This window comes from Procambarus clarkii, chromosome 43 (genome assembly GCF_040958095.1).
Source record: "Procambarus clarkii isolate CNS0578487 chromosome 43, FALCON_Pclarkii_2.0, whole genome shotgun sequence".
Lineage (NCBI taxonomy): Eukaryota > Metazoa > Arthropoda > Malacostraca > Decapoda > Cambaridae > Procambarus > Procambarus clarkii.
The window spans coordinates 17,469,903-17,531,261 of record NC_091192.1 but is presented as its reverse complement, the minus strand read 5'-3'; the positions used below and the strand labels follow the sequence as shown (position 1 = coordinate 17,531,261).

Below are 61,359 nucleotides of genomic sequence, written 5' to 3'. Positions count from 1 at the left end.
CAGCTCCTGCAGATGTCTGACATCAGGTACCTGTGTAAAAATGTCGTCAACATACCTGCAGTATATGGCCGGTTTCAAATTCATGTCGACTAAGACTTTTTGCTCGATGGTACCCATGTAGAAGTTTGCAAACAGGACACCTAGGGGAGAACCCATGGCGACCCCATCTACTTGCTTATACATGTGCCCATCCGGGTTCAAGAAGGGTGCCTCTTTAGTACAAGCTTGGAGTAGTTTTCCTAAGACAAAAATCAGGAAAGATATATATTTTCTATGTGGGAATCATGTCACTCGTCACTTGTCAGTCTCCTTTAACGTAAGGAATAATTCGTTCAGTTTTCCACGTAACTAATACCTTTAAGTTCGACTAACCTGGTGACAAACTCCTGGAGTTACTCTAAATTGTTTTATGTTTTTCCTTTAACGAGCTAAGGACTCCATACTGATATGCTGCATATTCCAAGGTTGGTCTCACATGTGTGGTATAGAAGGTCTTAAATGACAAAGAATTCGGGCCATGTTCGAAGCAATGAATATTACTTATAACACTTGGAGCTTTGAAGCCTGACTCTTGCCATCTACCAGCGTCGTTACTATGCACTTGCGCGAGTTTAACTCTAGTAGCCACTCTAGTAGCTAGACTATCCTACAGGAACAACACTCAGGTAGCTCTTTATTCATGCTTAATCTGTTAAGTGTTGTAGTGCCTGATTCTTCTAAGTAATTCATATTGTAAGTAACAAAGTTATTCTTCAAGGTTAACTTGTAAGTTTCGACTCTCTCTAGAAAGTTTATTAAATTCAACATTATTAAATTCTTTGAAAGGTTGTAGAAATAGTGTCATAATAGTGATGCTGTGAGAGTTAGCATTCTGAATAGTTTGCTACTATGAAAGTTTAATATGAGTACATGAGAAGAGAGCGCAAGAGGAGATATGATCACAACGTACAAGTTACTGATGAGACGATTACTGATTACAATTTAGACGATTACAACGTTCAAGTTACTGATCAACGATTCTTCGCGGCGGGGATCGTATTCCAGGGACCTGCCCGAAACGCTACGCGTACTAGTGGCTTTACAAGAATGTAACAACTCTTGTATATATCTCAAAAAAAAAAGAGTAGGAGAAGTTTGTTATTGTGAAAGCTTTAATATTGTAAACAACCTCGAAGGGCTTCGGAGCCCATAAACTGTGTAATAAATTTAATTAAAATCTCCGTGATAAAGAAGTAGAGGTTTCGTCTGTGTTGCCTAAATGTCAGTTGAATCCTGACCTAGACTGACCTGTATGGGAACCTTTGGAAGTAAGCAATATTATATATATATATTATATATATATATATATATATATATATATATATATATATATATATATATATATATATATATATATATATATATATATATATATATATATATATATATATTAGTATATTTTGATAGCAGTTTTTCATGTAGACATATATTATTAAATATGACCGAAAAAGTAAGATTAATAATTCTAACACGAATTTTCACGATCTTTCTTATGTTTCTTTTCACTGTTGATGGTAATTGAAAAATCAATTCTCCAAAATTCATTTTTATTTCTAGTCTGACGCGACACTTCAACGCGTTTCGTAATAACTTATTACATTTTCAAAGACTTTTAGTTTACACACACACAACTATTACCTGCAAACACTAAACAGAGTTCTTACTTATGCTATGATTTAAACAGCTTTCATTTTTCATTTTATACCCGCATTTTGGGTGAGGTGATATGTTACAACAGTTTTGGATGAGGTGAACAAAACTTTCAACACAGGATAGAACACGAAACAATGGGTATTGAAGGTAAGAATGGAAGTAATTGCAGAGGGCCTATTGGCCCATATTTCTTGATGCTTCTATATTGGTGCGGAGAAACCTCTATTGTGATATGTAAACCTCTATTTGTCATCAAATGTAATGAATCCACCTTTGTAATGTTGATATTGGTCTCAACACGGTTGTTACCAATAATAATGAAGTCGATCTTACCGTCACCAATTTATAACTTTTGTAAGTACCCTTAACATTTAATATGTACAACACGGAACAGACTACCGTCCACCCATGCGGCTAGACCAACCCGTCAGCCTGTCTCATGTGAGTGTGAGATCAACTCACCGTACATAGAGCTCTCTGAATATTAAGTACTAAAGGGATAATTATATATGAGCACTGATTGGTGTTAATCTGCTGCCACCATCTTCACTGTTATACTATAGAACTGACTGATATATTCGTCCCTGACTTGTCAGGAAGAAGTCAAGAACTTACAAGTTTACTCTTGATAACTACTTATGACTTATTAATTATTAGTACATGTTAACAATTTCAGATGTTAATAATTCACTTAAATAATCACTTGAAATACTGAAGACAAGTCAGCTCAAGATGTTATGCTCAAAGATTAATGAAGGGAAAATTAACTAAAATGCCAAATTTCCTTTAATAACAATTTATTATTAAGAATCCATGATATCCTATTTTAACATCCTATCCGAGAAGCAAATGATGAAGAATACTAAATACAAGTAACAATTACCTTTAACTCTGCATCTAATCCCGACCAATAAAGTCATCAGTTTTCTCTGGGCTGTCCAACACCCATTCGTACTCACGTCCAGCTGACACTAAAGCTTACACTAAAGCTGACACTAAAGCTGACACTAAAGCTGATACTAAAGCTCTCACTAAAGCTCACACTAAAGCTCTCACTAAAGCTCACACTAAAGCTCTCACTAAAGCTCACACTAAAGCTCACACTAAAGCTCTCACTAAAGCTCTCACTAAAGCTCACACTAAAGCTCTCACTAAAGCTCTCACTAAAGCTCACACTAAAGCTCTCACTAAAGCTCTCACTAAAGCTCTCACTAAAGCTCTCACTAAAGCTCACACTAAAGCTCACACTAAAGCTCTCACTAAAGCTCACACTAAAGCTCACACTAAAGCTCTCACTAAAGCTCTCACTAAAGCTCTCACTAAAGCTCACACTAAAGCTCACACTAAAGCTCTCACTAAAGCTCACACTAAAGCTCTCACTAAAGCTCACACTAAAGCTCACACTAAAGCTCACACTAAAGCTCTCACTAAAGCTCACACTAAAGCTCACACTAAAGCTCTCACTAAAGCTCACACTAAAGCTCTCACTAAAGCTTACACTAAAGCTCACACTAAAGCTCTCACTAAAGCTCTCACTAAAGCTCACACTAAAGCTGACACTAAAGCTGACACTAAAGCTCTCACTAAAGCTCTCACTAAAGCTCACACTAAAGCTTACACTAAAGCTCACACTAAAGCTCTCACTAAAGCTTACACTAAAGCTCTCACTAAAGCTTACACTAAAGCTCACACTAAAGCTCACACTAAAGCTCTCACTAAAGCTCTCACTAAAGCTTACACTAAAGCTCACACTAAAGCTCACACTAAAGCTCTCACTAAAGCTCTCACTAAAGCTCACACTAAAGCTCTCACTAAAGCTCACACTAAAGCTCACACTAAAGCTCTCACTAAAGCTCACACTAAAGCTCTCACTAAAGCTCTCACTAGAGCTCACACTAAAGCTGACACTAAAGCTGACACTAAAGCTCTCACTAAAGCTCTCACTAAAGCTCTCACTAAAGCTCTCACTAAAGCTCACACTAAAGCTTACACTAAAGCTCACACTAAAGCTCTCACTAAAGCTCACACTAAAGCTCTCACTAAAGCTCACACTAAAGCTGACACTAAAGCTGACACTAAAGCTCTCACTAAAGCTCTCACTAAAGCTCACACTAAAGCTCTCACTTAAGCTCTCACTAAAGCTCTCACTAAAGCTCACACTAAAGCTCTCACTAAAGCTCTCACTAAAGCTCTCACTAAAGCTGACACTAAAGCTCTCACTAAAGCTTACACTAAAGCTCACACTAAAGCTCTCACTAAAGCTCTCACTAAAGCTGACACTAAAGCTCACACTAAAGCTCTCACTAAAGCTCACACTAAAGCTCTCACTAAAGCTCTCACTAAAGCTCACACTAAAGCTCTCACTAAAGCTCTCACTAAAGCTCACACTAAAGCTCTCACTAAAGCTCACACTAAAGCTCACACTAAAGCTCACACTAAAGCTCTCACTAAAGCTCACACTAAAGCTCACACTAAAGCTCACACTAAAGCTCTCACTAAAGCTCACACTAAAGCTCTCACTAAAGCTCACACTAAAGCTGACACTAAAGCTCTCACTAAAGCTTACACTAAAGCTCACACTAAAGCTCTCACTAAAGCTCTCACTAAAGCTGACACTAAAGCTGACACTAAAGCTCTCACTAAAGCTCTCACTAAAGCTGACACTAAAGCTCTCACTAAAGCTCACACTAAAGCTCACACTAAAGCTCTCACTAAAGCTCTCACTAAAGTTCTCACTACAGCTCACACTAAAGCTCTCACTAAAGCTGACACTAAAGCTGACACTAAAGCTGACACTAAAGCTCTCACTAAAGCTCTCACTAAAGCTCTCACTAAAGCTCTCACTAAAGCTCACACTAAAGCTTACACTAAAGCTCACACTAAAGCTCTCACTAAAGCTCACACTAAAGCTTACACTAAAGCTCACACTAAAGCTCTCACTAAAGCTCACACTAAAGCTCTCACTAAAGCTGACACTAAAGCTGACACTAAAGCTGACACTAAAGCTCTCACCAAAGCTCTCACTAAAGCTCACACTAAAGCTCTCACTAAAGCTCACACTAAAGCTCTCACTAAAGCTCTCACTAAAGCTCTCACTAAAGCTTACACTAAAGCTCACACTAAAGCTCTCACTAAAGCTCTCACTAAAGCTCACACTAAAGCTCACACTAAAGCTCTCACTAAAGCTCTCACTAAAGCTCACACTAAAGCTCTCACTAAAGCTCTCACTAAAGCTCACACTAAAGCTCTCACTAAAGCTCTCACTAAAGCTCACACTAAAGCTCTCACTAAAGCTCACACTAAAGCTCACACTAAAGCTCACACTAAAGCTCTCACTAAAGCTCACACTAAAGCTCACACTAAAGCTCACACTAAAGCTCTCACTAAAGCTCACACTAAAGCTCTCACTAAAGCTCACACTAAAGCTGACACTAAAGCTCTCACTAAAGCTTACACTAAAGCTCACACTAAAGCTCTCACTAAAGCTCTCACTAAAGCTGACACTAAAGCTGACACTAAAGCTCTCACTAAAGCTCTCACTAAAGCTGACACTAAAGCTCTCACTAAAGCTCACACTAAAGCTCACACTAAAGCTCACACTAAAGCTCTCACTAAAGCTCTCACTAAAGTTCTCACTAAAGCTCACACTAAAGCTCTCACTAAAGCTCTCACTAAAGCTCTCACTAAAGCTCACACTAAAGCTCTCACTAAAGCTCACACTAAAGCTCACACTAAAGCTCTCACTAAAGCTCACACTAAAGCTCTCACTAAAGCTCTCACTAAAGCTCTCACTAAAGCTCACACTAAAGCTCACACTAAAGCTCTCACTAAAGCTCACACTAAAGCTCTCACTAAAGCTCACACTAAAGCTCACACTAAAGCTCTCACTAAAACTCACACTAAAGCTCTCACTAAAGCTCACACTAAAGCTCTCACTAAAGCTCTCACTAAAGCTCACACTAAAGCTGACACTAAAGCTGACACTAAAGCTCTCACTAAAGCTCTCACTAAAGCTCACACTAAAGCTCTCATTAAAGCTCTCACTAAAGCTCACACTAAAGCTCTCACTAAAGCTCTCACTAAAGCTCACACTAAAGCTTACACTAAAGCTCACACTAAAGCTCTCACTAAAGCTCACACTAAAGCTCTCACTAAAGCTCACACTAAAGCTGACACTAAAGCTGACACTAAAGCTCTCACTAAAGCTCTCACTAAAGCTCACACTAAAGCTCTCACTAAAGCTCTCACTAAAGCTCACACTAAAGCTCACACTAAAGCTCTCACTAAAGCTCACACTAAAGCTCTCACTAAAGCTCTCACTAAAGCTCACACTAAAGCTGACACTAAAGCTGACACTAAAGCTCTCACTAAAGCTCTCACTAAAGCTCACACTAAAGCTCTCACTAAAGCTCTCCCTAAAGCTCACACTAAAGCTTACACTAAAGCTCACACTAAAGCTCTCACTAAAGCTCACACTAAAGCTGACACTAAAGCTGACACTAAAGCTCTCACTAAAGCTCTCACTAAAGCTCACACTAAAGCTCTCACTAAAGCTCTCACTAAAGCTCACACTAAAGCTCTCACTAAAGCTTACACTAAAGCTCACACTAAAGCTCTCACTAAAGCTCTCACTAAAGCTCACACTAAAGCTGACACTAAAGCTCTCACTAAAGCTTACACTAAAGCTCACACTAAAGCTCTCACTAAAGCTGACACTAAAGCTGACACTAAAGCTGACACTAAAGCTCTCACTAAAGCTCTCACTAAAGCTCACACTAAAGCTCTCACTAAAGCTCTCACTAAAGCTCACACTAAAGCTTACACTAAAGCTCACACTAAAGCTCTCACTAAAGCTTACACTAAAGCTCTCACTAAAGCTTACACTAAAGCTGACACTAAAGCTCACACTAAAGCTCTCACTAAAGCTCTCACTAAAGCTTACACTAAAGCTCACACTAAAGCTCACACTAAAGCTCTCACTAAAGCTCTCACTAAAGCTCTCACTAAAGCTCACACTAAAGCTCACACTAAAGCTCTCACTAAAGCTCACACTAAAGCTCTCACTAAAGCTCACACTAAAGCTCTCACTAAAGCTCACACTAAAGCTCTCACTAAAGCTCACACTAAAGCTCACACTAAAGCTCTCACTAAAGCTCACACTAAAGCTCTCACTAAAGCTCTCACTAAAGCTCACACTAAAGCTCTCACTAAAGCTCACACTAAAGCTCTCACTAAAGCTCACACTAAAGCTCTCACTAAAGCTCACACTAAAGCTCTCACTAAAGCTCACACTATAGCTCTCACTAAAGAATTACCAAAGAATTATCCCATGGATGGTATGAACCTCCGCCCTCTAAGGCGCTTGAGACGACGCCTCCGGGGGCACTCAGGGCCTACAGCAACTAGGCCTACCAGGGGCATCATATACACAGGGCCTATAGTGCCCGGGTCACCGTCCTGTAGCTCACAGTTGATCAGCTGTCACACCTGTCATCAGTACTGTGGAGAGGGGAGGGGCACAGACCTGGTCAACGTCACATAAATATATGGCTCTTGACATGTCTGGGAAAGAAGGACGATTCAGGAAGGAGAAAGATAGAAGAGAGAGATGGGAGAAGGGGAGAGAGAGGAGAAAGAGGAGAATAACATAAAAGGATAATACAGAGATTTCTCAAGTCGTTACAATCCCATCATATCTTCAGCCGTATTATTGTGACTCTTCGGCTACAATCCCATTATCATTTACAACCACCGCCTCCAACATACGGATGTAGACAGAATACTGGCACTCAAAATTAATAGAACAGGAACCAAAGTTCGTGTAAAGGAGAGAATAGAGAAAACAAAAGAGCCTTAAGCAAAAATGAGAAGATTCCGGAGCCATAGTATGAACAAACAGTTACACATATGCAGAGTTCAGACGCATTTCGAATACCCCTTCAGTACCACTACATGCCTTCACGAACAATAACATGCAGAAACTGCAAGCAGTGCAAAATAAGGCACTAAGGGGAGCAGCGAAACACCGTCCACCATATGATCAGACAATCCAGGAGCTCCATGAACTCCTGAACACACAGCCACTAAACATCAAACTGCAGCACCAAGCCATCAGGGTGTGGAACACCATCCTCATATTAGGGGACCCAATGTTAGAAAGATTACTCCGAGATGAGACGCCCCGCTCCCACAGCTGGTGGCCCAAGATGAGACGCCCCGCTCCCACAGCTGGTGGCCCAAGATGAGACGCCCCGCTCCCACAGCTGGTGGCCCAAGATGAGACGCCCCGCTCCCACAGCTGGTGGCCCAAGATGAGACGCCCCGCTCCCACAGTTGGTGGCCCAAGATGAGACGCCCCGCTCCCACAGTTGGTGGCCCAAGATGAGACGCCCCGCTCCCACAGTTGGTGGCCCAAGATGAGACGCCCCGCTCCCACAGTTGGTGGCCCAAGATGAGACGCCCCGCTCCCACAGTTGGTGGCCCAAGATGAGACGCCCCGCTCCCACAGTTGGTGACCCAAGATGAGACGCCCCGCTCCCACAGCTGGTGGCCCAAGATGAGACGCCCCACTCCCACAGCTGGTGGCCCAAGATGAGACGCCCCGCTCCCACAGCTGGTGGCCCAAGATGAGACGACCCACTCCGACAGCTGGTGGCCCAAGATGAGACGCCTCACTCCCACAGCTGGTGGCCCAAGATGAGACGCCCCGCTCCCACAGCTGGTGGCCCAGCTGGTGGCCCAAGATGAGACGCCCCGCTCCCACAGTTGGTGACCCAAGATGAGACGTCCCGCTCCCACAGTTGGTGACCCAAGATGAGACGCCCCGCTCCCACAGCTGGTGGCCCAAGATGAGACGACCCACTCCCACAGCTGGTGGCCCAAGATGAGACGCCCCACTCCCACAGCTGGTGGCCCAAGATGAGACGACCCACTCCCACAGCTGGTGGCCCAAGATGAGACGACCCACTCCCACAGCTGGTGGCCCAAGATGAGACGACCCACTCCCACAGCTGGTGGCCCAAGATGAGACGCCCCGCTCCCACAGCTGGTGGCCCAAGATGAGACGCCCCGCTCCCACAACTGGTGGCCCAAGATGAGACGCCCCGCTCCCACAGCTGGTGGCCCAAGATGAGACGCCCCGCTCCCACAGCTGGTGGCCCAAGATGAGACGCCCCGCTCCCACAGCTGGTGGCCCAAGATGAGACGACCCACTCCCACAGCTGGTGGCCCAAAATGAGACGCCCACAACCCAACTGCTATCATAATATCGTGTCAGCAAGGCGGACAGCCCGCATGATATCATAACATCGCTTCAGGAAGGCGGACAGCCTGCCTATTATCATCATATCGTGACAGAAAGGCAGACAGCCCGCCTGCTATCATAACATCGTGTCAGCAAGGCGGCCTGTTATCACAACTCACACTATATTTCTCATTTCCAAACTCTTCTTTTCCCCTGTACCTCTCCATGTTCTTAATTAAGAACTGTTTTCCTTACATTTCCATCCATAGGTTTGGTGGGTTGTTCGGGATCGTACGTTTCAGGTTAAGCGAAACAGTCGCATTTTTTACAGACACGAGCAAGGAAATTCTGGTCGTAATACAATCCCCATCTGTCGGCTTGCCACTCCGTAAAGAATGCAACGGTTTTACCTGACCGGAAACATGACAACCCAACACCCACCCAAAGCTAACAAGACTAACGTATATGAAACGTCAATATTACGGTGCTTCAATTTTGACTATTGCGTTGCATTTTTAACGCATTGGTGAAATCCGTTAAAAAATGAGGGGAATCAGGTGAGAGGACAGGTATATGAGGACAACTGCCTTGTTTCACATCAACTGACGCGGCTTTTGTAATATCAGAATGTGTCGTAATTTAAATCAACTCAATAATTACATTTATTTATTTAGATCTATTTATATGTACAAGAGTTCCTACATTCTTGTAGAGCTACTAACTCAAATAACGTTTTGGGCAGGTCCTTACTCCTGATTTTCACACACACACACACACACACACACACACACACACACACACACACACACACACACACACACACACACACACACACACACACACACACACACACACACAGACACACACACACACACACACACACACACACACACACACACACACACACACACATGTAAATGTGTGTGTGTGTGTGTTCTTAAATATATGTAAATGATCTCCCGGAGGGTATCGATTCATTTCTCTCAATGTTTGCGGACGATGCTAAAATTATGAGAAGGATTAAAGCAGAAGAGGACTGTTTGAGGCTTCAAGAAGACCTAGACAAGCTGAAGGAATGGTCGAACAAATGGTTGTTAGAGTTTAACCCAACCAAATGTAATGTAATGAAGATAGGTGTAGGGAGCAGGAGGCCAGATACAAGGTATCATCTGGGAGAGGAAATTCTTCAGGAGTCAGAGAAGGAAAAAGACTTGGGGGTTGATATCACGCCAGACCTGTCTCCTGCAGCACATATCAAGCGGATAACATCAGCGGCATATGCCAGGCTGGCCAACATACAAACGGCATTCAGAAACTTGTGTAAAGAATCATTCAGAACTTTGTATACCACATATGTCAGGCCAATCCTGGAGTATGCAGCCCCAGCATGGAGTCAATATCTAGTCAAGGATAAGACTAAACTAGAAAAGGTTCAAAGGTTTGCCACCAGACTAGTACCCGAGCTGAGAGGTATGAGCTACGAGGAGAGACTACGGGAATTAAACCTCACTTCTCTGGAAGACAGAAGAGTTAGGGGGGACATGATCACCACATTCAAGATTCTGTAGGGAATTGATAGGGTAGATAAAGACAGTCTATTTAACACAAGGGGAACACGCACAAGGGGACACAGGTGGAAAGTGAGTGCCCAAATGAGCCACAGAGATATTAGAAAGAACTTTGTTAGTGTCAGAGTGGTTGACAAATGGAATGCATTAGGAAGTGATGTGGTGAAGGCTGACTCCATACACAGTTTCAAATGTAGATATGACAGAGCCCGATAGGCTCAGGAATCTGTACACCTGTTGATTGACGGTTGAGAGGCGGGACCAAAGAGCCAGAGCTCAACCCCCGCAAACACAACTAGGTGAGTACAACTAGGTGAGTACACACACACACACACACACACACACACACACACACATTGGTGTGTGTGTCACCCGATTTTCAAGAAAGGTGATAGGGAGGAGGCACTTAACTACAGACCCGTATAACTGACAAGCATCCCCTGCAAAATACTTGAAAGAATAATTAGGCTAAGACTTGTTGAGCACCTGGAGAGCATTGGGTTTGTAAACAAGCACCAACATGGGTTCTGGACAGGGAAATCATGCCTAACAAACCTTTTAGAATTAATTCTATGATAAAGTAACAAGGATAAGGCAGGACAGAGAAGGCTGGGCAGACTGCATATTTCTTGACTGCCAAAAGGCCTTTGATACAGTACCGCACATGAGACTGCGATACAAACTTGAGAGGCAGGCAGGAGTAAGCGGAAAGGCCCTAGTATGGGTGAAGAACTACCTAACAGGAAGGAGCCAGAGGGTAATGGTAAGGGGTCGAGAAGTCGGACTGGCGAACAGTAACAAGTGGAGTACCTCAAGGATCGGTGCTGGGACCAATCCTCTTTCTAATTTACGTAAATGATATGTTTACAGGAGTGGAATCATACATGTCAATGTTTGCGGATGACGCAAAATTAATGAGAAGAGTTGTGACAGACGAGGATTGTAGGATCCTCCAAGAGGACTTAAACAGGTTGCAGAGATGGTCAGGGAAATGGCTACTGGAGTTTAACACCAGTAAATGTAAAGTTATGGAAATGGGATCAGGTGACAGGAGACCAAAGGGACAGTACACAATGAAGGGGAACAGCCTACCTGTAACGATTCGACCTGGGAGTGGATGTGACACCTAATCTAACTCCTGAGGCATATATAAGTAGGATAACGACAGCAGCGTACTCTACACTGGCGAAAATTAGAACTTCATTCAGAAACCTAAATGAGGAGGCTTTTAGGGCGCTTTACACTGCCTACGTGAGACCCGTCTTAGAGTATGCCGCGCCATCATGGAGCCCTCACCTGAAGAAACACATAAAGAAACTGGAGAAGGTTCAGAGGTTTGCGACGAGGCTTGTCCCAGAGTTACGAGAGATGGGATATGAAGAGCGTCTGAAGGAACTGAACCTTACGACACTAGAGAAAAGAAGGGAGAGAGGAGATATGATAGGGACATATAAAATACTCAGGGGAATTGACAAAGTGGAAATAGATGAAATGTTCACACGTAATAATAACAGAACGAGGGGACATGGGGGGAAACTGGAAACCCAGATGAGTCACAGAGATGTTAGGAAGTTTTCTTTTAGCGTGAGAGTAGTGGAAAAATGGAATGCATTTGGGGAACAGGTTGTGGAAGCAAATACTATTCATACTTTTAAAACTAGGTATGATAGGGAAATGGGACAGGCGTCATTGCTGTAAACAACCGATAGCTGGAAAGGCGGGATCCAAGAGTCAATGCTCGATCCTGCAAGTACAAATAGGTGAGTACAAATAGGTGAGTACACACACACACACACACACACACACACACACACACACACACACAGCCCCAAAGATTAAGCAAGAAAGAGAGGGCTGGGTGGACTTCATTTTCTTGGATTGTCGGAAAGCCTTTGACACAGTACCGCATAAGAGGCTGGTACATAAGCTGGAGAGACAGGCAGGTGTAGCTGGTAAGGTGCTCCAGTGGATAAGGCAGTACCTAAGCAATAGAAAGCAGAGAGTTACGGTAAAGGGTGAGACCTCAGATTGGCGTGAAGTCACCAGTGGAGTCCCACAGGGCTCTGTACTCGGTCCTATCTTGTTTCTGATATATGTAAACGATCTCCCGGAGGGTATCGATTCATTTCTCTCAATGTTTGCGGACGATGCTAAAATTATGAGAAGAATTAAAACAGAAGAGGACTGTTTGAGGCTTCAAGAAGACCTAGACAAGCTGAAGGAATGGTCGAACAAATGGTTGTTAGAGTTTAACCCAACCAAATGTAATGTAATGAAGATAGGTGTAGGGAGCAGGAGGCCAGATACAAGGTATTATCTGGGAGAGGAAATTCTTCAGGAGTCAAAGAAAGAAAAAGCCTTGGGGGTTGATATCACGCCAGACCTGTCTCCTGCAGCACATATCAAGCGGATAACATCAGCGGCATATGCCAGGCTGGCCAACATACGAACGGCATTCAGAAACTTGTGTAAAGAATCATTCAGAACTTTGTATACCACATATGTCAGGCCAATCCTGGAGTATGCAGCCCCAGCATATAGTCCATATCTAGTCAAGGAAAAGACTAAACTGGAAAAGGTTCAAAGGTTTGTCACCAGACTAGTACCCGAGCTGAGAGGTATGAGCTACGAGGAGAGACAACGGGAATTAAACCTCACTTCGCTGGAAGACAGAAGAGTTAGGGGGGACATGATCACCACATTCAAGATTCTGAAGGGAATTGTTAGGGTAGATAAAGACAGGCTATTTAACACAAGGGGCACACGCACAAGGGGACACAGGTGGAAACTGAGTGCCCAAATGAGCCACAGAGATATTAGAAAGAACTTTTTTAGTGTCAGAGTGGTTGACAAATGGAATGCATTAAGAAGTGATGTGGTGGAGGCTGACTCCATACACAGTTTCAAGTGTAGATATGATAGAGCCCAATAGGCTCAGAAATCTGTACACTTGTTGATTGATGGTTGAGAGGCGGGACCAAAGAGCCAGAGCTCAACCCCTGGCAAACACAACTAGGTGAGTACACACACACACACACACACACACACACACACACACACACACACACACACACACACACACACACACACACACACACACACACACACACATTGTGTGGGACAGGAGTCATTGCTGTAAACAACCGATAGCTAGAAAGGCGGGATCCAAGAGTCAATGCTCGATCCTGCAAGCACATATAGGTGAGTACATATAGGTGAGTACACACACACACAGAGGGGTGACAAGTAAGCTTCTAACATGGATGAAAATTTTTCTGACTGATAGAAAAATGAGGGCAGTGATCAGAGGCAATGTATCGGACTGGAGAAATGTCACAAGTGGAGTACCACAGGGTTCAGTTCTTGCACCAGTGATGTTTAATGTCTACATAAATGATCTACCAGTTGGTATACAGAATTATATGAACATGTTTGCTGATGATGCTAAGATAATAGGAAGGATAAGAAACTTAGATGATTGTCATGCCCTTCAAGATGACCTGGACAAAATAAGTATATGGAGCACCACTTGGCAAATGGAATTTAATGTTAATAAATGCCATGTTATGGAATGTGGAATAGGAGAACATAGACCCCACTCAACCTATATATTATGTGAGAAATCTTTAAAGAATTCTGTAAAGAAAGAGATCTAGGGGTGGTTCTAGATAGAAAACTATCACCTGAGGACCACATAAAGAATATTGTGCGAGGAGCCTATGCCACGCTTTCTAACTTTAGAATTGCTTTTAAATATATGGATGGCGATATACTAAAAAAATTGTTCACGACTTTTGTTAGGCCAAAGCTAGAATATGCAGCGGTTGTGTGGTGCCCATATCTTAAGAAGCACATCAACAAACTGGAAAAGGTGCAAATACATGCTGCTAAGTGGCTTCCAGAACTGAAGGGCAAGAGCTACGATGAGAGATTAGAGGCATTAAATATGCCATAATTAGAAAACAGAAGAAAAAGAGGTGATATGATCGCTACATACAAAATAGTAACAGGAATTGATAAAATCGATAGGGAAGATTTCCTGAGACCTGGCACATTAAGAACAAGAAGACATAGATTTAAACTAGCTACCCGCCAAACACACACCGAAACTACGACGTTGGTACAACGTTCGAACAAGTTTTAACACCTCCTAACCAGTTATAACAACCAATATAGCAAGTTGTAACAACGTTCTAATACGTCATAAACACGTTAAGCCAAGATGTAACAACTTTATTACAAGTTGTAACAAGCGGAAAATGGAGACAGTTTCGGTTTGTGTTTCCAGGGTAAACACAGATGCCAAAGAAATATAAGAAAATTCACTTTCGCAAACAGAGTGGTAGACGGTTGGAACAAGTTAGGTGAGAAGGAGGTGGAGGCCAAGACCGTCAGTAGTTTCAAAGCGTTATATGACAAAGAGTGCTGGGAAGACGGGACACCACGAGCGTAGCTCTCATCCTGTAACTACACTTAGGAAATTACACTTAGGTAATTACACACACACACAAAGGTAGCCTGGTGGATAGGGCGCAGAACTCGTAATTCTTTGGCGCGAGTTCGATTCCCGCACCCGGCAGAAACAAATGGGGAAAGTTTCTTTCACCCTGAATGCCCCTGCTACCTAGCAGTAAATAGGTACCTGGGAGTTAGTCAGCTATCACGGGCTGCTTCCTGGGGTGTGTGTGAGGTGTGAGGAAAATAAGAAACAGTTGATTGACAGTTGAGAGGCGGGCCGAAAGAACTCAATCCCCACAAGCACAACTAGGTGAATACACACACACACACACACTTTACAATGCGCTTTACACTGCCTACGTGAGACCAGTCTTAGAGTATGCCGCCCCATCATTGAGTACCCATCCGAAGAAACACATAAGGAAACTGGAAAAGGTGCAGAAGTTTGCAACGAGACTCGTCCCAGCGTTACGAGGGATGGGGTATGAAGAGCGCCTGAAGGAACTGAGCCTTACGATACTAGAGAATAGAAGGGAGAGCGGGGATATGATACGAAAGTATAAAATACTCAGGGGGATTGAGTGGACAAAGACGAAATGTTCATACGTTCAAAATGTCCCCTCATTCATACAGAACAAGGGGACATGGGTGGAAGCTGGAATCTCTGATGAGTCACAGGGATGTTAGGAAGTTTTCTTTTAGCGTGAGAGTAGTGAAAAATGGAATGCACTTAGGGAACAGGTTGTGGAAGCAAATACTATTCATAAATTTAAAACTAGGGAACTAAACATTAGATAGGAAAATGGGACCGGAGTCAATGCTGTAAACAACAGATGGCCCGAAAGGCGAGATCCAGGAGTCAGTGCTCGATCATGCAGACACAAATAGGTGAGTACACACACACACACACACACACACACACACACACACACACACACACACACACACAAGCTAACGAAAACCATAACAAATGTAGTGTTCCCACAGGACTATTATGTTATGAGGAAAGAGAGAGAAGGAAGAGGCAGTTGTGGTGTAGCTCTGCTGGTAAGAAAGGGCTGGGACTTTGAGGAGATGGCTATTCAGGGCTGTGAGGGGTTTCAGTGACTACATAACAGATACCATAAACACTGGAAGACAAAAAATTATAGTCGTAGTCATATATAATCCACCACCAAATGACAGAAAATTCAGACAGGAATATGATAGAAACAACATGGCCACCATTAACATAATAGAGAGAGCAGCTTCTGTTGCCAGCAGGAATGGATCTAGACTGCTAATCATGGCAGACTTCAACCATGGGAAAATAGACTGGGAGAACAGAGATCCGCATAGAGGCCCAGAAACATGGAGAGCTAAGCTACTGAACGTGGCAACAAGACACTTTCTAAGCCATCACATCAAGGAACCAACAAGAATGAGAGGGGAAGATGAACCAGCCATGCTCGATCTGATATTTACCCTAAATGAGTGGGATATAAGGGAAGTTATGATGGAAGCGCCCTTGGGAATGAATGACCACAGTGTATTAAACTTTGAGTACTTGGTAGAGCTAAGAATTATCTCCCCAAAAAAGAACTAGGAAACAAAAGGCTGGCATACCGAAAGGGGAACTATGAGGAGATGAGACGTTTCCTGAGGGAAATACATTGGGACACAGACCTCAGAGATAAGTCTGTACTAGATATGATGGACAATGTCACCCAAAAGTGTCAGGAGGCAGTAAACAAGTTCATCCCGTCCCAAAGGGAAAAATCCCAGAAGCAACAGAAGAATGCATGGTATAATAGGGCATGTATGGAAGCAAAGGAACTGAACAAAAGGGCGTGGAGGAACTTTCGGAATAACAGAACACCAGAAAGCAGAGAGAGATACCAGAGAACCAGGAATGAGTATGTTAGGGTGAGAAGAGAAGCAGAGAAAAATTATGAAAATATATAGCAAACAAAGCCAAGACCGAACCAAAGCTGCTCCATAGTCACATCAGGAGGAAAACAACAGTGAAAGATCAAGTAATGAAACTTAGAACAGGCGAGGACAGGTATACAGAGAATGACAAAGAGGTGTGTGAAGAACTCAACAAGAAATTCCAGGTCTTCACAAGAGAACAACATGAGGTCACTGTGCTAGGAGAAGGGGAAGTAAACCAGGCGTCATTGGAAGGGTTCGAAATTACGAGAGAGAAGGTCAAGAGATACCTGCTGGATCTGGATGTTAGAAAGGCTGTTGATCCAGATGGGATCTCCATGGGTACTGAAAGAGTGTGCAGAGGCACTTTGCTTGCCACTCTCTATAGTGTATAGTAGGTCACTGGAGACGGGAGACCTACCAGAAATATGGAAGACGACAAATGTAGTCCCAATATACAAAAAGGGCGACAGGCAAGAGGCACTGAACTACAGGCCAGTGTCCTTGACTTGTATACCATGCAAGGTGATGGAGAAGATCGTGAGAAATAACCTAGTAACACATCTGGAGAGAAGGGACTTCGTGACAAATCGCCAACATGGATTCAGGGAGGGTAAATCTTGCCTTACAGGCTTAATAAAATTCTACGACCAGATGGCAAAGATTAAGCAAGAAAGAGAGGGCTGGGCGGACTGCCCAGCCTTTTTCTTGGATTGACGGAAAGCCTTTGACACGGTACCGTATAAGAGGCTGGTACATAAGCTGGAGAGACAGGCAGGTGTAGCTGGTAAGGTGATCCAGTGGATAAGGGAGCACCTAAGCAATAGGTAGCAGAGAGTTACAGTGAGAGGTGAGACCTCAGATTGGCGTAAAGTCACCAGTGGAGTCCCACAGGGCTCTGTACTCGGTCCTATCTTGTTTCTGATATATGTAAATGATCTTCCGGAGGGTATAGATTCATTTCTATCAATGTTTGCTGACGATGCTAAAATTATGAGAAGGATTAAGATAGAGGAGGACTGCTTGAGGCTTCAAGAAGACCTAGACAAGCTGAAGGAATGGTCGAACAAATGATTGTTACAGTTTAATCCAAGCAAATGTAAGGTAATGAAGATAGGTGTAGGGAGCAGGAGGCCAGATACAAGGTATCATCTGGGAGATGAAATTCTTGAGGAGTCAGAGAGAGAAAAAGACTTGGGGGTTGACATCACGCCAGACCTGTCCCCTGCAGCCCATATCAAGAGAATAACATCAGCGGCATATGCCAGGCTGGACAACATAAGAACGGCATTCAGAAACTTGTGTAAAGAATCGTTCAGAACTTTGTATACCACATATGTCAGGCCAATCCTGGAGTATGCAGCCCCGGCATGGAGTCCATATCTAGTCAATGATAATACCAAACTTTAAAAGGTTCAAAGATTTCCCACCCAGACTAGTACCCGACCTGAGAGGTATGAGCTACGAGGAGAGGCTACGGGAATTAAACCTCGCTTCGCTGGAAGACAGAAGAGTTAGGGGGGACATGATCACCACATTCAAGATTCTGAAGGGAATTGATAGGGTAGATAAAGACAGGCTATTTAACACAAGGGGCACACGCACTAGGGGACACAGATGTAAACTGAGTGCCCAAATGAGCCACAGAGATATTAGAAAGAACTTTTTTAGTGTCAGAGTGGTTGACAAATGGAATGCATTAGGAAGTGATGTGGTGGAGGCTGACTCCATACACAGTTTCAAGTGTAGATATGATAGAGCCCAATAGGCTCAGGAATCTGTACACTTGTTGATTGATGGTTGAGAGGCGGGACCAAAGAGCCAGAGCTCAACCCCCGCAAACACAACTAGGTGAGTACACACACACAGGAAGCAGCCCGTAGCAGCTGTCTAACTCCCAGGATCCTATTTACTGCTAGGTGAACAGGCGCATCAGGGTAAAATAAACTCTACCCATTTGTTTCCGCCTTCCCCCGGCGATCCAACCAGGAGGCTTAGGACTACGAACCCCGAGCGCTGTCAACTCAGCCATCATTTGTTCTGAATTGTTCTTGTTCATTGTACAGATAACAAATAAACTTTGGGGTTCTGTAACAGTGGTGTGAGAAATGATGATACTGAGCCTGACCCCTTCTCCCTCCCCAGTGCCAGACGATCTCTTAATGACGTGACCTTTAAGGTCGATAAATCGTGTACTTAATGTCTACGACTCGACCATAAAACCTTCGAGGGACATCACGTTTTTGACCCCCACACCCAGAGATTATTTACATCCTCGGCCAGATTTTGTTACCATGGAAACAGCGGGTGGTGGTGTGTACTCACCTAGTTGTGCTTGCTGGGGTTGAGCTCTGCTCTTTGGTCCCGCCTCTCAACTGTCAATCAATCAACTGTTACTAACTACTATTTTTATATTTTCTTCCTTTCCACACACACACACACTCAACTAGGAAGTAGCCCCGTAACAGCTGTCTAACTCTCAATTACATATTTATTGCTTGGTAACAGGGGGCATCAGGGTGAAAGAAACTCTGCCCATTTATCTCTGCCGGCGCCGGGAATCGAACCCGGGCCACAGGATTACGAGAACTGCGCGCTGTCCACTTACCTACCAGACCCTGTGTGTGAATGTGTGTGTGTATTCACCTAGTTGTATTCACCTAGTTGTATTCACCTAGTTGCGCTTGCGGGGGTTGAACTCTGCTCTTTCGGCCCGCCTCACAACTGTCAATCAACTGTTCTACTACCACTATTATTTTTCTCCACACCCTACACACATACACAATTACCCCAGGAAGCAGCCCGTGACAGCTGACTAACTCCCAGGTACCTATTTACTGCTAAGTAACAGAGGCATAGGGTGAAAGAAACTCTGCCCATCATTTCTCGCCGGTGCCCGGGATCGAACCCGGGACCACAGGATCACATATAAAGGGTGCTGTCCGCTCGGCTTGCCGGCTCCCGTGTAAGTGTATGTGTGCGTATGTGTGTGTGTGTGTGTGTGTGTGTGTGTGTGTGTGTGTGTGTGTGTGTGTGTGTGTGTGTGTGTGTGTGTGTGTGTGTGTGTGTGTGTGCACGCGTGCCTTATGTGTACTCATTGATTGCCTTTTTTATTAAAATCTGCTGAACTGATCATTGGTCATTCACAATCAACTTAATTATTTCTTTATTGGCATAACTGTTGTATGTGTGAGGGTCTTGACATACGTTGTAGCGAAGAGCCTGGAGGGAGCGGCTCCACCCGTATCCGGCTACAATAGTCGGGTAAGCGAGTAGAACCGGCCCAGAGGAGGTGGGGGGGGGGGGGGGGGGAAGGAGGGAGGGGTTTCCCGGATGCTGTGTTCAGAGGTAAACCAGTTTTTCCTGTTTGATCTCCTCCCTCCCCTCCCTCTCCCTTACCCATAGACCACTCCCTCCATTACCCCCCTCCCCCCCTCCACCCTCCCCCCCCCTTCTCACTCCCGGTGCCAGACGGGTCTGACGCCACTCCCTGTGGCCAGGGTAGCCAGGAACACTGACAGTTTAATGTCGAATCAACGTTGATTCGACATTGATGTTGTTGATACAAGGTGGAGCCAACGCCACTCTGGGGTCTAGCACCAACCAGGTTGTTGGTGTACACGTTAGTGACCAACCCAAGCTTGCTAGCTGGCCTGGTGTCCCTTATATAGCTGTTCTCACCCAAAATGCTGCAGGTACGACAGCAGAGAAGTTATTTCGGAGCCCCACTAATAAAAGAAGTTAGCTGATGCATATATTTCGCATATATATATATGAGGGTTTTCCGCATATATATATATATATATATATATATATATATATATATATATATGTATATATATATATATATATATATATATATATATATATATATATATATATATATATATATTAGTATATTTTGGTAGCAGTCTTTCCTGTAGACATATATTATTAAATATGACCGAAAAAGTAAGATTAATAATTCTAACACGAATTTTCTCAATCTTTCGTACATTACGCTTCACTGTTGGAGGTAAATCAAAAATCACTTCTCCAAAATTCATTTTTATTTCTAGTCTGACGCGACACGGGCGCGTTTCGTAAAACTTATTACATTTTCAAAGACTTCACAAATACACAACTGATTAGAACTTGCGTTTCCCTGATTTTATATCTACATTTGAATGAGGTGGGAAGGGTGATGTGGCATTAACACAAGACAGAACACTAGGGGATATTAATAGGGTATTAAAAGTATCAACACAAGACAGAACAGAAACAATGGGTATTGAATAGAAGTGTTTGTAGAAAGCCTATTGGTCCATATTTCTTGATGCTTCTATATTGGAGCGGAGTCTTGAGGTGGGTAGAATATAGTTGTGCAATAATTGGCTGTTGATTGCTGGTGTTGACTTCTTGATGTGTAGTGCCTCGCAAACGTCAAGCCGCCTGCTATCGCTGTATCTATCGATGATTTCTGTGTTGTTTACTAGGATTTCTCTGGCGATGGTTTGGTTATGGGAAGAGATTATATGTTCCTTAATGGAGCCCTGTTGCTTATGCATCGTTAAACGCCTAGAAAGAGATGTTGTTGTCTTGCCTATATACTGGGTTTTTTGGAGCTTACAGTCCCCAAGTGGGCATTTGAAGGCATAGACGACGTTAGTCTCTTTTAAAGCGTTCTGTTTTGTGTCTGGAGAGTTTCTCATGAGTAGGCTGGCCGTTTTTCTGGTTTTATAGTAAATCGTCAGTTGTATCCTCTGATTTTTGTCTGTAGGGATAACGTTTCTATTAACAATATCTTTCAGGACCCTTTCCTCTGTTTTATGAGCTGTGGAAAAGAAGTTCCTGTAAAATAGTCTAATAGGGGGTATAGGTGTTGTGTTAGTTGTCTCTTCGGAGGTTGCATGGCTTTTCACTTTCCTTCTTATGATGTCTTCGATGAAACCATTGGAGAAGCCGTTATTGACTAGGACCTGCCTTACCCTACAGAGTTCTTCGTCGACTTGCTTCCATTCTGAGCTGTGGCTGAGAGCACGGTCGACGTATGCGTTAACAACACTCCTCTTGTACCTGTCAGGGCAGTCGCTGTTGGCATTTAGGCACATTCCTATGTTTGTTTCCTTTGTGTAGACTGCAGTGTGGAAACCTCCGCCCTTTTCCATGACTGTTACATCTAGAAAAGGCAGCTTCCCATCCTTTTCCGTCTCGTAAGTGAAACGCAGCACGGAACTCTGCTCAAATGCCTCCTTCAGCTCCTGCAGATGTCTGACATCAGGTACCTGTGTAAAAATGTCGTCAACATACCTGCAGTATATGGCCGGTTTCAAGTTCATGTCGACTAAGACTTTTTGCTCGATGGTACCCATGTAGAAGTTTGCAAACAGGACACCTAGGGGAGAACCCATGGCGACCCCATCTACTTGCTTATACATGTGCCCATCCGGGCTCAAGAAGGGTGCCTCTTTAGTACAAGCTTGGAGTAGTTTCCTCAGAATACTTTCTGGCATGTCAAGAGGAGTACAGGCTGGATCACGATACACTCTGTCGGCTATCATTCCGATTGTCTCGTCCACAGGTACGTTGGTAAACAGCGATTCTACGTCCAACGAGGCTCTTATCCCTGTGGCCCGTGCGCCCCGCAGTAAGTCCACAAATTCCTTTGGAGACTTCAGGCTGAAGGCGCAAGGAACATAAGGAGTCAGCAGGCCGTTGGCCTGCTGACTCCTTATGGACCAATAGGCTTTCTACAATCACATCCATTCAATACCCATTGTTTCGTGTTCTGTCTTGTGTTGATGAATTTAATACCCTATTAATACCACCTCACCCCATCCACCTCACTCAAATGTAGATATAAACAAATCGGAGATGTGTAAGTTCTATTCAGTTGTGTATGTGTAAACTAAAGTCTTTGAAAATGTAATAAGTTTTACGAAACGCGCTCAAGTGTCGCGTCAGACTAGAAATAAAAATGAATTTTGGAGAATTGATTTTTGAATTACCACCAGCAGTGAAAAGAAATGTACGAAAGATTGAGAAAATTCGTGTTAGAATTATCAATCTTACTTTTTCGGTCATATTTAATAATATATATATATATATGTATATATATATATCATCCCTATTAACTTTATCCCTATTATTCATTTATGTTATATTGTTTTTGACTTGTTCTTTTACACTGTACATTGCCAAGGGATTGTCTTTGGTTATAATTTGTTTTCTATATTAATTAAAGTTTCATTGTTCATACTATGTGTTTTGCGTGTCTTCCTTTACTTTACCACAGACAAACAGGCAAGCAGTCTATCTTTTTTTTTTGTAATTGTGACTAGGCATTGACACCAGCCAATGGAGGACTGCTGAACATCTACACTCCAACACTTTCCCGTCACATTTAATGGGGTCTGTTCACGGAGCTTCACTCAGGTATTAGAACATCAATTTGTGGAAAGCATACTTGGCTTTGATACAGTTGCTTTTCAATATTTTCAATACTTTTAATATTTATATGGTGCTGTGTGTATTGTGCATTCCGAGAGTAGCATATAATGAGTGTTAGATAACTTTGGATTACGTGGTGACTGTAGGCCTCAGTCATTCTCTTAATTGGTCATCCCTCCCTCCGTGCTATTACTCGTGTTTTCCACCTTTTGTCCGTAGGATATTTCTCAATCTCAGACAGATCATCATTTTGGGAACCCTGGTACTTTGGTTTGTCTTCGGGTCAAAGCACCCTATCTTCTGCAATCCGACCGAAGGAGGATAAAGAGGGCCATAGTTCCTCTAGCACGGATTACGTTGCTGAGTTGGGACCTCAGCAGCAGTTCTCGTCACCAGTTGACACTCGCACTCCTACACGTCGGTCAGAGATGATGATATTTACTTAGGTAGGGAATTAGCTTTCTTTTTACAGAGCACAAAGTTCGCTAATTCTGTAAGTATCATATTTCATTTAGTGGGAAAACCCTTGCTTCTGTCCTATAGAGACTCGGCAAGGTATGCCTACATTCTTGGATTACCTAATTCACTTTTGAAACAATTAAATGTTTCATTTGTTTTAGAAACTCAGTTTCATTTATTTAGTAGGATTTTCTTGCCCATATTCTCTTACATTGAGTACCGGGTACAAGATTTCCTGCGCTTTCTGATTGACTAATCATTTACCATTCTAAAATTAACATTAATTGTTAAATATTAAATTCCACGGGATAGTTACCAGTTGCCACGTTATCCTGTTACTGACACTTACCATATCACAAGTATTCGTTGTACATTTATTTGCTATTTTTCACCATGTTTTGTCTCCCAGCTTTTCGTAACGATCCAGCAGGTGAAATAGGAACCTTAAGTCATGCCAAGAGGACCGAATTATAAACTCTTGCACACGAGTATCAACTAGATGTTCCCCATGGAGCCAACAAAAATGAATTGCATAATTTAATAATGGATCACCTCTTAGATGAAGGGACGATTGACTCTGAAACTCACGAAACTTATTCTATTGCAGATAAACCTGATCTGGCAACTATAAAACTCAAGCTCGAACTTGCAAAACTCGAGCGGGAACAACAGCAAGAAGCTATCCACATGAGAGAACGAGAGGCTGCAATCAGGAAAGAAGAACAAGAACGTGAGGCTGCCCTGGCGAAAGAAGCTCTCCAAATAAGGGAACGCGAGGCGACCCTGAGGAAAGAAGAGCAAGAACGTGAGATGGCCTTATTCAGAGAGCGTGAGCGAGTACAGCTTGAAGCAAAACAACGCCACCTGGAGATACAACGCTATAACATGTCAACGAGAACTCACGTTGGAAACTACACACCACACTCAGCGCCAACAAGCTACCGCTAGTCTTCCAGTAAGTTTCAATGTCTCCCATGCAAGTAAGTTAATGTCACAATTCGTTGAGACAGAGATTGATGTCTTTTTCACCACCTTTGAGACCCTAGCTAATAAACTTAGCTGACCTGCAGATCAATAGTCTACCCTTCTCAGAGTACATCTTACAGGTAGAGCTGCAGTTACTCTCAGTACCTTAGCGTCTGAGAATGACTACCAGACCCTGAAGCAAGCAGTTTTGGACGCCTACCTTCTCTCCACCGAAAGCTACAGACGAAAATTCCGTGATCATCTAAAAGCAAGTACCACCACTTTTCTAGAATTTGCCAATACCAAGAAAAGATATTTCATGAAATGGCTGGAAGCAGCACATGTCTCTACATTTTTAGAGCTCATCAACCTCATGCTAGTTGAGGAATTCTTGAGACGTGTTCCCCCTTCCGTCCGTTTATATCTAGCAGATAAAGAAGAAACCGACTACATCAAATGTGCGAAGTCAGCTGACACCTACAGCCTCATCCATCGGCTTACACCAGAACCACCTTCCAGTAAGAAGTCTTGGTATAGTTATGATAAAGTGAGTACAGATCAAGCAAGCTCCCAATTGTATTGTAAGTATTGCAAACTCTATGGACATACCATAGATAAATGTGGGAAAGCTCAATACAAAGGCAATGAAACTACTAAACCCAAACCGACTCCTCCTAAGTCCGGTAAGCCTGTGATGAATGTTGGTGTTCCTATTAATGATCTTTCTCTCTTCAGCAAACACCTGTATCCTGGAACTGTCTCTACCAACGGTACAGATTCGGAGGGACATTTCAAATTGAAGATCTTGAGGGACACAGCGGCTCTTCAGTCCATAATATTGAAATCAGCTGTGCCTAACATCACCTACACCGGGGAAACCGTCCTTATCACTGACCTCACTGCTACCACTCCATATCCACTCGCCAGAGTCCACCTGGATTGTTCTTTTGTGACCGGTGAAGTCCAAGTCGCCATCAGGGAGAAGCCTTTTCCCATGTCTGGAGTGCAACTTCTCCTGGGCAACGACTTGGCAGAAGATTTGCAACTGTCCAACCTGATCATCATGGACAAACCCCAGGTGTGTAACTCTGTAGTGGACAATCCCATCTTTGAGTATGTTTCAGCAGAGGTCCAAGAAAGTGATGAAGTTTCTCCTCCGGTTGTGGTGACCACCCGTGCACAAGCTGCACGCCCGCAACCAGCTGATTCTACTGCTACCGCTGTCCCTCAAGACCCTCAGAATCTACCACCGAATCTTACCAGTTTGGAGTTCCGTAAGTTACAGAGGGAGGATCAATCATTAACACCATTATTCTTTCAGGCTGAGACTCAACCTGACAGTATCCCTGGGTTCTTCCTAGAGAATCAGTTGCTCTACCACAGGTACAGACCCAGTAAGCTGAAGGAGGACGACGATTGGGCAAATGTCGAACAACTAGTAGTTCCCACCAGCCTACTGCCCGATATTCTACACCTGGCCCACGGAGCTCTTTCTCACTATGGTTTTAACAAAACCTACCACGGAATCAGACAAGACTACTACTGGCCAGGTATGGTTAAGGACGTCCAAAACTACCTGCAACAGTGTCATACATGTCAGATGGCAGGTAAACCTAACATCTCTTTTCCCCAGGCCCCATTGACTCCTATTCAGGTGCCTGCGGAACCTTTCCACAGACTCATCATAGACTGTGTTGGTCCTTTACCCCGGACCAGTTCTGGCAACGCCTATAAAGTAACTATCTTGTGTCCTACCACCAGATTCCCCATAGCAGTTCCAGTAAAGAACATTACGGCTGCTACTGTGGTGAAACAGCTAATGAAGATCTTCACCCAGTATGGATTTCCAAGAGAGGTTCAAAGTGACTGTGGCACCAACTTCACCAGTGATCTCTTCAAGAAGACACTGGATGAGTTCAACATCACACAGGTACTGTCCAGCCCCTATCATCCTGCTTTACAGGGTTCTCTTGAACGTAGTCATCAGACTATTAAAGCACTCCTAAAGAAATTTTGCAATGAAACCTTGAAGGACTGGGATAAACAACTTGACCTCATTATGTGCATTTTCAGAAGTCTCCCCAATGAGTCTCCAGGAGTATCTCCTTATGAGATGCTCTACGGACGTAAGTGCCGTACTCCTCTCAAAGCTTTCAAAGACTCTCTACGTAATGCCACCTTCAGTGACCCTCAGAATGTGCCCCAGTTTCTTCAAAGCTTAAAACACATTCTAGAGAGAGTACGTAAATTTGCTCATGACAATCTATTGAAAGCTCAGGAGAGGATGAAGACTAATTTTGACCAACGCAGCAAACTAAGGAAATTTAAACCAGGAGACTTCATGTTGGCATATTTTCCTATCCCAGGTTCTCCATTGCAAAACAAGTTTTTAGGACCTTACCGCATAAAGGAGTGCAGAAACAATCACAACTACGTTCTTGAGACTCCAGATAGGCGGCGGAAGACCCAGTTGTGCCACGTCAACCTCCTGAAGCAGTGTCAAGGTACTCCACCTACGGTGTTGGTATCATTATCCACCTTTAAAGGTACATACCTCCACAGTGAGACCTTCCCTGCTTCTCCTCCCGAAAGCACTAGCACTGAGTCAGTGCCTTCCAACTCGGAAATCTTTAATGATCTTCATACCTATTTGCAGGACAGTAATAGTGATCCTCTCATCAGAATCTTCAAGGAACATCGGAAGTTGTTCAGCGATGATCCACAGGAGTGTAATGTGGTTCAGCACGACATCCAGCTACTCCCTGACACCCGGCCGATTCGTCAACCTTTCTACAGAATCAGCCCGAGCAAAAAGGAAGTCATGCGTGCTGAGGTACAGTACCTCCTAGATCATGGGCTGGCCACCCCTTGTGAGTCCCCTTGGGCCTCACCCTGCATCTTGGTGCCGGAACCGCAAGGTAAAGTGAGGTTGTGTACCGATTACCGGAAATTGAATCTTGTGATTATCAAGGATGCTTATCCATTACCTAGAACAGATGACATCCTTGACGCCATTGGTAATGCTCGGTATCTATCAAAGTTAGACTTACTCAAGGGATACTACCAAGTATGTTTGACTGAGCGAGCTAAGGAAATATCTGCCTCTACCACTCCCTTTGGCCTTTACAGATACGAACGCCTTCCATTTGGACTATGTAATGCCCCAGCCACCTTCCAGCGAGCTGTCAACCACGTCATCCAGGGCTTAGATAACACCTAGGCCTACTTGGATGACATCGTTGTGGCAACCAACACCTGGAGCGAACATCTGCTCCAGCTGCAACGATTGTTTGCCAAGCTCCTGACAGCCGGCCTCACCATCAACTTGGGCAAGTCCACCTTTGCCAAAGGTAAAGTGCGTTATCTTGGTCATGAGATAGGGAGTGGCAGCCTAGCTCCGTTAAACATACATACCCAAGCCATCCAGCATTACCCACAGCCTTCCACCAGGAAGCAGCTCCTGCGCTTCCTTGGTCTTGCCTCCTACTACCGTAGGTTTATGAAGAATTTTAGTACGGTGGCGACACCATTGATCACTTTAACCAGCCCCAAGCAACGGTATAATTGGACCATTCAGCAGACCATTGCTTTTGAACAACTTAAATTCCTACTCTGTTCTAATCCTATTCTCGCCTCGCCAGATATCATGAAGCCTTTCATCCTCCATGTCGACGCCAGTGGTACCGGCATCGGGGGTGTCCTGATGCAACAACGAGGCGAGGAGGTTCTACCTGTTAGCTACTACAGCTACAAGTTAAAAACACACCAGAAGAATTACAGCACGATCGAAAAGGAGCTACTCTCCATCGTCCTGAACTTGCAGCACTTTGAATCATACCTGCAAGGTGCTCAGTCTACCACCATCTACTCGGACCACAATCCGAGTAGATGGTGACCACAATCGCTTCCTGCAGCAAGCCTAATTCAACAATCAACGGCTTTTACGATGGACTTTATATCTGCAGAATTTCAACCTGGAGATATTCTACATCAAAGGTTCTGACAACATCATAGCAGACGCCCTCTCCAGAGTTTATGAGGTAGAGACAACTCCACCTACTACTCTACCACCTGAAGACGTAACTTCACCCGTAAGTGCAGGCTTCGGGGGAGAGTTGTGACGATAATCTCTTTCAAGAGATTGTGGCTGCTCTTCTCTACATGAAGTTATGTATTTTATACAAAAATAAGATGCTACATTCAAGATACGTCTACCAGTAGCACAAAACGTTTTGACCAGGAGGCAAAACGTACCCAAGACTGACCACCTACTCCACTCCCTCAACGCCGGCTCGTCATCAACCAGCCAACTATCTTTCCCAGCCTGCCTGCTCCTGATTGGTGACTCGCTGACTGCACACCTGCACAGTGCACTTCAGCGCCCTCTACCTGAATCGATGTCTGGGCTTGATCCAGCCATTGAAGTCAGAATATCCTTGTGCTCTCAGCAGTGAACAACTAACTGATATATGCTGTATCAGGTGGATGTCTCGCAGCTAGCGCCATATTCTTAGCACCTAATTATTTTTCACCTTTAACTTTATTATTATTGTAGAGTAACTTCATCCCTATTATTCGTTTATGTTATATTGTTTTTGACTTGTTCTTTTGCAGTGTACATTGCCAAGGGATTGTCTTTGTTTATAATTGGTTTTCTATATTAATTAAAGTTTCATTGTTAAGACTTTGTGTTTTGAGTGTCTTCCCTTACTTTACCACAGACAGACTGACAAACAGGCAAGCAGTCTATCTTTTTTTTTGTAAGTGTGAATAGGCATTGACACCTGCCATTGGAGGACTGCCGAACATCTACACTCCAACACTTTCCCGTCGTATTTCTATATATACATATATATATATATATATATATATATATATATATATATATATATATATATATATATATATATATATATATATATATATATACATATATATATATATATATATATATATATATATATATATATATATATATATATATATATATATATATATATATATATATATATATATAAAAGCAGTAGCAGTACCACATGCAGGGGTTTTCCTGTTAGCAACCCCAATGTCGGCAACTGGCACGCGTCTCACACCACACCCCCTCCGAATTGCTGTGGCCCTCCGCCTTGCTGGCCCAATCCACACCAGATATAGGTGTATTTGCGGCGAGGTGGTGGCTGACAGGTACGGCCACCATGGCCTACTCTGCCAAAGCACAGGGGGATGGCACTCGAGGCACAGTGAAGTTAACGACATCATCAAGAGAAGCCTCACCACAGCTGGATGCCCAGCTGAAAGAGAGCCCCGTTACCTAACACCCCGTAACTCTGATGCTCTTATTGGTCACCAGGATGGTATCATAGTGAACCCCTGGAAGAATGGCAAGCAGTTGGTATGGGACTACACGTGCGTATCAACCCTGGCTAACACCTACATTAACCTCAGTGTTTCACAACAAGGTGGCACTGCCACCCACAGGGAAGCAGCCAAATCCCGTAAGTATAGAGAACTGGATCACCACTACAATTTTGTCCCCATTGCTTCTGAGACACTCGGCGCCTGGGGTAAAAGTGCTACCAGTTTTTTGAAGGAACTGGGTTCTAGGCTCATTGAAACAACAAGGGACCCAAGAGCTGCAAGCTTTCTTTTCCAGCGCCTCAGTGTGGCGATACAGAGGGGAAATGCGCACTGCATCCAGGGTTCCTGCCCGCCATCTGAGGAGCTGGAGGAACTCGACAACCTATGATAACCATCTTTGTAACCCATATGTAACTCCTTTTTTGTAACAAAGTTCAAATAAAGTAAATATATATGTGTACATACAAAAGAATGGGGGTGGTAGGAGAAGATAATATTAGTGTTCAGTGAGAAACCACAAGGTCTCCTCTGAATACTTTTTATTTTCTTCTCCGAGGCTATGGGTCCCCACATTGGCACCAGAGGTGGTACCCTCACAAACTTTATATATATATATATATATATATATATATATATATATATATATATATATATATATATATATATATATATATATATATATATATATAAATTATTTTATTCGAACACTGCTATATTGCCATATATATATATATGTGTGTTCTGTGGCTACCGTTACCTGTGGCAGGTGGCTACCGTTACCTGTGGCAGGTCGCTACCGCTACCTGTGGCAGGGGGTTACAGTTACATGTGGCAGGCGGCTACCGTTACCTGTGGCAGGTGGCTACCGTTACCTGTGGCAGGGGGCTACCGTTACCTGTGGCAGGTGGCTACCGTTACCTGTGGCAGGTGGCTACCGTTACCCGTGGCAGGTGGCTACCGTTACCTGTGGCAGGTGGCTACTGTTACCAGTGTCAGATGACTACAGGCTACAAGGTAGGTATCCAGTGGACGCATTGTCTAAATTTGACGTTGATTATCAACGTTGATAACGGTTAAATCAGCCTTCAATCAATATAGATGACGTTGAATTAACGTTAATGGCTTTGATTCGACGTTTAGTTTACGTTCAAAACGTTGACAACGACGCCTGCCCAGCACGTGCTCACTGGGGCAGCGTCAAGGATAATTCAACTGGGAGATGCTGTGGGAGAAGCGAGCATCCCACGCCTGAGAGATGAACCCAGAGAGAGATGAACGAGACTATGGGGGGTGGGGGGGGGGGTTGGGGTGATCTTGACCCTGACAAGTGGGCGGCCGCCAAGAGGAGTTCAGACCTTGTCCCCCGGAACCCATTGTGGAGACCCGGACCAAACTGCAAGTCATTTGCATTCCAATCGTCCGCTATATGAGAACACGGCGAGTCTCTCTCATCCGGAACCTTTATGGCCGCTCTGGCAGGCAAAGGAGGAACTGGAAAACAAATATTACCATTACGTGAGAAAATATGTATCTGCAGGCGGCCCATATGAGGCAGCTCCTATTTATATCAACACAAACTCGTTCATATATATGTCGAACCTACGCTCGAAACAATCGAAATGTCGGGAATATTTTAGTCATGAATTAGGAGATTATATATATATATATAGATTTTGGGTTCAATTACGAAGCTGGCTTTTGCTCTGGTGAGGTTCCTGAGGTCTGCTTCGTGTTCTCTACCTGATGAAAAACGTTATGCATTGTTTCTGTTTGTTTCTTGCTTGTTGCGTGTTGAGGCAAGCAGATGAGTGAGTCAGGCCAGTTGTATGTTTGTGTATATTTACTATTTGTGACTGCAAAATCGGGCTGTTTGCTCGTGGGTATAAATCGCCCGACTAGGGTTCGAACCTGTATAGCCAGGGTTCACCCATCGGTTTGTGTGTGTGTGTGTACATATATATATATATATATATATATATATATATATATATATATATATATATATATATATATATATATATATATATATATATATATATATATATATATATGCGCGAGCCTGAATGGTCCCCAGGATAATATGCAACTGAAAACTCACACCCCAGAAGTGACTCGAACCCATACTCCCAGGAGCAACGCAACTGGTATGTACAAGACGCCTTAATCCACTTGACCATCACGACCGGACATAATGAGGTGATAGCCAAAGCTATTTGAACCACCCCACCGCCGGCACTCGGATGGTAATCTTGGGCAAAGCATTTTACCAAATCATCTCATTCTTTGGGGCACACGTGAGGAACACAAATGCGAACAAGCCTGAATGGTCCCCAGGACAATATGCAACTGTTCGCATTTGTGTTCCTCACGTGTGCCCCAAAGAATGAGGTGATTTGGTAAAATGCTATGCCCAAGATTAACATCCGAGTGCCGGCGGTGGGGTGGTTCAAATAGCTTTGGCTATCACCTCATTATGTCCGGTCGTGATGGTCAAGTGGATTAAGGCGTCTTGTACATACCAGATGCGTTGCTCCTGGGAGTATGGGTTCGAGTCACTTCTGGGGTGTGAGTTTTCAGTTGCATATTGTCCTGGGGACCATTGAGGCTTGTTCGCATTTGTGTTCCTCACGTGTGCCCCAAAGAATGAGGTGATTTGGTAAAATGCTTTGCCCAAGATTACCATCCGAGTGCCGGCGGTGGGGTGGTTCAAATAGCTTTGGCTATCACCTCATTATGTCCGGTCGTGATGGTCAAGTGGATTAAGGCGTCTTGTACATACCAGTTGCGTTGCTCCTGGGAGTATGGGTTCGAGTCACTTCTGGGGTGTGAGTTTTCAGTTATATATATATATATATATATATATATATATATATATATATATATATATATATATATATATATATATATATATATATATATATATATATATATAATGGAGGTTTCCTTTGGTAATATTAATTTCATGATAAACAGGAACACAATTGATAATACGAACATCTTGTTTAATTAAAATATTGGCTTTTTAATTAAAATCTATAACGTTTCGAATACTAATTAGTATTAATCATGAGATCTAAAATACAGAAAAATCGAATTAAAATTAACAGTTAACAAAGAACTTATACGGAAACATGATTACATTCTTAAGAGGCGAAAATAGCACTAGTTATTATAAAAGAAAGACGAAAAGGACAAAAACAAAGTCAACTTACATATTGATAAAACTAAATAAGAATTAATGACATTTAACATCGATAATAAGGACTAAATAAAAACCATAATTAAGATCCTAAATATTCGAAGATTATTTGCAAGACCAAATTAAATCAATCATTATCGAGTTACCTCACGTCGAGCTCTTGGGTCTGCCACGGCGGGTTTTGCGTTGAGGATGGGAGGGGGTCAAGTTGTCAGCTCTGGGGAAATTATTTATTGCCCTAGTGACTGATGAGGCTAGTGACTTGCCTCCTCTTGCAGGTACGCCTGAGCAAATATTGCCAAACAGGAGCAAGTTATGCCATGCTTTGATGGTGGCCGCGGCATTAAGATTTACAGACCGTTCATTCACTTTTCTTAAAAGGTCTGTATATTTCCCTGCTGCAAATGGGCGCGCTGCTTTAGGAATGTGGGGAAGAGTTCTGGTGGTGGATGCTTTGATGGCCCCCAGGACGTCATCTGATGACATGAAGTTTGCAGGGATGTGTGAGGGTGACGGAGGGACCTGTGGGCCTTCTCTCTATACAGGTTCCGTCCATGAACCCTCACAGCCGTTGTGTCTGCGTAGGTTAGGTGACCAATCCAAAACTTGTAGTTTTGGATTGGTCAACTTTTGTACCGCCGGTATCTGGCTAATGATTGGCCGAAGTGGGTTTCCAGGCTTGTGTGTCTTGACATTTCCATACGCATATCCAGGTTTATCAAGACACACAAGCCTGGAAACCCACTTCGGCCAATCATTAGCCAGATACCCACACCCACGTACAGACTAGCGAAGCGACTCAATGGCCTGCTGACTCCTTATGTCCCTTGCGCCTTCAGCCTGAAGTGGCCAAAGGAATTTGTTGACTTACTGCGGGGCACACGGGCCACAGGAATAAGAGCCTAGTTGGACGTAGAATCACTGTTCACCAACGTACCAGTGGACGAGACAATCGGGATGATAGCTGACAGAGTGTATCGGGATCCAGCCTGTACTCCTCTTGACATACCAGAAAATATCCTAAGGAAACTACTCCAAGCTTGTACTAAAGAGGCACCCTTCTTGAGCCCGGATGGGCACATGTATAAGCAAGTAGATGGGGTCGCCATGGGTTCTCCCCTAGGTGTCCTGTTTGCAAACTTCTACATGGGTACCATCGAGCAAAAAGTCTTAGTCGACATGAACTTGAAACTGGCCATATACTGCAGGTATGTTGACGACATTTTTACACAGGTACCTGATGTCAGACATCTGCAGGAGCTGAAGGAGGCATTTGAGCAGAGTTCCGTGCTGCGTTTCACTTACGAGATGGAAAAGGATGGGAAGCTGCCCTTTCTAGATGTAACAGTCATGGAAAAGAGCGGAGGTTTCCACACTGCAGTCTACACTAAGGAAACGAACATAGGAATGTGCCTAAATGCCAAAAGCGACTGCCCAGATAGGTACAAAAGGAGTGTTGTTAACGCATATGTCGACCGTGCTCTCAGTCACAGCTAAGAATGGAAGCAAGTCGACGAAGAACTCTGTAGGGTAAGGCAGGTCCTAGTCAACAACGGCTTCTCCAATGGTTTCGTCGAAGACATCATAAGAAGGAAAGTGAAATGCCATGCAACCTCTGAAGAGACAACCAACACAACACCTATACCCCCTATTAGACTATTTTACAGGAACTTCTTTTCCACAGCTCATAAAACGGAGGAAAGGGTCCTGAAAGATATTGTTAATAGAAACGTTATCCCCTACAGACAAAAATCAGAGGATACAACTGACGATTTACTATAAAACCAGAAAAAACGGCCAGCCTACTCATGAGAAACTCTCCAGACACAAAACAGAACGCTTTAAAAGAGACTAACGTCGTCTATGCCTTCAAATGCCCTCTTGGGGACTGTAAGCTCCAAAAAATCCAGTATATAGGCAAGACAACAACATCTCTTTCTAGGAGTTTAACGATGCATAAGCAACAGGGCTCTATTAAGGAACATATAATTTCTTCCCACAACCAAACCATCGCCAGAGAAATCCTAGTAAACAACACAGAAATCATCGATAGATACAGCGATAGCAGGCGGCTTGACGTTTGCGAGGCATTACACATCAAGAAGTCAACACCAGCAATCAACAGCCAATTAATGCACAACTATATTCTACCCACCTCAAGACTCCGCTTCAATATAGAAGCATCAAGAAATATGGACCAATAGGCTTTCTACAATCACTTCTATTCAATACCCATTGTTTCATGTTCTGGCTTGTGTTGATTGATGAGATTGATAAAGATTAAGCCAACCAAGAGGTGGCACGGGCATGAATAGCCCGTAAGTGGTACAATTTTTTTTTCTCAGTATTCTGAGGTTGCATTTAACCATCAGGCTGCTATCGTGGGGGAGGATACTGCTTCACAGTCTTTATGAGGGTGTCCAGCTGCTGGACACCTTTGTTGACCAGGAGAGTGGCTGTGTTGATGGCTTCAGGGTGGCCACTGCATGATTCAGGAACTCTTAAAGCTCTTCTAAGGTCATTGGTTGCTTCACATTCCAGAAGATAGTGAAGTAATGGCTTTTCTGTGACAGTTTGGCAGAAGATGCACTCTCTCTGTCGGGGTTCACCAATCTCCCAGTTGCATCTGTAACCTAGACGTAGTCTATATAGCCTAACTGCTATTTCCCTGTGGATTCCTTTTGGGATATTTAACCTTTCTAATTTGGTTGCCTGAAGATACCATGTTGCAGATGGCGAACCTTCAGCTATTCTTTGGTGTAGGTAGGCTTTGTTGAGATGTGAGAGTTTTTTGGTGATGATGTTTTTTATGTTCTCTAGGCTGGGTTGAATTGTTTTATGTATCACTGAATGACGAGTTGCCAATTTAGCAATTTCATCAGCTTTTTCATTTAATGGGATTCCAATATGGGATGGGATCCAGTTTAAAGTTATGTTGAAGCCTTTGCCTTTAGCGACTGCTCCTTGATACAAAATGGTGGTAATTATTTCCACATTATCTTTCCACTGTTTTTGTCCTAGTATTTGAAGTGCAGCTTTTGAGTCTGTGTGTATGATTGCATTTTGAGTGTTTTGTGCAATCACATATGCGAATGCCTGTTGTATGGCGAACAGCTCAGTTTGGGTTGATGATACTAGTCCTCCCAGTCTCCAATATGCCTGAACGCTGGTCGTACAAAGAGCAGCGCCAGCACTCTCATTTTCTGTGTCCACCGATCCGTCTGTGAAGATGTGGGTGGCTCCTGCTACTGCTATGCTATACATTTGCTCTTCTATTATGCGACTTAGGATTATCGGATCATAGGCAGCCTTTTTCATTGGGAGACTTTCTATTACTATTTTGAAAGTAGGCTCTTCCCACGGCGCGGAAGGAGTGTAATTTGGGTGTGGATGATCACCCTCTCTATCAAGAATCATGTTTTTTAAATGTAGTCTGTTTAGGACTTTTCCTGCTCTTGCAACCCAAGAGTTTCCATTGTTTTGGCCTAGTCCAACCACCAAGGCCTGCCGTACTGGGATTGGATCAGAAGAAATAATTATCTTACTGATAATTGTAGCTGTCCTTTGTGATATTCTTTCTTGTAGAGAGGGCAAACCCGTCTCCAGTCTAAGAGTTTCAAGCCTGGTCCACATGGGGGCTCCCAGTGCAGCTCTCATAGCATTGTTTTGGGCAACTTCAAGCTTTTTCCACTGTTGGTGTGATAGATTTGTGAGTGCAGGTGCGGCATAATCGATCACTGATCTGACTGCCTGTACATAGTATGTGCGAAGGACTTGCAGATTGGCTCCTCCAGAAAGGGAGGTTAGCGACCTGAGGATTGCCGTCCGGGCCGCAGTTCGCTCTCTCAAGTATGTGACCTCAGCATTAAAATTCATGTGTGTGTCCAGGATGATTCCTAGATACTGATAGGTGTCGACCCATTCTATTGGTTGACCCTGTACTGTGAGTTGGATGTTGGGCTTCGCTATTTTTATGGGCATGGCCTTTGACTTTGAGGGGTTGAGTTTGATCCCAATCTGTTTTGCCTCTTTACTGATGCAGTCTAAGCATTTGGGTACAAGGCGCGCCGCATCCCTTCCTTTTATGATGATGACAAAGTCGTCCGCGTAGTTTAGTAGCCTGCAGTGATGTGGGAGTTTCAACCTCATTATTCTTTCCGTTAAACAGTTGAAGAGAAGAGGGCTAAGAATACCTCCTTGCGGTGTACCATTTTCATGTCTTTTGTACTCAGAGACTGTGCCATGAAGTTTTACTCTTGCTTCTCTGTTTATGAGACAGTTTTTGGTCCAGGAGAGCAGGTTGCCTCTGACCTCTTTGTCAATGAGGCAGCAGAGAATAGCTGGGGCGCTAGCCAGTTCAAAGGCTTTTTCGAGGTCCAGGAATATCAGCATTCCTGGTCTGTCATTCAAGTGGGCTAACAGAGTTGTAATACATTCCACTGTGCCAACCCCTCTTCTATAGGCATACATATCATGGTGCAGTTTAGGCATTTTCCACTCCAGTCTGTTGAGTGCCATTCTGTCAGCCGTCTTGGCTGCACAGCTTTGGAGAGAGATGGGCCTGGGATTAGCTGGATCTTTGGGTTTTGGGATCGGCACTATGTCTGCTCTATTCCAAGCAGAAGGTCTAGTTTGAGAAGTCCAGGCTAAATTAATTAACCTTAGGTATGCAGCGTCTCCCTCTGGGCCGAGGTTTCTAATCATTTTATAGGTTATTTTGTCGGCTCCAGGGGATGTATCCTTGGAGTTTTTCTTAGCCCGATTGAGCTCATCCAGTGTGAAGGGGGCATTAGTGTCAGAGACTTCTTCACATGCTGTAAGGATTCTGTGCCACCTTTCTTCCTCTAGTCCGGTCTGTACTGCTAATACATCTGGTGGAAGTTGATTGCTGGCTGCTCTCTCTGCAAACCTGGTTGCCAGTACTTCGGCTTCCTGTTGAGGATCCTTGGGGTGTGGAGCTTTAGGTGTTTTATTCCCTTTGGCCCGGTGAATTTGCTGCCACATCTCCCCGAGAGGGGTGTGTTCATTCAGGTGTGAACACAATTCCAGCCACTTTTGTTCTTTTATTTGTCTGGTCTCTCGATGTACATGTTCCTTGACCTCACAAAGTAAGATCCTGTTGCGGTCACTTGGCTGCTTTTTGTATAGCTTTCTTGTTCTATTGAGTCTATGGTTGAGTTCTTTGACACGTTCGCAATAGTACCAATGATCTTTATGGTGTCCGGTGGACTGTTTTTTCAGTGGGATTGAGTGGTTGGCTGCACTTTGAATCGCTTTGACAAATTCTTGTTCTGCCTGATTAATGTCTTCGGGAAGATCATAGTTTCTTTGCCACTCTGAAATGAGGTTTTGAAATCGGTCCCAGTTTGCTAAAGCAAAGTTCCAGGCTTCAGATGGAGGCGGAGGTGGGGTGGGTAGGTCTAACTGAAGATCAATTTGGACCCCATAGTGGTCGCTTGTGAGTGTGAGCTCAACTGACCATGTTGCTGCATCTCTTAGGGAGGCTGAAACGAAGGTTAGGTCTAATCTGCCTCCTTGGATGTGGGTAGGTTCATTCTTGTTTAGGATTTGTATTTCTGGAAGCTGGTCCAGTAGATGTGTAATGTGTATGCCGGCTTCATTTGTTTTGTTCGAGCCCAGTGCCAATCGATGATGGGCATTAAAATCTCCACAAATGATTGTGTTTGTTGTTGTCGCGTGTCCAAATAACACAGAGAGATCCATTTCGGCTTGTGGAGACCTGTACACATTGAACACTTCAAGTTTGTCGTGTCTTAGCTCAATGGTGACTCCCATTACCTCTGTCCCTGCTCCACAATTGGGTGGGCTGGTTATGGATTTGGAGATCAGGTCACATTTTACATAGATTGCACATCCCCTGGATTGCCCATTGATCCATGGAAGGAAGAAGCCTCGATAGCCTGAGATTTTAGGTTCTAATCCGGCTCGAAGCAAGCTCTCCTGTAGTATCAGGATGTCTATGCCTTTGATTGCTGCTATGCATTGCAAGTGTTGCAATTTAGTGCGCAGTCCTTGCGCATTCCATTGCAGGATCTTTAGAATTCTAGGTTCTTGGAATGTGCTGATAATTCCGTGGTATCCATGGAGTCTGATGAACACGCCATGGAAGTTGCAATTGGGGTATAGGTTCTTAGTGGACCTGAAATTGCCTTATCAATGTCGCTTTCCGACGAGCTGGACTCTATCTGCTTTTTATGGGGGTGCCTCCTGCCCTGCTGTCTTGACGGTGTGGATATTACATCTTCGAATTTTTTGAGCTTGTGCTCAATTGTCTTCCGAGTCTCTGTGGTTTGCTTGATTCCATGTGAAGACAGCAGACTTTCGATCAACTCAGTGACCAAAGTTTTGAGCATTGGCCAGAGAGCGTTCAGTTCAGTGGGAACACTATTTAATGTTGTGCAGGTTGAGGGCCTGGTGGCTTTTAGACCCTTCTCGGTGGTAACTTTGGCACTGGAATTGCTACTTCTATTGGCCCCAGTGTGCTTGCTGGATGAAATGGGAGGCCGACTGCTTTGAACATGATTCTTGTGTCCTCCATCTTTCTTTTTGTCCTGTACTGTTTTCTCATCCTTCACCATGGCCGATGGTGAAGGGCCGTGTGCCCCCTCTTCCTGAATGGGTAGACCCCACGCGTTTTTAGTGGGCATGGGAGCTGGTATTCGTTTTGGTGGGATTTCGGCTCCGCTGTGGGCGTGGTGGGGTTCGTTTGAAGCCTTTTGAGGCTTTCAGGGCATTTCAAGTTCCAGGCATGATGTGCCTTGGAACAATTTGGGCATTTTGCCTGAACAGGGTGGTTTGCCTTGAATTTATCAATACATGTTTTTGTATCATGGGGCTGGCTGCAGACTCCGCACCTCACTGGGCGTTGGCAGCCATCTTTGTGATGCCCAAATCTCTGACATCTAAAGCATCTTAGGGGTTCTGGGGTGTAAGGCCTGTGTTGGAACACACCCCAGATTCCAAGGTCAAGTTTTTCCGGGATCCGTCCTCTTACTGTGAGAAGGACTTGTCGAGTTTCCTGTTTTGTGGTTCGTACTTGGCATCTCTCTGCTGACACCACATAGTTCAGCTTTTCGAGATGGCCAAGGGCCATATGCAAGGGATAGTGGAGGACAATGACTTTACTTATTTTATCCTCTGGTTTCAGTTCCTCACATTTTGCGTAATTTTTTAGAATCGTAGCGGCCGACTCGTCTTTAGGCCTCAGAATGTATTCTCCCTTGTGTTGATGAAATTAATACCTTATTAAATACCACCTCACCCCATCCACCTCACTCAAATGTAGATATAAACAAAATCGGAGATGTGTAAGTTCTATTCAGTTGTGTATGTGTTAACTAAAGTCTTTGAAAATGTAATAAGTTTTACGAAACGCGCTCAAGTGTCGCGTCAGACTAGAAATAAAAATGAATTTTGGAGAATTGATTTTTGAATTACCTCCAACAGTGAAAAGAAATGTACGAAAGATTGAGAAAATTCGTGTTAGAATTATTAATCTTACTTTTTCGGTCATATTTAATAATATATGTCTACAGGAAAGACTGCTACCAAAATATTTATATATATATATATATATATATATATGTCGTACCTAATAGCCAGAACGCACTTCTCAGCCTACTATTCAAGGCCCGATTTGCCTAATAAGCCAAGTTTTCATGAATTAATGTTTTTTCGTCTACCTAACCTACCTAACCTAACCTAACCTAGCTTTTTTTGGCTACCTAACCTAACCTTAGCTATAAATATAGGTTAGGTTAGGTTAGGTAGGGTTGGTTAGGTTCGGTCATATATCTACGTTAATTTTAACTCAAATAAAAAAAAATTGACCTCATACATAGAGAAAAGGGTTGCTTTATCATTTCATAAGAAAAAAAATATAGTAAATATATTAATTCAGGAAAACTTGGCTTATTAGGCAAATCGGGCCTTGAATAGTAGGCTGAGAAGTGAGTTCTGGCTACTAGGTACGACATATATATATATATATATATATATATATATATATATATATATATATATATATTCTCAGCCTACTATGCAAGGCCCGATTAGCCTAATAAGCCAAGTTTTCCTGAATTAATATATTTTCTCAATTTTTTTTCTTATGAAATGATAAAGCTACCCATTTCATTATCTATGAGGTCAATTTTTTTTTATTGGAGTTAAAATTAACGTAGATATATGACCGAACCTAACCAACCCTACCTAACCTAACCTTACCAATCTTTATAGGTTAGGTTAGGTTGGGTTAGGTAGCCGAAAAAGTTAGGTTAGGTTAGGTAGTCGAAAAACAATTAATTCGTGAAAACTTGGCTTATTAGGCAAATCGGGCCTTGCATAGTAGGCTGAGAAGTGCGTTTTGGCTACTAGGTACGACATATATATATATATATATAAACGGAAATTTTCGTTCGTTCAAAATCGCTAATCTCAGAAAGTTCTTCACTGATTGCTTTGAAATTTTCACACAACATTCCATTCGCACCAAAGACGGTTTTTATATACATACTATATAGACGTCACGTCTGTGACGGGAAAAAAATGCATATTTTGAAAAACTGTGTTTTTCATGTGAGGGAAATCTTCAAAACCTTTTTACCGATTGCTTTGAAATTTGGATACAACATTGCATTCGAATAGGTTTGTGTTTTTATATACATACTATATACATGCCTCACCTGTGACAGGAAAAAACATGTTTTTTGTTTAAACAGTGCCATCTGTTGGACGTAAGAGCTACACAGGCTGTAATCACCAAAAGTTCTTCTCCGATTGCTTTGAAATTTTGACACAACGTTCCATTCGCATTCGCATACGCGCATTGGAATTCAGCTGTTTTGTTTACCAAATCGTTCATTTCGTAAGTATAAGTATAGATGCCACACCTGTGACAGGTAAAAACATTTTTTTTTAAGAAACAGCGCCATCTATTGTGTGAAAGAGCAACACAAACTATTCTAAATATGTTACGATTCCCTTTCACTGTTTCCGAATGCACTGACAAATTGAATTTTCATGGATTTCGATTTATTTTCATTTTGATTTAATTACTTTGTGTGACATTGCACTGGAATTGAGCTGTGTTGTTTACCATACTGTTCATTTCGTGAGTATAAGTATGGATGTCACATCAGTGACAGGTAAAAACCATGTTTTTTTTTAAAACAGCGCCATCTGTTGCACATAAGAGAAACACGTGCTATACTAAATATGTTACAGTTCCATTTCAATGTTTCCAATTTCATTGATAAATTGAATTTTCATAGATTTCGATTTATGTTCATTTTGATTTAATTATTTTGTTTGACATTACATTGGAATTGAACTGTGTTGTTTTCCATACTGTTCATTTCGTGAGTATAGTTTATTTGTTTATTTTTTATATTTTCATTACTTTTTTTTAACTGTTTTTCTTATATTTCATTGATGGGTTTTTCTGATGGGAACATCAGATCATTTGGGAATGCATCGGACGAAGGAGTGGGGAATGGTGGACGAGGTTATGGGTGTGGCGGATGGTGGAAGGACGCAAGTACAGGTGCAGGGTGTAATGGTTTGGAGAACTAGGGGATGGGGGAGTTGGGGATAGTGGGGACGAGGGGACAGGGGAATGGAGAATGGGGGGGGGAGGACAAGGGTACTGGAGAGTTGGGGATGTTGGAGAGGACGAGGGGGTGGAGGAGAGAGAGGCCGTAGGGAGGGAGGGAGGACGAGAGGACAGAAGAGTGGGAGATGGTTGGGAGGACATGGGGACGGTGCAATGGGGGACGGTAGGGAGGGCAAATGGATGGGAGAGGTTGGGGGGGGGATGTTAGGGAAGACAAGAGGACTGCGGAGTGAGGAATAGTTGGGAGGACCTGGGGATGGGGAAGGGGGGGAATTGTGGGGAGGACTGGGAGACAGGGGAAGGTTGCTGTGGCTCCTCAACCCACATGTGTTGCTGAGCCACAGCAACGCGTGGCCGGGTACAGCTAGTCTATATAAATAAAAATGGAAATGTTCGTTTGTCATTAATCGCTAATCTCCGAAAGTTCTTCACCGATTACTTTGAAATTTTCACACAATGTTCCATTCGCTTCCGAGCAGGTTTTTATATACATACTATATAGATGTCACGTCTGTAACGGTAAAAAAAAACATGCTTTGTTTGAAAAACTGTTTTCATGTGTTTTTCACGTGAGGGAAATCTTCAAAACCTCTTTACCGATTGCTTTGAAATTTTGACACAACATTGTATTCGAATAGGCGCGTCTTTTTATATACCTACTATATACAGGCCTCACCTGTGACAGCAAAAAACATGTTTTTTTTTTAACAGCGCCATCTATTGGACATAAATGCAACACACACAGTAATCTTCGAAAGTTCTTCACTGATTCCTTTGAAATTTTGAGACAACGTTCCGTTCGAATACCCGTATGCATTTATATACCTACTATATAGATGCCACCCCTGTGACAGGTAAAAACATGCGTTTTTAAAAAATAATGCCACCTGTTGCACATAAGACCAACACATGCTATACTAAATATATTACAATTCCATTTCAATGTTTCCGATTTCATTGATAAATTGAATTTTCATAAATTTCGGTTTATTTTCCTTATGATTTAATTATTTTGTGTGATATTGCGTTGGAATTGAGCTGTGTTGCTTACCATACCGTTCATTTCGTGAGTATAGTTTATTTTTTTATTTTTCATTATTTTTTATTTCGTTTCTTGAACTGTTCTTCTTATATTTCAGTGATGGGAACATCTGGGGCCAGATTCACGAAGCAATTACGCAAATACTTACATACGTGTACATTGTTCCTCAATCTTTGATGGCTTTGGTTATATTTATTATACAGTTTACAAGCATGATAACTTGCCAATCAACTGTTGTTATTGTTATAAACAGCCTGCTGGTGCTTCGGAACTCATGAACTCTTTAATAATTGTAAACAAAGCCCCCAAAGATTGAGAAAAGATATACAGGTTCGTAAGAGTTTGCGTAACATCTTCGTGAATCTAGCCCCAGATTATTTGGTGTTCCCAATTTTCTGATGGGAATATCAGATCATTTGATCATCAGACGAGGGAGAGGGGAATGGTGGGAAGGACAAGGGGGACGGGAGTGGGGGATATTTGGGAGGATGAGGGGACAGGGGAGTGGGGAATGGTTAGGAGGACGAGGGGATGTTGGAATGGGGGATGATGGGGATGGGGAAAAGGGACGAGGGAGTGAAGAATTATTGGGAGGACAAGGGGACGGGGGAGGGGGGAATGGTGAGGAGGACCGGAAGACAGGGGAAAAATGCTGTGCCTCAGCACAGCATATATATATATATATATATATATATATATATATATATATATATATATATATATATATATATATATATATATATATATATATATATATATATATATTTTTTTTTTTTTTTACGGCTTCGGCGGGTAGGCGGTTCCACGGGTTTACAATCCTATGGGTAAAAAAAACATCTCCTGTTTTCTGTCCTGCACTGTGGCTTGTTGAGCTTGAACCCGTTGCTCCTCGTTCGTGTTACATCTGACCTTTTGAAGAAACTGTCCGGGTCCACATCCTCCAAATTGTTCAGTATGTTGAAGGTTTCTATGAGATCCGTCCAGTCATGCCTGGTCTGCAGGGTGGTTAGCCCAGTGGCCCTCAACCGTTCCTGATACGTGAGATGACTAAGCTCTGGGATGACTCCAGAGCAGCTATGTCTTTCTGAAGATGAGATCTCTATGCCTGGATGCAATAATCCAGGTGTGTGCACCAGAGACTTATACAATTGAATGACTACATTGTATATATATATATATATATATATATATATATATATATATATATATATATATATATATATATATATATATATGTGGGTTGAGGAGCCACAGCAACCTTCTCCTATCTCCCAATCCCCTCCACAATTCCACCCTCCCCCATCCCCTCGTCCTCCCAACCATTTCTCACTCCCCGTCCTCTCGTCCTCCCCACCATTCCCCCTCCTCTCCCATCCATTTGTCCTCCCTACCATCCCCCACTCCACTGTCCCCTCGTCCTCCTAACCATTCCCCACTTTTCCGTCCTCTCGTTTTCCCTCCCTACGGCCTCTCCCTCCTCCACCCCCTCGTCCTCCCCAACATCCCCAACTCTCCAGTACCCATGTCCTCCCCCCCATTCTTCATTCCCCTGTCTCCTCGTCCCCACCATCCCCAACTCCCCCATCCCCTAGTTCTCCAAACCATTACACCCTGCACCTGTACTCTCGTCCTCCCCACCATTCCCCACTACTTCGTCCGATGCATTCCCAAATGATCTGATGTTCCCATCAGAAACCCCGTCAATGATATATAAGAAAAACAGTTAAAAAAAAAGTAATGAAAAACAATGAAAAAATAAACACATAAACTATACTCACGAAATGAACAGTATGGTAAACAACACAGCTCAATTCCAATGCAATGTCACACAGAGTAATTAAATCAAAATGAAAATAAATCGAAATCTATGAAAATTCAATTTATCAATGCATTCGGAAACATTGAAATTGAATCGTAACATATTTATTATAGTTTGTGTTGCTCTTACATACACCAGATAACGCTGTTTCTTAAAAAAAAAATATGTTTTTACCTGTCACAGGTGTGACATCTATACTTATACTTACGAAATGAACGATTTGATAAACAACACAGCTAAATTCCAATGCAATGACACGCAAAATAATTAAATCAAAATGAAAATAAATAAAAATCTATGCAAATTCAATATATCAGTGCAATGAGAAAAACTAATATGGAATCATAGCATATTTAGTATAGTGTGATTTGCTATTATGTACAACAGATGGCGCTGTTCTTTTTTTTAAATTATTTTTTTACCTGTCACAGGTGTGGCATCTATATAGTAAGTATATAAAACATGCGTGTATTCAAATGGAACGTTGTGTCAAAATTTCAAAGCAATCGGTGAAAAACTTTCGGAGATTGCATCGTGTGTTGCTTTTACAACCAACAGATGGCGCAGTTTTTCAAAAAAGCATGTTTTTTCCTGTCACAGGTGAGGCATGTATATAGTATGTATACAAAAACACACACCTATTCGAATGCAATGTTGTATCAAAATTTCAAAGCAATCGGTAAAGAGGTTTCGAAGATTTCCCTCACATGAAAACACATGAAAAACACAGTTTTTCAAAATAAGCATGTTTTTCCAATCACAGACATGACATCTATATAGTATGTATATAAAAACCCGCTCGGATGCGAATGGAACATAGAGTGAAAATTTCAAAGTAATCGGTGAAGAACTTTCTGAGATTAGCGATTTTGAACAAACGAACATTTCCATTTTTATTTATATATATAATATAATATAATATAGAATACACACACACACACACACACACACACACACACACACACACACACACACACACACACACACACACACACACACACACACACACACACACACACACACATATATATATATATATATATATATATATACATATATGTGTGTATATCACGAAAATAAACACGTGATTAAGAATGTGACAATGTCAGACCACGGAGGAAAAATGAAACAGGAATTTCCTTAAGTACTTTCGTATATTAAATACATCTTCAGAAGGTCCTTCTGAAGGTTGACCTTCTGAAGATGTATTTAATATACGAAAGTACTTAAGGAAATTCCTGTTTCATTTTTCCTCCGTGGTCTGACATTGTCATATACATATATATATATATATATATATATATATATATATATATATATATATATATATATATATATATATATATATATATATATATATATATGTATATATTTACATATATATATATATATATATATATATATATATATATATATATATATATATATATATATATATATATATATATAACACTGAAAACTCCTCATTCCACCTAGACAGCCAGTAACCAACATTTTTGTACAGTGTGGTCTAGAGGTTAAGGTACCAGGTACACCATGTTGCATAGTGCTCCTGGCTGTCTGGGTTGGAATCCTTCTGAGGTGTGGTGTTTTCAGTTGCATATTGGCTTGGGAACTATTCAAGCTTGTTGGCATTTATGTTGCTCCTCTCATTGACTCGCCTCTCATTGGCAGCAATAAGCAACGTGACTTCTAAATCATCACTGACGGATATGACATCAGGACACAGGCAAATATAGATACATCCTGATATCAACTTCACTGAATATGTTTACACATCGAAACAAAAATATTCCCCAAGTAGTTGTTCATGATAGTTATGGGTAAATATGAAGTAGGTTGAGTAATCTTATGGCCAACCGTATCATAATACTAACCTTACTTAGATTTATAAGAGATGTTTAGCTGAAGGTTTCTGGGTTTCTGACCATTAATAATGTTATCGTTCTGCCTTGACCTGATCCAAGAAAAAAATATCAAAATTGGCGAAATTAACTGAATTTATCAGTTTCCTCTTATCATTTAAATAATATTTGACCAGCTATTGATATATGTTCAGGTATGCAGAGATATATTTTTCGTAAATATATACAGCATACAAAGTATACAGCATTCAAGTATATTCATAGATGTATTCCGTGGTATTTATAGGTGCACACGTTCTTAAATATGTATTTAAGAGTGTGTGCAGAGGCTTCGATGAATGTATTTAAATATATGGATGTGTGTGTAGGTGTATTTATGCAGGTGTGTGTACAGGTGTGCTTGCACGTGGTTGTATATCTGAGCATATTTACCTTGCCGGTGTCTGGCTCTTGAGCTCAAGGTTCTCATAGCTCGAGCAATGACTTTTCAAGCGGCTTTATGAGGAGTGAAAGATTGCTGGATAAAATATCTTTTGACGGTCGTAAATAGTCAGCATGAAGTATCTGTGTGTGTGTGTGTACTCACCTATTTGTACCTGCAGGATTGAACTTTAGCACTTGGACCCCGCTTTTCTAGTCGCTGGTTGTTTAATGTAATGACTCCTGACCTATTTCCCTATGATACTTGCTTATAGGTCAATCCATTTACTCACTATTATTATGCTAAAAAAGAAAGTTTAATTTCTCTATGATACATTTGAGTCTCAAGCTTGTATCTGTGCCCCCTTGTCTGTTGGTATTCATAGTCAATATTTCCTCCTTTTCCACCTGACAATCCTTCTAAATATTTTATTCGTCTGTATCAAGTCTCCTTTCTCTCTCGTCAATATAGCAATATAGCGTCATCAGGTTTAGCTCCTTCAGTCTTTCATCATTCCTCTTCCCTCGCGATTCTGGAACGGGTCTCGTTTCAAACTTCTGTACCCATTAGAAGTTTTTTTTTAAGTTGGGGCTCCACGACGTCCTACTCTAAAACTGGCCTCACATAGGTGGTCTATAATGATCTAACCCGCCAAACACACACCGAAACTACGACGTTGGTACAACGTTTGAACAAGTTTTAACACCTCCTAACCAGTTATAACAACCAATATAGCAAGTTGTAACAACGTTCTACGTCATTAATACGTTAAGCCAAGATGTAACAACTTTATTACAAGTTGTAACAAGCGGAAAATAGAGACAGTTACGGTTTGTGTTTCCAGGGAAATGCCTCCTTATTTAAGTTCCTGAAGGATGTTCCTACTTTTGTCAGTGTAAAGTATGCGGCTGACGTTATTTTATTTATATGAGCCTCTGTAGTTAGGCTTGGTGTTATGTCCACTCCCAGGTCTTTCTCTCTAGTCGTAATAGGGAGGAAGTTTCCCTTCATCTTGAATTAGCCTTTCGATCTCCAGGTTCCTGATCCCATTTCCATCACCTTACACTTGCTGGTGTTGAGCTCTACCAGCCATTTCTCAGACCAGCACTGCAGCTTGTGTAAGTCATCTTGGAGAACCTTACAATCCTCGTGAGTCTCAACCCGTCTCATTAGTTTCGCATCGTCTGCAAACATCGACATATAAGACACAACTCCTGCAGTCAAGTCATTTACATAAGTGAGGAATAGTATGGGTCCCAGCACTAATCCTTGAGGAGGTGTCTTACTCTACGCCAGTCCGAAGTCTCGTCCCTCAGTGTCACTCTCTGACGCCTGTCTGTAAGGTGTCCATACCTTAACCATGGATAACATACCTTATCCATGTTAATCAAAAGCTTTTCGGCAGTTCAGAAATATGTGATCTCCCTAACCTTCTCTGTCTAGACTTATTTTCATTACTGTATCATATAACTCCAGGTTCGTCTTCCCTTCACTAAAGCTGTATTGATGTTTGCTTACAGGCCCAATTATTTCTAGGTGTAAACCTAGTCTTGATCTTATATATGTTTCAAGTACTATTCAGGGACTAGTTGTGAGTGACACTGGTCTGTAGTTAAGTGCCTCTTCTCTATCCACTTTCTTGTAGATTGGCACCATATTTGTCTTCTTCCAGCAGCTGGGCCATTCCCCATTGTAAGTGACCCATTAAAGATCAGTGCTAGAGGTATGCTGAGGGCCTGTGCTGCTTCTTTTAACAGCCATGGTCATACTCTATCTGGCCCAATAACTTATGTCTAGTGAAACTAGTTGTATCCTTACTTCCTCTATTGTTACCTCAATATTTAACAGTCTCGGGTCAGGATTTTAGTCCTCATCTAGGTCTGGGAGCTGTTCAGTCAGGCTCAATAGTGAACATTTCATGGAAGCTGGCATTGAGTTCCTCACAAATGTCTTTGTCATTTTCTCTAAACTTGCCTACCATTTTTCGTATTCTAGTCACTTGGTTATTCGCTGTAATTTTCCTTCTCATTTGGTTATATTCGAGGTTCGGTTAGCCTTGATTTTGGAAGCAATATAATTTTTATTCTCTGTGCCAATCTTCTTATATTTATGTAGTCATTCTTGGCCCTGTTTCATATATTCTGGCTTTCCTCTGCCCTTTGTATGCTTACATTTCCTCCACTCCTTCCTGCTTTTCGCTTTTTCTTCTTGGCACTGTCTGTTGACGGGTTATTACTGTCTTTCCTAATTTTGTTCTTAATGTTAGTATGAATCTCTCTACTGCCTCTTTGCACCTCAGTTTTACTTAGTTCGTCATTTTCTGGACCGTCTTCCCTCTACGTTCCTCGTCTCAGCGCATGCTTACCAGATACTCTCTTACTTTCATGTAGTCTCCTGTTTGATAGTGTAGTTTATCTACCCTGACTCCTGGTCTTATGGGCACTGTTGTGAGGTCCATCATATAGTGTAACACCAGGACAATATGGTCACTTGCTCCAGGTGGTATCTCATGCTCAAAGTTCTCAATGTCTTCCTCCTTCTGGGTGAAGATCAAGTCTAGTAGACTTGGTGTATCTTCCCTTCTTTCTCTTGTGTCCTCATTTACATGTTGTCTTAAAAAGATTCTTCCCATAACTTCCACTAACTTTCCTCCCCACGTTTCTTCCCCACCACGGAGCTTTCATGAGTTCCAGTTGATCTCTCCTTGATTTAGGTCCCCCATGACTCCTAGTTTGGCTATCAATCATCGTCTCAATCAATCATCAATCTCAATCATCATTTGGCTCTCAATTTTCATCGTAATCCTGTCTGGGTTGTTTACTGGGGGGCTGTAAGTGACCAACACCATCATGTTTTCTCCCCCCTGCTGTCAGTCTCGGTGACACAGCCGGCATATCCATTTGTGTTGTGGTCGGCTAGTTCATCAAACTTCCACTTCTGTTTTACTTACCGTGTCACTCCCACTTTGTTACATGGTTTCCTTTCTTTCTTTATTGATATTTCCCTCATGCAATATTGTATCTGAGATCATATCATTTATGGGTTTCAGCAATTGCAATTATATCAAGTGTGTGTGGCGGGTTGGGTGGGTTGTGTGGGTGTGTGCGTGATAGAGACATATTCATATATATGTCTAACCTACACTTGATATAATACAGTGATCCCCACATCTATAATGTTACACAGTAATTTGTTCCTTAAGTCAATAACCTTTATACGAATTTAAGCACAGAATGCAACTCAAAACAATGGATATAAATTGAATAAGTTTAAGTTTAGGAAAGACCTGGGTAAATACTGATTTGGTTTGGAAACGAGATCGTTCGTTTATTAAACAATTTTCCAGTAACATAATATACGTGGTATCGAGGAATTGATTCAAGCTTAGGTTTCACGTATAAAGGAGTTCAGGTGGGTATAAATAGAAGCTGTCTTGGATTGGTCAATAGTCCTTCTTCAGTTCTTATTGTTCTTAATGTTCTTATATCCACATTATACCTGAGACAAGAGTTTGTACTGGTGCGTCTGGGGGACAAAGGTAACACTTCCTTCAGAGAGCGCGTAGTGTATATTGTGTAGTGTAGTGACTCCGTGTAGTGTATATTGGTCTGTTGTAACTTTACCTTCTCTGTGTTGTTACTGGGAGTTATTACTGGTGTTAGGGAGGGGGTTGTAGGGTAGGGGGAGTGGGGAGAGGAGCTGCTGGGCACAGGGGAGGGAAGGAGATGCTTATAGGATTGGGGAGAGTTGTGGGGTGGGGGGGATTGTGGAAAGATGGTTAGGAGAAAGAAGCAAGGGCAAGTGGGGGGAGGGGCTTGTAGGCGGGTTATTCACTTTGTGGGAGGAAGGGGTGAGGAGGGGTTCATAAGTTGGAAGGAGGTGTTCATACACCTATTTTGAAGTTGAAGGTTGAGAGATCATTCATTTAGTGCAGCTGTGTATGTACGCTTGTCTGGGGGTACACTCTCTCTCTCTCTCTCTCTCTCTCTCTCTCTCTCTCTCTCTCTCTCTCTCTCTCTCTCTCTCTCTCTCTCTCTCTCTCTCTCTCTCTCTCTCTCTCTCTCTCTCTCTCTCTCTCTCTCTCTCTCTCTCTCTCTCTCTCTCTCTCTCTCTCTCTCTCTCTCTCTCTCTCTCTCTCTCTCTCTCTCTCTCTCTCTCTCTCTCTCTCTCTCTCTCTCTCTCTCTCTCTCTCTCTCTCTCTCTCTCTCTCTCTCTCTCTCTCTCTCTCTCTCTCTCTCTCTCTCTCTCTCTCTCTCTCTCTCTCTCTCTCTCTCTCTCTCTCTCTCTCTCTCTCTCTCTCTCTCTCTCTCTCTCTCTCTCTCTCTCTCTCTCTCTCTCTCTCTCTCTCTCTCTCTCTCTCTCTCTCTCTCTCTCTCTCTCTCTCTCTCTCTCTCTCTCTCTCTCTCTCTCTCTCTCTCTCTCTCTCTCTCTCTCTCTCTCTCTCTCTCTCTCTCTCTCTCTCTCTCTCTCTCTCTCTCTCTCTCGATCTTCATTACTCAGGCTTTCTTATCTCCCTCCCCTTGTTTACATATCTAGCTCTTCACTTGTCTTTCTTCTCCCAGAAGATTAATCTATCTCTGTCTCCTTCCTTCTTCCTCGACCTCCTGTCTTTTCCATTTTCTCTTTGTCTCGTGAATTCTTTAGCTTGCAAACAGTCCCTCATGAATTCAGAGTAAGATTAACGACAAGGCTTTTTCTTCCCCTGGTGACAGGGTCGGCCAGTCCCTACCCTGTAATGGGGAAACTATTGGAAGCTCCTCCACCTCTTTTTGGTTTCACTTTTACACAGGTGGGTACAGGAGCAAACGACCTGCTGGCAGACTGAGAGCTGGACCTTGTCATTCAATTAACAACCACGAACCCAGTTACTGCTGGGTGACTAGGGGCTAGCCGGAGTGGATTGGCGTTGGGACGACAAGACACTACTTGTCTCAACCTCTGTCTTATTGACCGTCTCGACGACACCACGACAACTTCAGTATACACAGGGTGAAGGGAACACGAGGATACTAGAGGGAGTATACACAGGGTGAAGGGAACACGGGGATACTAGAGGGAGTATACACAGGGTGAAGGGGAACACGAGGATACTAGAGGGAGTATACACAGGGTGAGGTGAACGTGTGGGGTCATGTCACTTGCCTGCTCGTGTGAGGTGAGGTCAAGGTTGTGCTGACGGTGGAGGGACCGGGTCAAGTATCACAGGTGAGTGGTTGTTACACCTGCTTCAGCCTGACCTGACCGCGTTAAATATTCCTTAATGATCTCACATTAACATTTTGGTTATAATACCAAAGGTTGACGATAACTTAACACCTGGTACCGGTGTATCTGGCTGGGTGACAACCACGAATATCCAGATAAATAATAGTATAGATGGTTTAGGAAATGAGAAAAATCAATTGGAGAAACGAGGAAATTCGAACCCGCGATCAATGAACTCTCAGCTGCTCACCTTGCCCTTGAACAACGACTTGTTGTAAGTTATACAACCTGGAGATAATATTAATACTTAACTCTTCAAAATTCCAGTATTAACAGCGCGTCAGATGCAGTGTTACACATTCTGTATCAATTCCATTCACCTGAGGAGAGAACTCATTAAAACAAAGGCAAAATATTGTATAATAAATAACTATAATTAAGTTTAGTTATATAAGACAGTTCAGCGGGTCTAAGTACAAATTTATATAGTTTACGTATTTCTTTTACAAAGTTTCAAATCACGCCAGATATTATTAATTCTAGATGCAGTATATCTATGGCTCTAATTACATCCAGATGCTTATATGCTGCGTGGAATGCTATTGACAGAAAGGCGACCACGAAGGAAACTGTATATTTGTAAACACACACACCCACACACACACCCAGAGGCACTTTGCTTGCCACTCTCCATAGTGTATAGTAAATCACTAGAGACGGGAGACCTACCAGAAATATGGAAGACGGCGAATGTGGTCCCAATATACAAAAAGGGCGACAGACAAGAGGCACTGAACTACAGGCCAGTGTCCTTGACTTGTATACCATGCAAGGTGATGGAGAAGATCGTGAGAAAAAACCTGGTAACACATCTGGAGAGAAGGGACTTCGTGACAAATCGCCAACATGGATTCAGGGAGGGTAAATCTTGCCTTACAGGCTTGATAGAATTCTACGATCAGGTGACACAGATTAAGCAAGAAAGAGAGGGCTGGGCGGACTGCATTTTCTTGGATTGTCGGAAAGCCTTTGACACAGTACCGCATAAGAGGCTGGTACATAAGCTGGAGAGACAGGCAGGTGTAGATGGTAAGGTGCTCCAGTGGATAAGGGAGTATCTAAGCAATAGGAAGCAGAGAGTTACGGTGAGGGGTGAGACCTCCGATTGGCGTGAAGTCACCAGTGGAGTCCCACAGGGCTCTGTACTCGGTCCTATCTTGTTTCTGATATATGTAAATGATCTCCCGGAGGGTATCGATTCATTTCTCTCAATGTTTGCGGACGATGCTAAAATTATGAGAAGGATTAAAACAGAAGAGGACTGTTTGAGGCTTCAAGAAGACCTAGACAAGCTGAAGGAATGGTCGAACAAATGGTTGTTAGAGTTTAACCCAACCAAATGTAATGTAATGAAGATAGGTGTAGGGAGCAGGAGGCCAGATACAAGGTATCATCTGGGAGAGGAAATTCTTCAGGAGTCAGAGAAGGAAAAAGACTTCGGGGTTGATATCACGCCAGACCTGTCTCCTGCAGCACATATCAAGCGGATAACATCAGCGGCATATGCCAGGCTGGCCAACATACGAACGGCATTCAGAAACTTGTGTAAAGAATCATTCAGAACTTTGTATACCACATATGTCAGGCCAATCCTGGAGTATGCAGCCCCAGCATGGAGTCCATATCTAGTCAAGGATAAGACTAAACTGGAAAAGGTTCAAAGGTTTGCCACCAGACTAGTACCCGAGCTGAGAGGTATGAGCTACGAGGAGAGACTACGGGAATTAAACCTCACTTCGCTGGAAGACAGAAGAGTTAGGGGGGACATGATCACCACATTCAAGATTCTGAAGGGGATTGATAGGGTAGATAAAGACAGTCTATTTAACACAAGGGGAACACGCACAAGGGGACACAGGTGGAAACTGAGTGCCCAAATGAGCCACAGAGATATTAGAAAGAACTTTTTTAGTGTCAGAGTGGTTGACAAATGGAATGCATTAGGGGGTGATGTGGTGGAGGCTGACTCCATACACAGTTTCAAGTGTAGATATGACAGAGCCCGATAGGCTCAGGAATCTGTACACCTGTTGATTGACGGTTGAGAGGCGGGACCAAAGAGCCAGAGCTCAACCCCCGCAAACACAACTAGGTGAGTACAACTAGGTGAGTACACACACACACACACACACACACACACACACACACACACACACACACACACACACACACACACACACACACACACACACACACAGGCGGGATCCAAGAGTCAATGCTCGATCCTGCAGACACAACTAGGTGAGTACACACACACATGATGGTTGAGAGGCGGGACCAAACAGCCAGAGCTCAACCCCCTCAAACACAACTAGGTGAGTACACACAAGAACTACCTAAGGGTGAGGAACTACCTAACAGGAAGGAGGCAGAGGGTAATAGTAAGGGGCGAGAAGTCGGACTGGCGAACAGTAACGAGTGGAGTACCTCAAGGATCGGTGCTGGGACCAGTTCTATTTCTAATATACGTTAACGACAAGTTTACAGGAGTAGAATCCTACATGTTGATGTTCGCGGATGACGCAAAGTTGATGAGAAGAGTTGTGACAGATGAGGATTGTAGGATCCTCCATGAGGACTTGAACAGGTTGCAGAGATGGTCAGAGAAATGGCTACTGGAGTTCAACACGAGCAAATGTAAAGTTTTGGAAATGGGATTAGGTGATAGAAGATCAAAGGGACAGTACACAATGAAGGGGAACTGGCAACCTGTGACGACGCGAGAAAGAGACCTGGGCGTGGACGTAACACCTAATCTAACTCCTGAGGCACATATAAATGGGATAACGACAGCAGCGTACTCTAAATTAGCTAAAGTTAGAGCATCATTCAGAAACCTAAGTGAGGAGGCATTTAAAGCGCTTATCACTGCCTACGCGAGACCAATCTTAGAGGATGCCGCGCCATCATGGAGTCCCCACCTGAAGAAACACATAAGGAAACTGGAAAAGGTTCAGAAGTTTGCAACAAGACTCGTCCCAGCGTTACAAGGGATGGGACGAGACGGAATGGGACTTCATATCCCCCCCCCCAGGAGGGGGGTATGAAGAGTGCCTAAAGGAACTAAGCCTTACGACACTGGAAAAAAAGAAGGGAGAGGGGGGATATGATAGGAACGTATAAAATACTCAGGGGGATTGACAGAGTGGACATTGATGAAATGTTCACACGGAATAGCAGCAGAACGAAGGGACATGGGTGGAAGCTGGAAACTCAAATGAGTCACAGAGATGTTAGGAAGTTTGCCTTTAGCCTCAGAGTAGTGGGAAAATGGAATGCACTTGGGGAACAGGTTGTGGAAGCAAACTCTATTCATAATTTTAAAACCAGATATGATTTGGAAATGGGACCGGAGTCATTGCTGTAAACAACCGATGGCTACAAAGGCGATGTCCAAGAGTCATTGCTCGATCCTGCAGACACAAATAGGTGAGTACAGAGTAGGGAAAAACTTGGGGATTTACTTGGAAAGCTTGTAAATAATGGCTCCCACAGAACTGATAACAAATGTCATTGGACAGTTAGGTTTACGAGTTTTGACCAGGCCATGAAGATACGACAAGGATATGAGGGAGCAAATTGGTTTAGAACATCTTTATGAATTTTTAAGAAATAATGATCATAATTTATTACCTCATCTCCTTCCTTGTATCTTTATGGCCTGGTCAAGACTCTTGAACCCAAGTATTCCATGAGACAATCAACAGTTCTGAGAGATGCAGAACTTACAAGCTTTCTAAATATCTCACCAAAATCTTGTCCCCCACTGTTAGGTACTAGTTTATGTTCACATTTGACTAATTCCTTAGATTTTGTTAACATTACAGTTGATTGAATCATTGTTTAATTTCGTTAAGTTAATCTGTTTTGATGATTTTTTTTTTCTTAAAGTTCCCGTCGATGGTATTCTTTGTTACCTTGATCATGAATTGTCAACCATGTAAAACTATGTAGTAAAGAATGTAATTTTACTTTTAATAATGTTTATTACCTATAGACGTTTTGAAATGGAAATGAGAAAAAACTCAATATCTCCATGTTACGGACTCGTCGCCCTTGTCAGAGGGTAGAGTGGCAGTTCCAGCGCCATCTAAGAGTCCGCACCCGAACTCCCCGGGAATAGTACATAATGTGGACAATGCCATCTGGTGGTGGTTATCTAGTACCTGCAAATGGCTAAAGATTCCTGCCTTGGTCAGCCTGAGGGGTCGTTGTGAGTGACCAGCGCCACCTAGTGTGTGCTACAGAGCACAATGTCAACTCCCCAGTAGCTTAGTGGTATTTCCTAGTTTCACCAATATCGGCAAGGTCATTGATGACGTTTTTGTGTCCACAGAGGTGACGTCTGGAGGCAGCGGTACTGGAGATGGCAGTTCATCTTGGGTAGTACAGTCTCCCTACATGGTCCTGGAAACGACCAAGTAAGCCGCCGCCGATGAAGCAGTGTGGTAGCTGCTAGTGCTTTAGTGTTGAAAAAGATCGGCGTACCTTTGGGATTGGCTTTGGGGAGAGACTGACGACAGGGAGGTGCCTGTTGAGTAGTGCTGCTTCCTGGTCGCTAGAGACTGCTGCCAGGGGTATAGCTACCCCTGTATTGGTTTGTGACCCCGCTCAGCGTGTGGCTGAGGTACTCTGCCAGCGAGCAGCTGGAGAGCGGTCGCGTGGGTACAGGCACCTCGTGACACTGTCAGTAGGCAGGCCCACGTATAGGTGAACTCCCCGGTGTTCTTCCCAGTAAGGTTGGATACGCTACTGGACAGTGAAGAAATACTGGGGATTGATGAACTCTGCACGTGAGCACGTTTGATATCCTGAGCGAAAGGGTTTATCCATAGGTGTAGAAATAACCTATCTGTTATATATATATATATAATATTATTTATGGTGACGGTGTACATATATATACTTAATTAACGGTGGTGGAAAGATATTTAATACATTGACGAAAGGAACAGTGTTTTGTTCATCCCCTCCTTTTTTTATGCACTACATAGTCACTTTCTTGAAAGCGTACTACCGACTTGGGGTCGGATACTATCATTTTGGTTCTACCATCAAAGAACCCGGTTGCGACCCATAGTGGCCGTTACACTCCAATGCTTTAAATTTTGTGCATGGATTTTTTTATGAAATTTGTATATATAATTACATCTGTAATTATTCCATAGTTTAGAACGTTGATACGGCGTTTTGTGTATTTGGCCATCAAATGTAAATTTTTGGTATTTTTTTTTTAAATGTAATGATCATGTAACCTCTATAAAATTTTCTATAAGGACTGAAATTTAAAAATGTCTGCCATCTGTCAGGAGATTACTACACAACTCTGAGAGCAAGGAAGGCGGGAGTAAGTGGAAAAGTACTAACATGGGTAAAGAATTACCTAACGGACAGGAATCAGTGAGTAACAGTGAGAGGTGAGAAATCAGGCTGACATAGGGTAATAAGCGGGGAATACTACTTCAAGGATCGGTGCTGAGACATATATTATTCCTCATGTAAATTTCCTATCTACAAGAGTTGAGTCTTATATGTCGAAGTTTGCAGACGATGCAAAACTAATGGGAAGAGTTGTAACAGATGAGGACTGTAAGATTCTCCAAGATGAATTAAGCTTAAGAAATGTTTGAGAAATGGCGACTTGGATTCAACACCAGTAAGTGTAAGGTGATTGAAATCGGAATGGGAGACATGAGACTAAACTGAGTATGCAGCCTCATCGTGATAAGAAACACACAGCAAAACTCAAAATGATATAAAAGTTTGCAATAAGACTTATCCCGGAATTTCGAGGGATGAGATACGAAGAGAGACTGAAAGAACTAAACCTGACGATGCTAGAAAGGAGGATGAAGAGAGAGAGAGAGACATGATAGAGGCGCATAAAATACTTAGCGGGATTGACAGTGAAAAAAGGGAAAATGTTCACAATAATACCAATAGAACAAGGGAACATGGATGGAAGCTTGAGACTCAGATGAGTCATAGAGATATTAGAAAGTTTTCCTTTAGCATAAGAGTAGTGGGGAAAAAGGAACGAACTAATGGAACATATTGAAAGTCCATTTATTACTTTAAAAGTAGGTATGGTAGGGAAATAGGCCAGGGGGTTGTTGCGTTAGACAACCAGTGGTTAGAAAAGTGGGGTCAAAGAGCTAATACTCGTTCCTGCAGGTACAGATAGATCAGTACACACACACACACACACACACACACACACACACACACACACACACACACACACACACACACACACACACACACACACACACACAGGAGAAGGAAAAAGGAGACTTTTAGGGCGCTTTACACTGCCTACGTGAGACAAGTCTTAGAGTATGCCGCGCCATCATGGAGCCCCCACCTGAAGAAACACATAAAGAACCTGGAGAAAGTTCAGAGGTTTGCGACGAGGCTTGTCCCAGAGTTACGAGGGATGGGATACGAAGAGCGTCTGAAGGAACTGAACCTTACGACACTAGAGAAAAGAAGGGAGAGAGGAGATATGATAGGGACATATAAAATACTCAGGGGAATTGACAAAGTGGAAATAGATGAAATGTTCACACTTAATAATAACAGAACGAGGGGACATGGGTGGAAACTGGAAACTCAGATGAGTCACAGAGATGTTAGGAAGTTTTCTTTTAGCGTGAGAGTAGTGGAAAAATGGAATGCACTATGCATTTGGGGAACAAGTTGTGGAAGCAAACTCTATTCATACTTTTAAAACTAGGTATGATAGGGAAATGGGACAGGAGTCATTGCTGTAAACAACCGATAGCTGGAAAGGCGGGATCCAAGAGTCAATGCTCGATCCTGCAAGCACAAATAGGTGAGTACACACACACACACATATATATATATGTGTTTATATATATATATATATATATATATATATATATATATATATATATATATATATATATATATATATATATATATATATATATATATATATATATATATATATATATATATATAATAATGAGAAATGGCGTTTCTCATAATTCTACTTTCTCATAATAGCAGATGGACATGCTCTTGGCGTATCCCAAGTTACAAGCTATGGACAAGGGGAGCATCCATGCACTAGGAGACCATTCACTAGGAGACCATACACTAGACCATACACTAGACCATACACTAGGAGGCCATACACTAGGAGACCATACAGTAGGAGACCATACAGTAGGAGACCATACACTAGGAGGCCATACACCCACATTATACAGCTGGGGGTGTTTTCCCATCATGGAAGTGTTGATGGTGTTGTGGGAGATAAGGCAGCGTTCGCCAGCGGCAGAGAAGTTGGATGTAAAGCCGGATTCCCAGAGCTTTTAAAGACGAGTGACGAGAGAGATCCACAGCTCTCTGCGTCGACGCTCTGAGGGGTGGAGTGCCGCACTGGTGCAAGGAGTGACGGGAGATGGAGTAGAAGAGTGACAGAAGCTTAGGAGTGTAAGATCGTGATTTGTGTAATGAGACGTGAATACGGTTGAAAAAAAGGGGTATGACTAACAAGTTTGTTGTAGCATATGTAGCAGAAATGAGCCATTCTAAATGCCTTTAGAGAATGATAGTATTTTGTGCACGTGTAATTGTGTAAGAGAGTTTATTCAGTAAAGTTATTATGGTAGTGAAAGTATACAAGTTAGCAAGAGTATGAAGAAAAAAACCGATTGTTATAAGTAACTGATAAAGAACTAATTTGACTAACGGTGAGAATTTGTGTAAAGATGATGACTCACTTAGTTTGATTCTCGAGTAATCTTACTGAATAGTGAGGATAAAAGCCAATTATGTGGATGTAGCAGCATAACCACTCGCTAAGTGAATCATTGTTTTAAAACTGGTTCGGTAATGCTGAAGAATAATTGAACAGGTTATTAAAGTTAATAAGTTACGAGGGAAAAGATATGAGTTTGGGGGAAAAAATAAGACTCAAAAGTTAGAATTTGATAAGTATAGATCCGTGAAAAAATATATGCAATTTGACTCTTCACACAAGCGAGATCTACATGATTCTCTAA

At 42.7% G+C, this 61,359-nt stretch overlaps 1 protein-coding gene across 1 annotated transcript; it reads left to right on the top strand.

The window, feature by feature from the left end:
• Window positions 1-909: 909 nt before the first annotated feature.
• LOC138373660 (armadillo repeat-containing X-linked protein 4-like) lies at window positions 910-58,956 on the top strand. The gene is made up of 8 exons (XM_069340004.1): window positions 910-1,035; window positions 2,609-3,664; window positions 3,714-3,724; window positions 3,810-3,820; window positions 3,858-7,028; window positions 57,663-57,747; window positions 58,636-58,743; window positions 58,845-58,956. The coding sequence occupies exons 1-8, from the start codon at window positions 910-912 to the stop codon at window positions 58,954-58,956; spliced, it is 4,680 nt and encodes a 1,559-aa protein (XP_069196105.1).
• Window positions 58,957-61,359: the final 2,403 nt, after the last annotated feature.

Bases quoted from the DNA above. Each gene is read 5' to 3' on its own strand.
- LOC138373660 (XM_069340004.1), top strand. From the start codon at position 910: ATGAGAAGAGAGCGCAAGAGGAGATATGATCACAACGTACAAGTTACT. The intron at 7,029-57,662 runs GTATGAACCTCC...TTGTGTCCACAG, and splicing joins AAAGAATTATCCCATGGATG to AGGTGACGTCTGGAGGCAGC. The intron at 57,748-58,635 runs GTAAGCCGCCGC...GCCATCTGTCAG, and splicing joins ATGGTCCTGGAAACGACCAA to GAGATTACTACACAACTCTG.